At 41.3% G+C, this 56922-nt stretch overlaps 1 protein-coding gene, 1 long non-coding RNA gene and 1 pseudogene across 2 annotated transcripts; 1 reads left to right on the plus strand and 2 right to left on the minus strand.

The window, feature by feature from the left end:
* Positions 1 to 5506: 5506 nt before the first annotated feature.
* LOC111979935 (uncharacterized) lies at positions 5507 to 8118 on the plus strand. Its single transcript, XR_002879404.2, has 3 exons — positions 5507 to 5651; positions 6177 to 6656; positions 6941 to 8118. It is a non-coding gene; the product is annotated as an uncharacterized lncRNA (long non-coding RNA).
* Positions 8119 to 13014: 4896 nt separating this feature from the next.
* On the minus strand, positions 13015 to 17501 carry LOC111981960 (uncharacterized). The gene is made up of 3 exons (XM_024013465.1): positions 17126 to 17501; positions 13975 to 14991; positions 13015 to 13855 (listed from the first exon to the last, which is right to left on the minus strand). Exons 2-3 carry the CDS (start codon positions 14980 to 14982, stop codon positions 13844 to 13846), a joined length of 1020 nt encoding a protein of 339 aa, XP_023869233.1. The 5' UTR covers positions 14983 to 14991; positions 17126 to 17501; the 3' UTR covers positions 13015 to 13843.
* A 3355-nt stretch (positions 17502 to 20856) lies between these two features.
* On the minus strand, positions 20857 to 42758 carry LOC111980318 (retinal guanylyl cyclase 2-like; annotated as a pseudogene).
* Positions 42759 to 56922: the final 14164 nt, after the last annotated feature.

Raw genomic sequence — 56922 nt, forward strand, 5'->3', positions numbered from 1 at the left:
GCACTTTCAAACTGGACACCGACAGAAATTCAGATCGGTGTTAGTTCAGATAAATTCAGCAAGATGTTGAGGCGTTTACTGCAAGATAATTTAGATATTACATTTGGCACCGGCTGCCATGTGTTACCGCATCGAGAGTATTGAAATACTGCTGGTTTTTGAGAGAGAAAGAGAGAAATGCGGTTACCCTACCATTTAAAGTATTTTATTATGCCTATGTGGTCTAAAAAGGAAGGGAACAATCACGAGGATCCACCTACAGGCAATATGCCTATACCGATGCAGAGACAGGGCATTGCGCAATCAACACAACCCTCGCAAAATCAACTTGAATTACATGGGTCTATTACTGAGTTTTCTCTGGAAAACATGGTTACAGACCGAACAACATTATAGTATCCCCTCCTTGTGGAGAAAAGCATATGAGCTAATTATAATAAACAAAATAAGGAAAACAAAGAAATGCATCATTCCAACATTGCCTAAAAATATGAATTAGATACTAATGAGATAGACCTATATAGGCAATATAACAATGGAACGATAAGAGGCAAGCCGTAATTTCGGTTAAGACATTATTAATGAGCGAGCTCAGACGGACAATATGCCTATTTGCTCAGCACTTTTGAAATGGACAGCAACAGTATTCTCCCTGTACACTAAGTCAGAAATGTAGGGTAAATAACAGCGGCATATAAGCAGAAAGCTTTTACAATATTCAATGATGACATTTTTCTAAAACTGGCTATAGGCTAAAAAAAAATGTTTTTGTTGATTTAACCTTTATTTAACATGTGCACCACCAAGTCAGAACTGTAGGCTATAGGCTAAGATCTGAGAGGGAGATGGGGACTAAATGCTTAGGGTGAGACACATGGGCTACTAACAGCTTACTACACAACATACACTTATTATTACTGTCTTAGCTACAGTTTACATATATCCCTGGCATATTACATAATTTATACAGCAGCATACAAGACATCGGATTATTTTTGGACCGTTGTTGTGCTGTGCTCACTTGAACAGGAAGGTGGCGTGGCAGACCTTCTGTGGGCACACTTTGTCATCAAACTTTGTCATTAAAGTTTGGCATTCTCTGGATATATGGTACTTTCAAAACAACTGGGAACTCAGAAAAAAACAAGGTTGAATCATGACGTCAGTGATCTTCAGGTCTTAAAGTCGGAGCTCTAGAAAGAGTTTGCGATTTGGAATTCCGAGTTGGTTGACCGTTCAAAGCGTATTTTCCCAGTCTGAGTTAGTTTTTTCCAGAGTTCCCAGTTGTCTTGAATGCACCGAAGTCAGATATTTCCAAGTTCTGATTTCTAAGTTCCCAGTTGTTTTGAACACGGCAGAAGCCATGCTGGATTGACAGCTGGCCAATCTATTCAACCTTTTCTGTCCCATGTGGTTGCGTGTGAATGTTTATCCTTTTAAGCTTGGAAAAGTGACTCTTTCAGACAGATGTTTTAAATACTTAAACCCAGACTTGGACCACACACTCTCTCCTCGAATAGCAGGCAGGGGAAGCAAAATAGTGATTGCTTTGAATTGCAGTTAGCCACTGATTCCTTCCAAACCACTCATTGTTGAATTTGGGATTTCTGACTTTTTGTTTAATGTTTATGTCCAATGGCGATGAGCACCGATACGTTTTATCTATAATTTCTCTTCATATGACAAGGATTGAAAAGGATTTGCCAGTAGATTGTCAAGCATATTCATGACGATGACTGCTTGTCTAGCTAGCTACCTTGCTAGATAAGATTTTGAAAGTATGATGTTGACATGATCAGTCCAATCAAAGCTACCTTAGATATAACGTGATTTGGTATCATTATATCTATGGCCAATGACCTTGAGCCTTCGTGGATGAGCACTTCTAATGTAAATCAATGGCAGCACCCAAGGGGGCTTGAACTGCCTAGCTCTTCCTGAAGATTCTGCAGTGATGTAGTGTCCCCATGAGTGACAGAACACTGAGCCAATCACGGCGCAACAAGAGAAAATGAATAACACCTACGCTCTGTGCTTTCGCTGGCTGCCCCTCCACCACAGAAATCACTGAGCTAGGCTGAAACGCCTCCATGTTTGTATGCGGCTTTATTAACTCAAGGATTATTATTCATGTTTTTACATTGTTTGCAAACTGATATGCATGAAATAATGCCAAAATAACATGCACATTTCTTTTGTTTCTTTTAGCTAAACAGGTAGCACTGGCGTGCGCACATAGGAGATCCCGTGAAAAATGTGCCCGCCTATGGAATTCAAAGGCCTGTCTAACTGATTCGCCCGGCCCTGCAACATGGTGTCCCATATTAAGTACTACTGCTTGGATAGATAGGAGGTAGAGGGGTTGCAAGCATACAGGTATAGATTCTGTACTGTATCTAACTCTATGATTCCAAGTATTTGTTAGCCATTACTTGGCACTAATTGTGCAACCCAAAGACACATCATGTGTCACACTGTCACACATTGTGAAAAGACTGTGTGTGAAACACCCTTTCTCCTCATAGGCAGTACTCAAATGAGTTGGACTTACATTGTGTTGCTGAAGTTATGTTGCTGAATTGCGTCCAGGTTTTCTTCCTTCACCCAAAGTGTGCACTTCTATCATTTTTTTCATGGAGTTAGCAATGGAAACTCCCTTCTTTCAATGCTTACACCAATCCTATGCTTTTCAATTTATGACAAGAAGTGCACACTTAGGGAGAAGGGTGGAGAATTGGGATGTAGCCCTTGTGTGCTCTCTCAACCACCTCTATGCCAACAAAAGAACATATGGGATACTCTACGGCACGACATTTAATTCTATTCATATTGTAGTCCCATCCTCTCCCACTGAGTTCTTGTATATGACATGTTGCTTGTTGCAAGTGTGGAGGAAATTAATTGATTACATACTATGCTGTTTAATTAGACCAACTATGCTGTTTTTTACTTAAAGAATTGTCCATTGTTATATGCTAGTATTTTTTACTGTTACAAACTTGTCTTGTGTGACGTAGTCATAAATCAGAGCGTACAGATTTAGGAGCCGTTTGGGTACGACCGCAGTATGTGACCTGTGTTTACAATCGGCAGGAATTTAGCTATGTGGGAATTGCAGGGAGGAACATAGAATGGTGGCGATATCAGCTATCTTGATCTGCACAGATGAGCTAAACTACTTTTTAAAAATCTTTTTACATCTGCTAACTGTCACATAGAAAAGAGGATGTACTTTCTATAAAAGGAGAGAGACAACTGTTCATTGGGCTTTCAACTCTGAACTATTTGAGTAATTATTGATTACTCCATTGTTGCAAATCTCATTGTTGCAAATCTTGCTGTTTGAAGTAATCTACAGTCTCTCTTCTTTTGGTTAGAATTCCCATCACAATTTGGCAAAGACATAGGATGGCTAACTCCGTCTGCTAATCGTTCCCGGGGTGACCGAGGTTATCTACGCGCAAGGGCTGCGTTAGACGTGGCTCGGGGAGCCCACACTAAGCGGAGCAGAAAGGGACCTGCCTCGAACCCGGCAGGGAGCGTTAGTGGACGGATACGCCATCCCGAACATACAGAGTTAAGGCTGAGACTGATTTTCTTTCAAACATCATAGAAAATTCTGTTCTGGGAACAGATTGTGCACTTTAGGTCTTTTGTTGGATCAAAAGACACCCCTAATTAGAAACTCAGTTATTTCTAATAGGGGAAGTCCTATAATTTTTAATTAGGAACTCTGTTGCAGCAGAGATATCTTTAATTAAAGGGGAAATTCTGGGACGACTTGCCCTGTTGGAGCAGGGTAAGGGGTTTCTCTGTTGAGCACAGAAGCGGGCATGGGATGACATGACATGGTTACGAGTTATGTGATCCCAGAGCACAATCCCGAGATAGAAGTTAGAAAAACATTCCTGCAGGTTAGAAAACATTGTAAAAGAAAATAAATGAATCAGTGGACCGGTAAAACAGTTGGTTATGATTGGGAAACCAGCTATAAATGTAAACCCTACATGGATATTTGCATTGGAGGAACTACCATGTGGGTACAAAATGTAAAATTACATAGAGTGATGAAAAAATATTTTGAGGGAGTGTGTTTGTGTGTTTGTTTTTTCCTGAGTGTGTGTGTGTATAGACGAGAGATTTGTATTATGGATGGACGATGGACCCTAATTTTGGTAATATGTGTTGTCAATAGCAGTGATATTTGAAGCGTGAGAATGGTATAAGACATTAGGTCTCCCATATTCTCCAGTAGTAAATTGGCAGAAGCTTCAATATTGGTTCTAATACAAGGTATCAGGTGCCGTGACCAATCAACATGCACAAATACCATACCTACTCTCCGGGGAAGTGGGTATCACTACCTTGTAAAATGGTTAAGATTGGCATATATTAAAACCGTGAGTGAGGAAATCTTAACACCCTGGACACTGTTGAGAGAGGCACAGAAATAACCACCATTGAAATGTCATCCATTGTTTCTGACATTCCCGTAAAAGTAGGAATAGAAGAGGTAAACTAAAGCAAAGCCATAGAGGCACTAAAAGAAGTGTGAAAACATTCTACAAATTCGGCTCGAATATGAAAAGAAATCTAATCATGGATAAAATTGGGCAGCATTTCCCTGCTGACGGAAAATTTCAATCTAATAAAGAATTCAGAGATGCTATTGTGAGTTGGCACAATGACATAAGAGAAAAATGTGAAACATCTGAAAGAGCTCAGCTGTGATCTCGCAAATGAACACCAACCAGACAACGATTGGAATCCGTTTGGATGGGTTCAGTCATTATTTGGTCTTATTGGAGCTACAATATTCCATTGGTTGATTTATGGCTTAGTTATCTTTTTTTCAATAATGCTTATTATATCTTGTGTTAAGAAATTGTGCAGCAAAACTGTTGACACTTGATTAATTTCCTATGCCTGATTACATGTCTGATGGAGATGATGATAATCCATAACACCCAGCTAAAAACATTGAGTTAATGGTGCAGCATGTGCATAGGCCATGCCCACAGTGAAAATTCTGTAAATGGTGCTCCCAAGGTAGAGTTAACCTTTCACACTTGACTTCCAAATATCTCTAACGGTTGCCCCAGCGTGAGTTTTTAATACACATGATGTCAGTTACACAACAGGATAGTTAGTCTGCACTGCTCTCAAGCTAGGGCGCTCGAATCTCAGATGTTTATTACAAAACGGGGCAGGCAAATGGCAGGTCCAGGGCAGGCAGAGGTCAGTAATCCAAGGCAGTTTAAATCGGACAGAACAGCAGGCAGGGTCAGGGCAGGCAGAATGGTCAGAACCCGGGAGGACTAGAAAACAGAAACTAGAGATACAGGAAAACACACTGGTAAGACTTGACAAGACGAACTGGCAACAGACCAACAGAAAACGCAGGCATAACTACACATGGGATAATAGGGGAAAATGGGAGACACCTGGTGGGGGGTGGAGACATGCACAAGACAGGTGAAACAGATCAGGGTGTGGCACGCAGATCAAGTATGCAGACATTTGCGCATCTCCAGTCAGAACAGGACCTGCGCAAACTTTTTCGCATTTTCCGGCTGGTGCCCGCTTCACTTTCATTGTTGTTTTCATTACTAAACGATAATAACTTTGAACATGTGTGCATTTCTAACAAAGTAAGTGCCTTATTACACTGTAAAAGTTTCTGTATGTTGTGTTATGTTGTTTCTACTATAGCTCACAGTATGTATGGAGCATAATATATGTGTGTGTATTCCTTATAACCGCGGACACGCAAGGTAACATTACTAATTTCATAACCTTTATGGTGTTTGAATAAATCGATTGAGTAAATCGTGCTTATGTAGCTACCTACGTTCTTCTATTAGCTCTGTTAAACAATGATAATTGTGTCGGTGAAGTATTAGCTTGTGTTGTCTTTTGAAGCTACCCTGGCCTTATGACCATGGTTTGTTTTCAATTGGCCTGTTTAGCATAGCCCTGTTCTGCCCTGCCCTGCACCCTTGTGGAGCTCAACAGTTGCTGTTTCTTACTGTTATATGACTCATTATTAATTTTGTCAATGCAATTTTATAATTTGTATAGCAGTGTTATGTTACTTCCTTGTAATATTGTTTGATTGCTATATCCTGATATTGTATTCTAATTACTAATAATTCCTCTTTATTGTGTACTTTCAGAAACCACACATACAAACAGTATTGAACATTATTTGCCAATATCATAACTGGAGCTGGACATCTTTCAAGCTGAATATTGAGGCCAGATTTTGTATGCCAGCGTACACTCCTTAACAGTACTGGATAAAAACACAGCAAGAAAACACTTGCTTGAAGTGTGTAGGACTGCTGTACCAATTGTCCACATTCAAAGTGTGTCCCTTGCCGAGATGAGGAGCCAGCATGGTCATCACCGTGGAACCGGACACCTCAAGCCCCTCATAATGTTGGATATCAGTGGTTGATCCTGTGTAGACTATAATGTCCTGGACAAATCCTGTCTTCACGTCGCACATAACAAAGCACTTGACCCCAAACCTGTGCCTTTTGGGTGGAATATATTGACGGAACGCCTGCCTACCCTTCCATAACATCAGGAACTCATCAATGCATAGGTCCTTGTATGGCACAAATACCCTACCAAATGCTAATGTCAAGCTGGTAAGAATATTTCGTATTTTGTGTAACGGGTCATTTAGGTTGGCAGTAGATTTGTTGACAAAATGCAGGCATCGCAGCAGAAATAGGAAGCGGCCTTGGGAAAAGAGGGTGGCAAAGAAGGGAGTMGCGAACATAGGATCTGTGCTCCAGTATTCTCTTAGGGAGTTATTCTTTACTATTCCCATGAAAAMAATTGTCACCAGGAAGGTATGCATTTCATTAATTGTGATTGTCACCCTTTTAGCGAGTTTCCCCCTCACTCCTGGCTCTCTCTTCTCCTGCAGGTCCAAGGCATAGCGGTTGGTCTCCTCTAGTATGTCTCCCACCAGCTCTGCTGTCAGAAACAGCTTGAAGCACTCTGCCTCAGAGGGAAATGGCAAGGGGCTTTGCAATCCAGACTGGGACTCATCAAAGCAAACAGCAGGGCCAGGAAATGGCTGGCAGCCTTCCAGCTACCACAGACCTCCTGTACATTATCCACTGTTGGTCTGCCTCCGTTGACAGGGGCAGCTCCTCATTGTCCCTGTCACTGTCAGAATCTGATTCCTGACTTTGTCAGAATTGTAAAAAATCTTTCCGCATTTGTGAGTTGTCTCCTTTTGAAAGACATTGTTAATGCTACAGCTTAGCTCACTAGCTACATACATAAAGAACAACACTGAATCGCTCAGAGTGGGAGTGAGAGGTTACGTGATTGACTGCCTGCATGCGCCATTTGTATCAATAAATCACTATCAGAAAATGTTTTGTGTGGTAATAATTTATTTACTGTTTTATTCACGTTTTCAAGTACTAGTGACAAATCATGCATTCCGATTCTTGCATAGATTGTAATGGACACATATTATGTGTGTAAAATACTTTTTTGAAGGTTGTATTGATTATGATGAGCTAAGCTAATTCCAGCTATGTGTGGAGCCATGTTTGTTGAAATATAACGCATTCTGGGTTTCACGTAAACGTCTGTCGGACCAAGGATGTTATAACAAAATGAGGTGAGGGAGGGTTCACTCACTTTTTGAGTAAACTTCCAGTAGTGAATGATGGGATGTGAACGATGGTAGACGACACACCCCCTTCAACATGCATACTATAAACAGACCAAACTCATCTTGTCTCCTCTTATCTTTGGTTGATGAGAAAAAACAAACATGGCGGCGRGCACAAACTACCCATCATTGGATTACTTTCAATTTCTAGAAAGTGTTTTACTCAATTATTTCGATCAATGGTGAGCTCACCCMTGATGTGATTATTTTTAGTAATAGCTATTATAGTAATATCTATTAGCTAATTCCTGCTGTAGTTTCTGTCAACAGAGTTATGAAAATATGAATGCTTATGTTACGTCAATCTTTCCTCAGTTAGCGCTAGGATATATTTAGCCTACATTTTCCGGTTTGGATGATTGTGTTATGTTGTAGCTACTTCTGTGAATGTCTGAACATTGCATCCAAAAATAAACTGGTCACATTCTGGACATAACTTTACAAGGACTGTGTTTGTGCAAAATGTTTCTGTGAAAAAAAACAGTGTGGCCAGCTCAAATGCTGACTGTTGCATCAATCGAAACTGGACGTTCTAAATAAGCATTCTAATCACATCGGTTTGAGCGTACGCTGCAGGGACCACTGTAGAATGATCACACCCGTTTGTTGGTTGGTGTGAAGAAGTTAAGGGCCACTACCATCATGGTGACCAGTCTTCTACTTTCCCTCTTTCCCCTCATGTTAATGCTTGTTTGATGGAAATGCTCGTAAGTCATTTCCTATTAGGTTGAGACTTAGTCTCAAAAGGGAGGATATGTGGAGGAAATTAATTCATTACATACTATGCTGTTTAATTAGGCATACTATGCTGTTTTTTACTTTCCGCCACACAAGTCAAGGTTTTGTTGTCCCCCGCAATGAAATGGGGGAGTGGATCTGTCTCTGTCCATTCATACGTTCGTCACACGCAATTCTCAGACAGCACTGGCCCGCACTTGGGTGAATGATGCGTCTTGCCATAGAGATCCAGCATTTAGAGAATTATACTGATTGGCCCAAGGCAGGAACTATAGTAAATAACTGAAATGTGTTAGTCACACGCAATATCTCAATTGGCCCAAGGGGACTGAATCATTTGTGGGGGACGACATGTTTACCTTTGCCTTGTATACATACCAAGTAAATATTGTCAAATGTTAACAGTGGAGACAGTACCAGAGTCTCTGAAAGGGGATGACCTATGATATGGACTGGAAATAGTCTGATTCAGTTTCATTTTTCTGATGTGATATTTGAAGGCTACAAAAGTTATCTTTGGAAGAAAAGTATTTTCTATTCAAGTTAATTTGCTCGAGACCTGACACTGCCTTTCAACTAATCTATTTTGTGTTCCAACCCTTAGGAAAGTAGTTGTTCCACTGACCAACTGCAGTTCCACCATATTCCTTACACCAGTCTATTCCTTTTAAGCCCATGAAGGTGATTGTATGAGTGCTTACTTTGACTTAGGGTAAAGAGTAGGCTTATGTCCTGATTGTCCACCCATCTCCCAAAATGTGCAATGTCATGAATTGTATGATGGAAACTCCCTCTATAGCCAATGACTAGATCAATTCAATGTTTATACATTTATGGTGGGGGAGAAGAGTGGTGAATCGGGAAACAGAAAGTCTCATTCACACTTCATTTGCCCTTGACCACCCTGGTGCATTTGACTGACCTCTTCTGTTTTAAGTTTCCACACATGCTAACCAATACATAAGTTGTGCTCCTTTTTCACAGATGTTTCAGGCTGATGACCTGTCTCCATAGCTGAGAGAAACAGAGGAGGAACATCACTTTGTCCCCAATTCTACTGCTAATGTTTCTAACTGTACTGATGAGGAAGAAGAGGGCAGACTTATCCACTATTGTGAAACTGTTCAGTCAAATTTACATTGCCACTTTGTTACCAGAAACAAGTCACATGTTCAATAAGGTATTCTGCAAATAGAATTACAATACAAAAATGGTCTTGCTCTTCAGTGAAGTTCTGCCAATTGTATGCTGTAAACCATTATCAAGGAAACTTAGTTGAACACGTTGTGTAAATTGTAACATGTTTCTTGAACACCAGTGATTCCAAGGACAAGAATAACTGTTACCTGTAGAACAATGTCTCTATCACAGGTCACTAATACAATTATTTGTTAATTGTGCAGACTGATTGCTATGGCATGGACATGACAAAGCAATGAACTAACTAAACACTTATCGGCTATTATGCCTCTCAATTTCCAGTCGACATTTGCAAGAAAAAAGTCATTATGCAGTATAGCTATACCGATGGCTAGTGGCTTTGACAGTATTGAGTCAAGCAAGTTTTACTGTTTCACAAAATATGGTGTTGGAGGGGCAGTCAGGTGGGCATCTCCAGTCAGAACAGGACCTGCACAAACTTTATCAAATGATAACCTCATGATGCACACTGGCAGAGATGTCAACCAGCAGTATTTGTAAAGACTGTCTCACCGAGGACTGTAATGAAAGGCGGCCTAAGGGGTTCTTCTCCCAGTCACTGTGTGCCAAAATGTGTTCAACCAGAATGATTTCAGTAGATTATGTCTATCTATTTATCCCTTAAAATGCTGACATATACACACAACTTGACACTTTCCATACGCATAGCCAATGATGTGTTTAGAGGTTGTAAATGGCTTTGATTATGTTGCACAGCACCTTTCTAGCTAAATGACCACACAACTTGCTAGCTAGCTTATTGGCCTGGAAGCTAACGGACCAAGGTGCTGGAGCTATTAGTTCAGAGGATACAATCAACACGTCCATCTACTATTTTATACAATAACAAACGAGTTGCTAACTAGTTAGCTAGCTACATGCAGTATATAGCCACAGAATTAGCTGCTAGCTAACGTTAGCTTGCAGTACTTTGCCCAATCTCTCCCCTTTCCCCACGAACTGCTCGCACACAGATGAGCAACAGTAGCTACTGGTCATCGCAACAGTAACTATGGGATGGAGTTATGGAAGAGAATCAGCGAAACTGCACATCGCAGTTCGGCGCGACAGTGAGTTAGATTAGTTAGGCAGTCAGATCTGACACTGACACCGGCTTATCCAGTGACTTGCAGCTGCAGCGGCACCTGCCAACAAACCAAGTGTAGTACCCGCACATCCCTTTGGGCGCTATTGGGTGACTGTCAAATGACCTGCCAACCAGAAGCCAGCGAGGCCTTTTACTGGATTTTGAGCAGAGTAAATCCTCTCGCTTCACTTTCCTCTGCACCTACAGTATTGTAATGAAACAGCAGGGAGCAGGCCTCGAACCCTCGACATTCTAGCCCGAAGTCCAGCGCGCTATCGACTGTGCCGCAAAAGCATGCTCAAGCGGCAGAGTCGATTTCCACGCTTATAAACCCAGGGGCGTTACAGTATGAACACAGAAGCACAGACAGAGTTAATCACGCAGCTGACCAAATTTACTTCTGGGTTACCAGATCCCTTTTCTGGATTCTTGGGATGTCCCTAACCTTAACCCTAACCCTTACCTTAAAATCTATTATTTTGAGGGTTTTCGGTAGACAGACTTTTAACTTTAGGTCTTCTCCGCATAGTCTTCATCAATCAAACCTTTGCTGCACAGCTCTCAGCTATAGTTGTATTGTGTAAGTGAAACATTGTATCCCAAGCGGAATATCCCTATTCTTTGAATGGAAAGTCCCATGCAAGTGATGCCACATTGTATACATGAAAGCATTTAGTTATGGTCTGGCATACTGCCCCAACAGATGACGCAATCTCAATCGCACTCCACACTGCCCTTTCACACCTGGACAAAAGGAACACCTACAGTATGTGAGAATGCTGTTCATTGACTACAGCGCAGCATTAAACACCATAGTGCCCACAAAGCTCATCACTAAGCTAAGGACCCTGGGACTTAACACCTCCCTCTGCAACTGGGTCCTGGACTTCCTGATGGGCCGCCCCCAGGTGGTAAGGGTAGGCAACAACATATTTGCCACGCTGATCCTTAACACTAACACACACCCCTCAGGGGTGCGTGCTAGTACACTCCTGTACTCCCTTTCCACCCATGACTGTGTGGGAAAGCACGACTCCAACACCATCATTAAATTTGCTGACGACACAACAGTGGTAGGCCTGACCACCGACAACGATGAGACAGCCTACATGGAGGAGGTCAGAGACCTGGCAGTGTGGTGCCAGGACAACAACCTCTCCCTCAATGTGAGCAAGACAAATGAGTTGATCGTGGACTATAGGAAAAGGAGGGCCGAACAGGCCCCCATTAACATCAATGGGGCTGTAGTGGAGAGAGTCGAGAGTTTCAAGTTCCTCGGTGTCCACATCACCAACYAACTATCATGGTCCAAACACATCAAGACAGTTTGAAGAGGGAATGACAACACCTTTCCCCCTCACGAGACTGAAAAGATTTGTCATGGGTCCCCAGATCCTCAAAAAGTTATACAGTTGCACCATCAACAGCATCCTGACTGGTTGCATCACCGCCTGGTATGGCAACTGCTCGGCATCTGATTGTAAGGTGCTACAAAAAGTATAGTGCGTACGGCCCAGTACATCACTGGGGCCAAGCTTCCTGCCATTCAGGACCTATATACTAGGCGGTGTCAGAGGAAGGCCCAAATAATTGTCAAAGACTCCAGTCACCCAAGTCATAAACTGTTCTCTCTGCTTTCGCACGGCAAGCGGTACCGGAGTGCCAAGTCTAGGTCTAAAAGGCTCCTTAACAGCTTCTACCCCCAAGCCATAAGACTGCTGAACAATTAATCAAATGGCCACCCGGAATATTTACATTGACCCCCCTGCTACTCGCTGTTTATTATCTATGCACAGTCACTTTACTCCTACCTACATGTACAAATTACCTCAACTAACCTGTACCCCCACACATTGACTCGGTACCAGTACCCCATGTATATAGCTTTGTTATTGTTATGTAATTTTCTTGTTACTTTTGGTTAGAATATTTTCTTAACTCTATTTCTTGAACTGCATTGTTGGTTAAGGGCTTGTAAGTAAGCATTTCATGATAAGGTCTACTACACCTGTTGTATTCGGAGCATGTGACAAATAACATTTGATTTGACTGGTTTACTTTACAACTTTGATTGTTTTAGGCCTAGTTCTAAATGGCATAGCCGTACATCATCACAAATAGTTTTGTAATGATGTTGTTGATGGATTGAGCTCTTAATAATCATAGTTGTTTTCTTGGCATTTTTTTTGTTGAGAACAGTGTAGTGTAGGCTACCATAGTATGTACTGAAAATAATGTGACACTTGTATGCGTATAGCATTTGCTGGAAAGTAGAGTAATAATCTTTACTAGAAAAGCTTTAATGCACACAGACAATTGAAAACAAAGTTTAAGAAAAGTGTAAAGTTATTTCTTGACATTACAAGCAATAATATGTAATTACCATTGTAAAAAAATAAACATCAAAATACAAAGCATAAAAACATTAGATAATAATAAAGAAGCCTGTGTTGTTTCGCAGCAAACGCTAATGGTTTTATAGGCATCCAAAGCTGGATAATTATGTTAAAAATACTGAACAGGCAGCCATCTCCAGTGAACAAGGTGCTGATACCCCAAATTACTAATCTTTTTTGCCTTAAAGCGAAACTTCACCAACAAGAGCTTGTAAACAGGAAAACATTGGCATCCTTTTAAGGAACATAAATTATAACTAAATTCTCAACTACCGCAGCACAAAAATGAATGCATTGCTTTGCATTTCAATCGAATTCCTGACATTTGAATTGAAACATCAAATGGTTGATTTTCCTGTTATAGCTAATCTAATATGTACCACCTCCTGGCAAATTAACCCAGAAGTAAATGAGGAGTTGTAAGACTATCAAGAGCCACTGCAGGTCAATCTATTACATTTCATTTCACATTTAATTCCTAAACTGAATTATGAATTAAGCTCTTAGCTAAAGGAGTTTGTTTGTAGTCCCTCACTTACAGTAGGTAATCAAGATAAACACACAACACTCAAAACCACCTCAGTGGACCCCTTTCAGGTGACCAATAATTTGTGAAGATGACTGCCACAGTCCACGCCTGTGTAGTAAGTACTGAAGTAGATGCACAGTTGTGAAGATGTTCCTTGTTGTCAGCTGTACGTGTCCTTGGTCAAGACATCAATGTGGCTTCTGAAATTATATGACAAACATCATGAGACAAGATTCATTATTCTGTGATACACAATTTGATCGGATGAAGAAGGATTTGTCACATATTCAGAACATTTTTCGAGGTACTACAGACTCACCTTTTCTCTGTGACTCTTCTGGTGGATCCGCAATTCCTCTGGATTTGAAAACATATTTTGGCAAAAGGGGCAGACAGACTCTGGGATGGTTCTCCAAAAACCTTGCCCTAGGTCAGGAGAGTCACTGAGCTCCACTTTGGCCTCTTGATGACTTTCTGGAGATTTCTTTAGGTCTGCGTGCCAATTATCATTACCAGCTGACTTCCTATTACTCTGATGGAGTAGCCCTGCTCCTCTGACACGCTTCATTCCAGCAACCCAAGATTTGGGATTAGAGGACTTTTGAGACAGCTGATCTGAACACACCACCTTATGGCGAGCCTCTTCCCCCTGTGAGCTTACTGCGGGCCTGGCTCGGGGCGGACTGCTCAAGCGCATCTGAGGCAGTTGAGGCTTATGGGATGCCTGGTTTGAGGAGTTCACAAACTGGATGGAACTGGGGTCAGGACCAGGGAAGGGGAAAGCAGTGTACTTGTCCTGCTTTTGAGCCGATGCTGAAACATCTCCCTGTCCTGTCTGATTCCCCCTCACAAAGCTGGGCTGAGAGGTGGCGAATCCAGGTCCCCCTGTCGCCGCACTCCCTGGCCTGGCCAACCCCGAGCTCCAGCTCTCCAGAGGCGGCACAGACAACTGCTGGATGCAGTGGTGCAGAGAGGGATAATCCACATACTTAAACTTGGGAACCTTCTCCTTGGAAGTGAGAGGGGCACATCCTCCAGAGGGTCTTCCCAGGGACAGAGGGTAACCCTCCAGCCAGCTGTCCAGGGGTGGCACTGTGAGCTGCTGGATGCACTGGTGCAGCGAAGGAAAGTCCACGTACTGGAATCTGGGCACTTTGAGGGGCACGTCAGAGACGTCCTCTTTTTTAACCCTGATGGGTATGGTAGGCTGTGCCTCCTCTCTCACCCTACGGGTTTTTGTGTCCGGCTCAGTTTTGACCACTAAGGGTATGCCCTTTGTTTTTGGATCACCTGCTCCCCCTGTAGGGAGAATTCTCCTGTCCTCCATGGCTGGCCTCTGAAAATACATCAAACACAATTAAAGATAACCTACGTTGGTAAAATCAGGCTTGAATTTTTTTTAAGCATTTCCAAATATATCCAGTAACATTACTGAGGAAGGATAATGGAGGTTATTCATAAAACTTTGCTCTACTTCTCTTAAATGTATCTCCAGCTTTTTTCCCAAGATGTGTCAATCAAATGTATGTATACTGAACAAAAATATGAACGCAACATGTAAAGTGTTGGTCCCATGTTTCATGAGCTGAAATAAAAGATCCCAGAAATGTTCTATATGCACAAAAAGCTTATTTCTCTAAACTTTTGTGCAGAAATTTGTTTACATCCCTGCTAGTGAGAATTTCTCCTTTGCCAAGATAATCCATCCACCTGACAGGTGTGACATATCAAGAAGCTGATTAAACAGCATGATCATTACACAGGTGCACCTTGCGCTGGGGACAATAAAGGGTCACTTAAAATGTGCAGTTTTTTCACAAAACACAATGCCACAGATCTGTCAAGTATTGAGGGAGCGTGCAATTGGTATGCTGACTGCAGGAATGTCCACCAGAGCTGTTGCCAGAGAATTGAATGTTCATTTTTCTACCATAAGCCACCTCCAACGTTGTTTTAGAGAATTTGGCAGTACATCCAACCGGCCTCACATCCGCAGACCATGTGTAACCATGCCAGCCCAGGACCTCCACATCCGGCTTCTTCACCTGCGGGATAGTCTGAGGCCAGCCACACGGACAGCTGATGAAACTGAGGAGTATTTCTGTCTGTAATAAAGCCCTTTTGTGTGAAAAACGTGTTCTGATTGGCTGGGCCTGGCTCCTCAGTGCTCGCCAACTGGCCAGGGCTCGCCAACTCTGTTCCTGTAGTGCTACTGTCCTGTAGGTTTTCACTCCAACCCTAATCTAGCACACCTGATTCTAATAAGTAGCTGGTTGATGAGCTGAACCAGGTTGGTTGGAGTGAAAACCTACAGGAGGGTAGGTCTCCATGAACAGGGRTGAAGATCCCTGAAGTAGGTTGTCCTGACCACAATAATTAATAGGAAATAGCTCTAGGCAGCTGTATAATACATATATATTGATGAGATGCTGATAATAAGGGTAAAACTAGGTCCAGTTGAATATGCTGTGTGCTGCTCCTCCAACCCCATGTCAGGGATATTAATAGCATTGCAGGTATGAAGTTAGGAGGAAAGTAGGTCAGAGCCAGACTGATCACACTGCCAGGGGCCCAAAACAAAATATCTGTCACACAGCTGCTTGAGCAAAGAAAACCCGATACTTTAATACAAAACTCTTCACCCTGCTCACTTTTATAAGTATGGCTTGATTCAAGGGAAGACGGAGAAGATAAACTTGACCCCTATTAAGCATTCTGATTCACAATCCAATAGTGAATCTATTATTTTGTTTCTTTTAAATACTTAGTGTGTTTGTTGCCATCATCAGTAGAGACTGTGAAATAACAGCAATATGAGGAATCGCTTTAGAATCCAGTGTTATATAGTGATAACCTACTTCTTGTAATGTCATTTTTATTGAACCTACCATCCTGGCACAGTAAAACACAGAGTTTTGCCCTGGAACTGTGCCGAGCCGTGACGAGGGGCGGGGGAACGCCGTGTTCCATATTCACTCGCTGTGTTACGAGGAATTGGGTCACGCACGGTGGCCTACATTTAGAGGGTTTGTTGTCTTCGTTTTTCCCTCCCCACATTTATTTGGGTTGGCCCCGCCCTCGTGCGCTCAACAGCACAACAGTAACTAGGCTACAGAAATATACATAGTTGAAACGAAAAAGGACCTTTAAATTTGGAAAACTTCCATACTCATTTTATAACACATTTACCCTAGATTCGTATTAGAGACATAATGACACGTCGCAATAACTGCAGCGGCGGACGGTTGCATTATTTCCATATGATCACACTGTTTCACACAATGTATAAATATGTATATTAGACACCGACAAAGTCCACTGGGCTATAGGCCTAAAGCAAGTTCTAGAGAGCGACTGGCGCATACACACAGCAAAACATAGTACATTTCCAAATTAATCATTGTTCTTAATAGAAGTAGCATACAAGAAAATATGTGGCTATGACATGCATTTCTTCATCCAAGTTTTACCTTTCGTTATCGGTCTTCCTGGAAATCCGTGAAACGCGTAATGAATCTGCTTATTGGCGATGCTGTGTCCTGCATTGTGAGCAATTAAATAGTGTTACAAGATGTGAATCAACCAGTAATTGCTCAGACGTTTCGGTTTAGCAGCAAATCGAATAGAAAAAGGCAAGGCTTGATGGTTGACTCTTCGAGCGTGGTTGATGACACCTGCTATTAGTTTCCGAGAAATAACAGGTTTAATCACTCGATGTCAATGACAGCTAACCAGAAACAGTTGTTATATTGTGTCAAATGATTTATCTCTGAAAGCCTCTATTGCTACTGCTACCTTGACTGATAAAGTCTCAAACCAATCAGAGTTTTTGTACAGTCAAATCACTCCCACAGAATCCTTATCTATATAACACAATGCAGACCAATGCTCGAGCTAGTTCCAGCTGAGTAGGCGGAGCCTGCGTGCTCTGGTTGTGGTACAGTTCAGATTGAGTCCTCTCCATTAGGATGAGCAATATCACGCATCACTCGTATAACCCTACAACCCAGAATATATATTACCGCCGTTGGCAGATAACAGAAATAGCGTTCAGTTGATGCTACATTTATCAGTAACGCTTTATGACCATACAATTTATCTTGAACTCACACCAATGTAATGACTAATTTATTACATTGATTATTACATTTATTACTAATTTCCGATGATGATATAAGTAACCATTTATTCTTTAGGAATATAAGACTAATGGTTTAGGGCTACAACTGCCTAATTTCCCGATTATAATCCAAAGAAAATATAAAGTGATGTTGTCTTTTGTTTTCAGATGAGTGAATGTATAGCTTCAAAATATATAAATATGCTCTCATGACTATGAGTCCTTGCATCAATCGCTTTGTCTTTGAATTTGAGAGTGGTTACATTTCTCCAGCCCTATTCCTCAGCTTTCTACGAAACCAAGTGGTGGGGATCAGTCTGCATCCTAAATAGGCATACTACAATTTCACTGGATAGTATGATTCCTAGCTCTGATCAAATTGTTTTATGTAGCTTATTTCCACTGTGCAGTCATGATATAGGCCTTCCCGAACAGCACCATCTTTAAAACCTTATCTATACCTTTTGATAAAACTATATGGTTTTGTGTTTTTATATTGTTACTTTCACAATGAATGCCTTTTCCTAAACCAGCCAGGATTTTGACATTCAGCTAAAAGTATGTATGTTTCATACAGAGAATATAGAAAAAGATAATCACTGATCATGTCATGACAATTTAAAGTATTTTACCTTTACTGTATGTAGTCATTCACAATACTGTGAACCATCAGTTCAACATTAAGATTTTCTCTAAATCCTAAAACCATCAGCCAAAGGTCAAGGATTTCCGGCCATGTTTATATGTGCAGTTGGTAATGAGATCGTGTTACGTGTTGTTGTATGTAAAAGTGTTGTATGCAACAAACAAAAAAAGAAGTACATTCAGACATCACTAAAACCATTATTTATTTACACAAGCACACACAATGAGACCACACCGCAAGATTTACAATTCAGTCATCATAATACAAAATAAAACATTGCTATTTGGGTTTGATAGACAGTCTATATCTTTCAGACAAAATACGTGTAGCTCATCCTTTGAATACATCACTTCCTATTAGGAACCATGTACAGTACAAGCTGGTGTGTATTCCAGTCTCTGCTCTTGATTTGTAAGCAGTCCCCTATGACTCCAAGGTGTATTGTAGCATATGTAGAAATAAACTAAGAATGACTGCAGCCATTATTATTCCCTTGCATTTTGTACTATTTGAACCAATATATGTAGCAGAAAATAGCTTGAATGACATGACCCTGTAAGAATTGAGATTGTGACCTTATCATTTTATAATGTGGGTTTACATATTTTTCATTCAAATGTTTCCCATTGGAACATTTATTAATCCCATTGCTCATTCAATGTCATTGTTGTAAGAAACTGCATATCACTTCATGTTAAAACAAATGTACAGTTCTTTAAAAAAGAAAATTGGGATATACTGTTATATAAATACCATAAAACAATACTGATATATAAATACCATAAAACAAAATGTGTCTATACATACATACCTGAATTTGGTTGAATAAGAAAATATAGTGAAAACATGAATAAAGCATGATTTCAGAAAGATAGAGAAGAGCATAGAGAGGATTCTGTCTCAATAGATAAGAGTTTAGATCTCTGAGTCAACGTTTATTAGTAATCTGTTGAAGTAAAGCTTAATTTCTGGGAACAGGGATTTTGCAACATATTTATTTGATTTGAAAATGATTCAATTAATGTCCCAACTGGCAAATTTGTGAAAATAATATGAATGAATATTTTCTAATGGGTTGAATTTTCTAAATTATCATTCAAACAATTAGAAGGCGTTAATTACTGAAGCAGGACAATAAGAAAATAAAAAACAGAGAACGCCTTGGACCAAATTCTGTAACAGTCTACCTTATACCTGTAAAAAAAAAAAAATTCTAAGATCGATGTACTGTATTATTGTGAGAGACGACGGTACCAAACTTAAATATAACAGGTTAGATACATTACAGTGCATGCTACATTTTAATATACGCATGTCATATAGTTGAGTATGAATACTTTTCATTCACCATTGGAGTGTTTAAAATGAAATCTGTCCAATATTTCTACAAAGCAAAATAGACAGTAGAGATAAATACAGTATATTATACATGATATAATGGACATTTAACGTTTTTTTCAAGAAGTCCATCTCTTCCCATGTTTGTCCTGTGATGCTTTRATTCTACAGTGACTCCTACAGTACATCAATATACACTACATGGCTAAAAGTATGTGGACACCTGCTAGTCGACCATCTCATTCCAAAATCATGGGCATTAATATGGAGTTGGTCCCACCTTTGCTTCTATAACAGCTTCCACTCTTCTGGGAAGGCTTCCCACTAGATGTTGAAGCATTGCTGCGGGYACTTGTTTCCATTCAGCCACAAGAGCATTAGTGAGGTCGGGCACTGATGTTTGGTGATTAGAACCGTCTCGCAGTTGATGTTCCAATTCATCCCAAAGGTGTTCGATYAGGTTGAGGTCAGGGCTCTGTGCAGGTCAGTCAAGTTCTTCAACATCGATCTCACTGAACTTCCCTTTGTGCACAGGGGCATTGTCATGATGAAACAGGAAAGGGCCTTCCCCAAACTGTTGCCACAAAGTTAAAAGCACATAATCGTCTACAATGTCATTGTATGGTGTAGCATTAAGATTTCCCTTCACTGGAACTAAMGGGCCTAGCCCGAACCATGAAAAACAGTCCCAGACCATTATTCCTTCTCCACCAAACTTTACAGTTGGCACTATGCATTCGGGCAGGTAGCGTTGTCCTGGCATCCGCCAAACCCAGATTAGTCCGTCGGYCTGCCAGATGGTGAAGCATGATTCATCACTCCAGAAAACACTTTTCCACAGCTCCAGAGGTCAATGGTGGCGAGCTTTACACCACTCCAGCCGCCGCTTGGTTTTGCGCATGGTGAACATAGGCTTGTGTGCGGCTGCTAGGCCATGTAAACCAATTTCATGAACCTCCTGATGAACAATTCTTGTGCTTATGTTGCTTCTAGAGGCAGTTTGGAACTCTGTAGTGAGTGTTGCAACRGAGGACAGACGATTTTTACACGCTAAGCACTTCAGCACTCGGCAGTCCCGTTCTGTGAGCTTGTGTTGTCTACCACTTCGCGGCTAAGCTGTTGTTGCTCCTAGATATTTCCAGTTCACAATAACAGCACTTACAGTTGACCGGGGCAGTTTTAGCAGGGCAGAAAATCAAGAACTGACTTGATGGAAAAGTGGCACTCTATGATGGTGCCACGTTGAAAGTCACTGAGCTCTTCAGTATGGGCCATTCCACTGCCAATGTTTGTCTATAGAGATTTCATGGCTGTGTGTGCAATTTTATACACCTGTCAGCAACGGGTGTGTCTGAAATAGTCGAATCCACTAATTTGAATGGGTGTCCACATACTTTTGTAGTGTATTTGGTATTTTGGTGCATGATTGTAATACCCCTTTATTTATCATTCCTGTTTCCCACATATGCTCTACAGTACATTTAATAAACTCTTGTTTAAACGTATCTTTGCTCTGTGCAACAAATGTAATGTGTTGAAGACAGACAGTGTCTCTCCAACTTTGGCTTATTTGTGCAATGTGGATCAGCACTCCTGACAGGATACATGGGGGGATGCGACAGACTGTCTGTCAGACGCACCCCTAACCCATCCTCTCCTCTCTACCAACCTGCTCTATTCACCTCTCTGGTCTTTCACTCCAACAGGTAGGACTGGGCCACACTATCTGTGGAAAATAATCTCATATATTATCAATTAAAAGGATATCGTTAATGCAGAACAATGGATTTGTATGTACCTGAATTGACATCACTCATGTTACAAACCATTTGGGGAAATAAAGTCATTGTAAATCTAGAATTTGATAGGTAAACCAGGCGTACCTTACAGGCTACTTATTCCTCGCCTGCCGGTCAAGGAATTTCTGTTTTCTATCTGGAGGAATCTCCTCCAAACTGATGCCATGGTTACTTGCCCTGAGGAAAGTCAAAGAAASAAGGCTTATTCGATTGGTAGTGCACACTGAGCACTCAGAATATCCCAGCATATGAAGCAACAAAAGCCCTGTTCACAATGACAACTGTTTTCAGCAACTGCTGGTGACAACCGTGTCTCAGTTTGAACTCTTAACACAGTTCTAAAATGTGGACAGGGCTAAATGACCACCAGGGTAATGTGTTGAAAGACTACATGTTTGCTGCCTGCCAGGCAGAGCGTTCATCACACATTACGTAGTGCAGTGGGAGACACAGATGAATTAAACATGGATTAAACAGGTGGTAGATGAGGAATTGTACATTTGGGTCAGCGTGTGAACTGAACCACGACACAATGGTCATGTCAGCAGCACATAGAAATAGAATGAGAAATTATGATTTAGAAAACTGTTAGTTCCAACCACGCAATCTGACAAATGGGTCGGCACATTATCATTTTTTTCTCAATTATTTTCTGACATCTTATCCTCTATATCCACAGTGACTTAGCTAGATGAAAATCAACTGTTTTGACACAAACAGGGTTGCATAAGTATTACTGACAAGGGGGCTGGCAGAAGGACCCAGCAGGACTGAGAGTCAATGASAGTTTAGTTAGGGCAAACATAAAGCACAATGTAAATAGAGCAGGAAGGCATGTTAAATCTTACCCTGGAGTAAGGTCAGGCGGTATGGGCAGAACCTTGTCAAACCCAGCTCTCCCAGCCAACCAGTAAGTGTTTTCAACTCCCTTCCCCTGAAATATAAATAGGGAATAACAGAATAAGTAGTGAGTTAGATTAATTTACTGTTTGGGTCTCTCTGTCTTGTCTCTGTGTGTGTGTGTGTGTGTGTGTGTGTGTGTGTGTGTGTGTGTGTGTGTGTGTGTGTGTGTGTGTGTGTGTGTGTGTGTGTGTGTGTGTGTGTGTGTGTGTGTGTGTGTGTGTGTGTGTGTGTGTGTGTGTGTGTGTGTGTGTGTGTGTGTGTGTGTATTTACCTTCAGCTCTGTCATGCCCCTGGTGTCTACTTTGTAGCCCATTTTTAGTTCATGCAGGATATCGACTGTGCTCTGGTTGACATGGATTCTGTAAGCTGGGATATCAAACAACAACAGCAACCACAAAGGCTGCATTAGTCTTCATATATTCTGACAGTTTTTTCAATGTAAACAATTACCATTAGTTATTTGTCTAAAGAGTATCAACATTATGAACTCATGCTGCACACACATATCCTACATATATTTAGACTTTGATTCATTTATATGGTTGACCATATACTGATTTAGTGTAGAGCAACACAAGGTAATCTATTGTGTTTGAGCCCATATATTCACAAGAACATTTTTGACAGAAAGAGTCCATTGACTCTTTGTGCAGCAATTCATATCTATGGCCACTTGGTGGGAGTAGAAGTGAGCTGTACTGTTCTCTTTTGCCACCTACAATAGTAATTACTTACTATAGCTACTATACTGTTTGCCCCTTACCTCTACAAATACCCTAGATATACACTACCATTCAAAAGTTTGGGGTCACTTAGAAATGTCCTTGTTTTTGAAAGAAAAGCAACATTTTCGTCCATTAAAATAACATCAAATGCATCAGAAATACAGTGTAGACATTGTTAATTTTGTAAATGACTATTGTACCTGGAAACGGCAGATTTTTTATGAAATATCTACATAGGCGTACAGAGGCCCATTATCAGCAACCATCACTCCTGTGTTCCAATGGCACGTTGTGTTAGCTAATCCAAGTTTATAATTTTAAATGGCTAATTGATCATTAGAAAACCATTTTGCAATTATGTTATGCAATTATGTTATGCAATTATGTTATGCAATTATGCACAAAACTGTTGTTCTGATTAAAGAAGCAATAAAACTGTCCATCTTTAGACTAGTTGAGCATCCGGAGCATCATCATTTGTGGGTTCGATTACAGGCTCAAAATGGCCAAAAACAAAGAACTTTCTTCCGAAATTCGTCAGTCTATACTTGTTCTGAGAAATGAAGGCTATTCCATGCGAGAAATTGCCAAGAAACTGAAGGTCTCATGGTGAGTAAGTATATATAAAACACAGAAAAATCATGTTGTTAATGGCACTGGGCCTTTAAACCCTGAATTTGCCCACTAATTCCACTGATAGTCTTAAAGGATTAGTCAGCACTGCTTACAATAAACCTCTTTAGTGTTGCGGGCACACAAACTGCCATACACCTGTCCCTATCCTTAGTGGCCTCACACAGCGTGATTTCAGTGGTGACTGGTCAAAGAACGAATGTGAGGTACTCACACAACCCCGTAGACTCCATTCGAGAGGCTGTGTTGACAGTGTCCCCGAACAGACAGTACCGAGGCATCGTCAGACCCACCACACCTGCCACCACAGGGCCTGATGGACACAGACACAAACACAGATGATACACATGCTGACATGTTGGTGTCATGTTGTSTTGCTGCCATGCTATGTTGTTGTTTTCGGTCTCTCTTTATGTAGTGTTGCGGTGTCTCTTTTGTCGTGATGTGTGTTTTGTCCTATTTTTCTATTTTTCTCACAGCCCCCATCCCCGCGGGAGGCCTTTTTCCTTTTGATACGCCATCATTGTAAATAAGAAGTTGTTCTTAACTGACTTGCCTAGTTAAATAAAGGTTAAAAAAAATAAAGAAGATCAGAAGCAACATAATTCCTGATTTATAACTTGTGATTCATGAGTTATTCAAAGAGCCTACAATATGTCTCACAAAAGTCTCTGGAGCAAAGAAATAGCAAATTAACTTCATTTGATCAGTTTGATTGCAGAATATCTTTAGAAGAGACGTCAGAATATTTTTATTTTATGCCATTGTGTTATTTCTGAGTTGTCCTTTTTCATACCTAAAAGTAGCCATCTCTGTGTTACTAGAAATGTGTAAAACATTCCATATTAATTGGTAGGGTAGAGTAACAGGAAAGCATTAGGCAGTGGAGACTAATAGGATGACAGGGCTAAGTGGATGACATTTCACAGTTCCAGGAATATGTTCTAGACGGGGATCAGGTAAAAATACACTTTTGACCAATACTCTGACGTTAATGCCATGTTCCAGAGAATTCCAATACAAGGATTGAATGAATGTACTCATTCTCAGTTTTTTTRCCAATATAATGTAGCAAAGGTGTAGTTTGCTTATGTATTGAATTTTACAATTCATCTGTTGACTTTGTTGCTCATGCATGAACTGCAATCTATAGCAGTTGACCTCATGGACTGACAGTCATTTTATCCATAGCTCCATCTATGAATTTGAGAGTAACATTTCTTCAGCCTCATGTAAGCACGAAATGGCATGTATTATTATTATTATTATATTATCACCCAGCTTTTTAGCAAACTAAGTAGCGGGGTTACCATTTGGCTGAAAAACAAATGAAGAATTATGGCTTTAAAGACAAAAGGATAGTCAATCTGTCTACATTATGAACAGTGATTCAGAGGATAACAATATGACAAATGATTTGAGATGGGTCACCCACCAGAGTGCAGGCCGATACGAATCTTGACCTTGACGTTAGGCATGTGCCTCATCTTGAAGGTTCCAATACAGTGGAGAATGTCCAGGGACATGTTGGACATCTCAGCTGCGTGGCGTCTACCGTTCCGGTTTGGAACTCCAGAGGCTACCATGTACGCATCTCCGATGGTCTCCACCTGAAGTACACACAATCAATCAATGTTATATATCAATATAATAATATCATAATAATAATAGTCTAAATAGGTCCTGACTCTCGCTAAATAGTAGAAAGTAGATTATTCAGTTGACGTTCCTATCTGTCCTAGACTATGGCGACATCATCTATATGAACGCAGCTGCCACTTCATTAAACCCATTAGATGCAGTTTATCATAGTGCACTGCGCTTTATTATTTATTATTAGTACTCATCACTGCATTCTCTACCAGAAAGTTGGTTGGCCCTCTGTTGTCACATAGGTTGATACATTCTTATGTTTTAATTTCTAAAGCCTTTTTACAAAAAGTCCTTTGGTCTCTACTGAGTTAGGGAAATCAGCTTTTAGTTTTCTTGCATCTTATTTGTGAAACAATCTTCAAAATGTTCTTAAATGTGATGTTGTGGTGCCTCTAGGGCAATTCAGAAAGCTGATTTAGGACCTTATTACTGATGAATGTGTTTGTTTTGTATGACTGTGTTTTTCTTACTGGTTGCATTTTGTACTCATCTTTCGATGAGTGTATTTTCTATAATTTATGTAAATCAGGGCTCATCTGTAAAAGACACCTTGGTCTCAGTATGACTCTCTGATAAAATAAAGGTTCAATAAAATAAATGAAATATCTTTATTGTCCCAATTGGGATTTTTTTTATCACATAGGAAGGAGTCAGTGACACAAACTCGTACACACTAAGAAATGCACCCATTTACTTCCAGGATTTGTATTAAAACTAGAACAAGCTTCCATTGCATCACTAATATAGGACACAACTCTCTTGCAGCAGGACAGGATACTCACCTTGTAGACATCATGCTGCCCGATGATGGCATCAAAGAGTGTGTAGAGATCATTGAGTAAGTCTACCACCTCAATGGGCTCGCTGAGTGCAGAGATGGTGGTGAAGCCCACAATGTCACTGAAGTACAGAGTGACCTCAGAGAAGTGCTCTGGTCTCACAGGCTTGCCCGTCTTCAGGGCCAGGCACACAGACCTATTGGGTTAGACAATACAAAGGAGTGGATAGAGGGATGCAGATGTGGATAGGATGGAGGTTAGGAGTGTAGGTAGAGAATAAATGACACGCAACCAATGGACGAAAACACTATATTCTCAATACAGTAAAAAAAAAAAAAAAAAAAAAAGTGATGTCGCAAATAGACATGTGCAGCTTTTAATTTGAAGTGTCAGGAGAGGGGCACAGACCTGGGCAACATCTGGGCCAGCAGGTTATCAGTCTTCTTCCTCTCCACCTCCAGCTCCTCTGTCCTCTCCCTGATCAGGTCCTCAAGGTTAGTGGAGTACTGCTCCAACATACGCAGCATGGAGTCTATGATGTTGGTCTTCTTTCCCTTGGTTATACTCTTGAACTAAGGGATGAAAGGGAAAACATACAGCATGCAGTAAGGAGGGGGTGAAGTGTGTTACATATTACTGTAATATGGTTCACAAAAGCATGTCATTTTGAGTTCTTGTTAGGAGGCCTGGTTTCCGGATGGGGAGGGAGGATGCGGGCAGGTGGATGGGGACTGAGGGGGGATGGGTTTGGGTTATCTTAATATGCATTTCTTTGATTGTTTTTTTGTATATGTAACCCCCGCCCCCCCCTCATTTTTTTTTTAATGACAAACCTAAATAAAAAGTTGGTCACAAAAAGCATGTTGTTTTGAGTTTTTGTTAGCTTGAGACGACGATGTTCAGGTTTGTTGTGTTCAGGTTTGTGCGTGTCTATGAAAGTATATTTGTGTGTTTATGTACAGTCAGGTCCAAAATTATTGGCACTTTTGATTAAGATGGGCAAAAAAGACTGTATAAAATAAATAATACAAATACTGAGCTACATTATATGTTTGTTTGACAAATAATAATATTTTTCACCCAAAAATATTATTGACACCCCTGTTTTCAAAACCTATCAATACCTCACCTTGCGAAGATCCACCACCATATTTTACATTAGGTGTGGGGTCCTTTTCTGCTTATGCATCCTTATTTTGATGCCAAACCCACCGCTGTTGTGCGTGGCCAAATAGCTCTATTTTCATGTCATCCAACAAATGCAAACCTCTGGAGTTTGCTAAACGGCATTGGAACCGGTGCAATAGAGCTCTTTGGCCACGCACACCAGTAGTGGATTTGACATTGAAATAAGGATGCATAAGCAGAAAAGAATCCCATACCTACTGTACAATATGGTGGTGTATCTTTGATGTTATGGGGCTATTTTGCTTTCACTGGTCCTGGGGTGAATGGCGTCATGAACTTGACCCAGTACCAGGACATTTTAGCCAAAAACCTGGTTGCCTCTGCCAGGAGGCTGAAACATGGCTGCAAGTGGACCTTCCAGCAAGACAATAACACAAACCACACATCAAAATCCACAAAGAAATTGTTAGTTGACCACAAAAATCTACATTTTGTAATGATCATCTGTCTCTGGACTTAAACCCCACTGAAAATCTGTGGTTTGAATTTAGAGGGCCTCCCATAAGTGCAGACAAAGAATATCAAGGATCTGGAAAGATTCTGAATGGTCCAAGCTCCCTCCCAATCTCATACTATTTTTGGGATAAAAGCTCAGTGCTGTTATTCTCGCAAGGTGAGGTATTGAAAGGTATTGAAAACAGGGGTGTCAATAATTTTAACCCCTATCTTTTTGAGAGAAAAAAATGTTACTTGTTAAACAAAATCTTTCTCTGAGTAATTGTATTAGTATAAAATAATAAAATGTTCCCATTTTTTTAGCATACAATATAGTTCAGTATTTGTATTATTTATTTTATGCAATAATTTTGTACCTGACTGTATATGTGTAGCTTTGTGTATGTTTGTGTACAGTAAAGTACCTGTTTGAAGATCTCCTCGAAGGTGGGTCTCTTGTCTGGCTCCTCACTCCAGGCCTGTTTCATGACCTGGATCACCTCTAGTGGAGCTTCATCCGCTGACACAGTGGGCCGACACAGTGGTGGGGGAGATTTCAACTTACTGAGGATCTCTGTCAAACACACACACACACACACACACACACACACACACACACACACACCTATACTCTCCAATAATCGTACTGTTCACATTGGCATGGAGTCCATTCCTGCTGTTTTTGTTTTACATCTGACACAACTAGCCCCATGTATGGTGGTACTGTTTGATAGGAGGTCTAACCCTTGGGAGGCATGTCCAGCATGCAGAAGGGAGCACAGCGGGCGATGACCTCCTGCANCACACACACACACACACACACACACACACACACACACACACACACACACACACTGTCAACTTCTGATGCATTTTTTTGTGTGTTTTCAAACCTTTGGTGGTTCCTATGATCTCCAATAATTGTACTGTTCATATTGGCATGGTGGTCATCCTTCTGTATTTGTTTTACATCTGACATGAGGTTATGGTGGTATTGTTTGATATGAGTTCTCACCCTTGGGAGGCATGTCCAGCATGCAGAAGGGAGCGCAGCGGGCGATGACCTCCTGCATGATGATGGCGAAACTGTAAACGTCCCCTGGGAACGATCCTCTCTTCATCAAACTGGAGTCCCTCAGTAGCTCTGGAGCCGTCCACAGCTGATCTGCAAGGTGGACCAGGGAGGGAGGGGACAAGAGAGGGCTGGTTTGTTTCACCTTCCTTCAAACATCTTGATTTTTTATTTCTTTTTTATTTTACCTTTATTTAACTAGGCAAGTCAGTTAAGAACAAATTCATATTTTCAATGACGGCCTAGTAACAGTAGGTTAACTGCCTTGTTCAGGGGCAGTTATTTATTTTTAAAAAATTTACGTTGTCAGCTCAGGGATTCAATCTTGCAACCTTTCGGTTACAAGTCCAACGCTCTAACCACTAGGCTACCTGCCGCCCCATAAAAGGATCATGGTGATAAGAGTGAACATTACTAAGGCCATGAGTTTTTCGTGATCACATAACCTGACCAGGGGGGAAAACGGACACACGTGTCTTTTGTTCGTGTAATGACTTGGTAAATGATAAGGAGGAGGATTTGCTGACTCTGATATGTTCAGTGTAGTGTATGTGTCCTTATGGACTTACCCTCAGGCCTGCCTTTGTCAAAGTTGATGCTCTGGGTGGATAAGATCTCGTTGAAGCCGTACTCAGTCACCTTCAGCACGAAGCGTCCGTCCACCACACAGTTTCGGGACTTCAGGCGCCCATGGATGACATCACGGTTGTGCAGGTACTTCATTCCCTGGGAGGGAAAGGAAGGATTGAGACAGAGTCTAAACAATGAGGAGAGAGATATAGTCAGACATGTCTATGAACGTGAGAGTTGTTTCGCTCCTTACCCTGATCAGATCCATCAACAGGGAGGACTTGAACATCCAGTCGAGGCGCATGTCCTCGTTGTTGAGAAGGTCCTCCAAGCTGCCCCTGGTACAGTGCTCTGTCACAACACCAAAGATACCAGAGTCGAGGAACAGGCCAAGGAACAGGTTGAGATTCTCATMCCGCATGTCCCTGAGCTGAGAGAGGGAGAGGACAGAGAGAGAGGTAGGTTATGACAGAGGAACAGTGCAGTGGCAGACAGATTCAATGTCTTGCTGTTTTGACTGGCTCACTCAGACAGTCACTCACCTTGGTGAAAATACTTTGAGTGCCATCACTGACACTTGACACAGTGTTTCCATTGGGACATTTCTTCAACCAAACCCAGTCACCCTAGTGGAATATACAGGTTTAGCAAATATTTATCTGGAAAACCCAAAATGCTAGGAACAAGGACACTAAACAGAGATATTTTTGTTCATTGCTGTTTGTCAAGAAGACAAGAGTATCAACATTGAGTGTGTGCATCATCACATATGAACTTGGTCCAGTTACATATTAGTACTATTTCTTACATGCAGGGCATCAAACATTTGAATATTGGATTGCTGTCTCTGTCCTTTTACAGTAGATTCCCCACATTGACATGTGACCCACCTCAAAGACAGCGACGTTGGAACTGTCAGGGGTGGAGCCAAAGTAGCTTCGTCCCGACACTGAGTGGCGAGGCGTCTTCACGTCCAGCTGACTGTTAACCATACTGTCCTCATTCAGCTTCTACTTACAGAGAGAGATTACAATGGCTTCAGAATAGACAGTCCATCAAAGATAAGGGACTTTAAACAGACACAAACTCACACACACACACAAATTGGCCTTTATGGTATCATAGACCTCACACTGACCTTTTGGCTGGTCTGGGTATTGATGAAAATCAGGTCATCCAGATTCAAGACTACTTTTAAGGGCCTTCCTCCTCCCCCTGATCCTCCAAAGATAGTTCCAATCTGGCCACCTTTCCTGGACAGACACAAAGGGCAAGACCACAAAACATCAGTAACCTCATTACAAACAAAAGCATGTGTTCAACGCAGAAGACAAAACAGGCAGCTGATTGACACACTCCTCAATGTGTTTGAGCTTAACTTACTTCATATAAAAGGCAGCTCCACCTCCAACCAACCCACAGAACAGGATGAACAGAAAGAAGATAGTACCTGCGTCCATTCCTTAAGGCAGAGAGGGGGATAGAGGGAGTGATAAAGAGAAAGAGTTTGAGGGAACACGAACCTCATTTTACCATAGGCTACTGGTACATCACTGACCCCAATGCTAGACCACCTACCCCAACTGCAGGTGATGTATGGACTGAACCAGCAACGGGAGTCTGTGCTGGGGCTACTGCCAGCAAAGTGGATGGAGCGCCCATTGTACTTGACCGCCCCAAATTTGCCAAGGGTATGGGGGGCTTCCAGAGTGTGTGTCATGTAGAGTTTGTCTCCCCCGTCAGAGTCCAGTACCACYTAGCGAGCCAGCATCCCCAACCCATCTTCATCGGATGAGATGTGCTGGTTGAAGCCCTCAAAGTCAACCCCTCCATCGCTCTGGAGCATGGTCTCCCCATCCACCCAGCGCCCAGCCACCATGCGACTCTTCTCTACTGCATAGGCCATGTAAAATATCATGTTGTAGATGGTGCCGAAGAATGGAGACACCTAGGTCAGGGGAGAAGAGTGGTGACAATGTATCAATCATTGATCTGACCAGCTGTTATTGAAGAATCTGTCTGTAGACTCTTTAGACTGGCAGTAGGAGTTTTGATGATGGTAAGCAGGGAGTACAGGAATAGATAAATTTACCATTGCCAAGACACTGACAAACCACTGGTCATTATCATCAATACTGAAACATTCCAACAACATTGGRTTTAAGGTTTAAGAGGTCCAAATACCTTAAGGTTACCTGTTTCTAAAGAACTACAACTCAGTAGGACTGTTGTGCAACCAAATGTGCTTGCTACAGTACTGCATGTCCATGGCATGTGTGGCTAATGATGAATGATTACTAGATGAATGCCTCAGGAGCTGTMCTCTGGGATGTCTCACCTGATCTGGTGGAGTGCTGGTGCGAATCTCAAATTTCTCCTGAGCATCTTTGAAGCTTTCATAGAAAGTGTTCTCACCAGAATCCATGGTGATGGTGAGAACTCCATCGTAGGCTTTTCTCAACAAGCTGTCATTGGTCAGAGCATGAAGGTTTGTGCCCTTGGGCAGCGAGTATGTGAGGGTGTCGTAGGGGATGAAAACATAGCCCCGGTCTATCATGCGCATGTTTGAGGCAGAGGTTAGGAGCTGATACTGGGCCTCACCACCGATCAACGCTGAGTGCATGCACATGATGACCACTGCAGAGACAGAGAAGGGAGAATGGAGGATGAGGAGGAGGAAAGTAAGAAGGTAGTAAAGTTGGAAGTAGGGGACAGAAGAAGGGAATAGAATAGACCATTATTAGTCATTGCAGTGTGGCAGTGTGTTATAATGGAATAGATGACAGTAAGTCACACATTCACACACACAAACGCATGCATGCACACACACACATAAACAACCACATACAAATGCGCATACACACCTCTGACACGGTCTAACTCCCGTATCCTTTTCAAGGCCTTTGTGGGCCCATCCTTGTTCGGCTCCATGGTGACCACATTGATAACCGGCAGGCCCAGGGCCATAAGAGAGGCTGCCAGCTCGTGTCCTGTAGCCTCCCACAGGTCAGCCTCTGACGTCACGATGACCACATGGGCCCAGCGGAAGTACCGCAGCACAGAAAACAGAACCCGGGAGGACAGAGGCAGGGGCCTGTGAAAGGTGGGATACTGTCCATCCTCCATGTTTGGTTTCAGGCAACCCCAGGACAGAAAGGGCTTATTCCAGTTTTTTGCAAACAGAGCAGCCGATGAGCAGTAGCCTGGATTAGTAGGGCCGAGGAAAGCCGAGCCATAGCTTTCCAGAGAGGAGAAGCGGGCCAGGGCATTGGATGTTTTACAGTCCTCGTTGACGAGAGTATAGTCGTACCAGTAGCCTTTCTTAGTGTAGGGGTCCATGTTGAGGCGGGCGGTGGCCAGGCGTGCAGCCAGGTCAGGGAGGGCTTTGGAGTACATAGGGTCACATGTCCAGGGCCCAATTATGGCCACAGTGAAAGTGGCGCCCCAGGCCTCACAGGGTAGATAGGTGGCCATCAGCAGGGGCAACATCAGCCAGTTTCCCCACGAGCTTCTGGAGCGTAGCACCGCAGATGACGATGCAGGGGTCAGACTGTTCATTGTTTTTGTATCCTCTGTCCTTCTTTGTCTCCTTCTCTCCCTCATTAAGGGATCTTGTGTCCATCGTGGGTGGTGGGAGAGGTTGAGGAGGAAACTAGAGTTTCTGTGAGATGCCATTGTCCCAGAGGGCTTCTATCTAGAGTCAGACACCACAGACGAGGAATGGAGGGTTGGAAGTGACGGAAGTGTGTGTGTGTGTACGAAAGGGATTTTGCCCCCTAGAACTCTGTAGGGCATTAGCCCAGAGCTGTGAAGGTCACCTCTGGATTCCCAGCCATCACTGCTTCCATGGAACATATGAGTGAGAGAAAACAAAATTAGACATATTGAAGCATATTTTATCTTCTGTCTCAATTTTCTAGGAGAAAGCTCTGTCTTTGTCGGTGAGCTACAATGTCATCAGAAGCTCAGAAATGCACTGTTTCCATAATAATTGTATTATCATTAATATAGTTTCATTACACAACATATAAAGGTCTAGATTCAATCAGATCAAGCGTTAACTGGCGATAGCAGACACCTGCAGAGCAGATGTTTAGACAGTGTTAGAGGTGGAACTGGGTTGGAACCGAAATCGGTGAGCAGTTGCTCTTGCTCTCATTGTCACGAAGCTACACCCGCCCCACTTGCGTTAGAATGGCAGAACGAGAACGTGTAGGCTATATATAAACAATTATGCTCAATTAGGATTTCTATTAGGATTTCTACATCTCACATTCCATTGTTCGAACTTGCAAACAAGGCTGTGTGGGATTTCTGTTAATGCGACTCCGTGCAGCCAACGGCAATGTCCGCTTTAGGTAGGCTATATAATCCAACGCAGTTCCACCTCTGACACTGCAAAAACAACCACTATACGGATGTCAGCTAAAGCAGATCGGATTGAATAGAGCCCTAAACTGCTTTTGTACAACAAAAATACTGTATGAACATTTGAAGTAATGATGTAAGAGAAATCACTGGTAAACAAGACTGACAAAGACTATCCCCATTATAAGAATGTAATGTGTTGTTGGAGGAGCTCAGTCCATCTGTCTCTTCAGACCAGGGTGCCCTGAAACCATGGCTGAATCAATGCTCAGCTCTGTGCCCAGGCAGCTTCCATGACATGCAAGTGGCAATCAGATTAGCTGCTGACACAGGTGGGGGCCATTAGCCATGGTGTGAGCGGTGCCAAATAACGTGGCTCGTAATCTGTCTTCCATGTCCCTATCGCTTTCTCTTTCTCTGAAGTCACTCGCCCCCTGTGACCTCTTGGTCAGCCTGTCCTTCCCTGGTGGCCTCTATCTCGCTCTGTAATAACTCCAGAAATAACTGGATTAGGAAGACCATCAATAAACTTTGATCTGATAATCACTTACCTTTTATGAGATCATGTCCTGTCAATGGAACTGTGGAGTTAAGGTTTGGGGTCAATTCCATTTAAATCCAGACCATTCATGAAGTAAACTGAAATTCCTTTGAGGAAATTTGGAATTTCAGTTTCCTTTCTCAATTGCGTGTGTAGCAAAATGTTACAAGCATTTCGCTACACCCGCAAAAACATCTGCTAAATATGTGTATGTGACCAATACAATTTTATTTTATTTTATTTTAATTAAATATTTCCTGAATTTAAATGGAATTTACCCTTAACCCTGATGGAGTTAACTGGATTTTGAGAGAGAAGTCCATTTAAAGATCAACTATCTGAGCAGCTAACCGATCGCTGCAGCTGTACATATTCCATTTGTAAATAGCCCACCCAATCTACCTACCTCATCCCCATACTGTTTTTATTTTATTTACTTTTCTGCTCTTTTGCACACCAGTATCTCTACTTGCAATTCATCATCTGCTCATTTATCACTCCAGTGTTAATCTGCTAAATTGTAATTATTCGCTCCTATGGCCTATTTATTGCCTACCTCCTCATGCGTTTTGCACACACTGTATATAGACTTTCTTTTTTCTACTGTGTCATTGACTTGTTTATTGTGTTATTGGCTTGTTTATTGTTTACTCCATGTGTAACTCTGTGTTGTTGTCTGTGTCACACTGCTTTGCTTTATCTTGGCCAGGTCGCAGTTGCAAATGAGAACTTGTTCTCAACTAGCCTACCTGGTTAAATAAAGGTGAAATAAAAAAATAAAAAATTAAAATTGTCACCACCTTGACCCATGCCCTCTCACTTTCTAACAGAAGCCTCATTTATACCTTGTGCTAACATGCATCCTTTGTCCTGATCTTGTGCACATTCTGATTGTGCCCACATTTTCAGAAATATGTCTACACATGGTATTAAAATGTGTCTCATATCCATCCGCGGTGTCCGCATTGTGACCAGATTTCCTGGTCCCTCACTGTATGCAAATTATTTGACAGCTATTCTTTATCAATATTTTTTAAACATTTATTTTAAAACACATATTGATGCCATAATTCAATGGTGCCACTTGTCAATCATTTTAGAAGGCGGGATTATGATGATTTAATTGGTGTCACTGTCCAGATCCATCTAGACTTTTAAGATATCCAGACAGAATGCGTGCCTACCTACAGCACCTCCGGAGGTGGTCAGGTTGATCTGATCACAGTCAGATCACAATAAGTCTTTTAATCGTCTACACCTGTCTGAAAATGTGGGCACAATCAGAATGTGGACAAAAATAATTAAAATTATATATGTTAGAACCAGGTATAAGTGGGGCTTAAAAGTACTCATTTCAAACTAAACGTTTTCAAATGAAAAGTGCTCATTTCAAACTAAAAGTACTATTTGCTAAAATTGTGTTGTGTATGTAGTATTTGCATATATTAGGGATCACCATTAGCTGCTGCCAATGTCCAAACACATTAACGCACTTACATCACACATAAAACTAAATATAAAACCGTACATCATATAACATTATTACACCACTACATATCTACAGAACAAAATGTATAATACCACCGTACAACAATATTACAATGTACGTGTGTGTAGAGTGCGTGTGCTAGTGTGTGTATGCATGTGTCTGTACCTGTATATGTCTCTTCACACTCCCCGCTGTTCCATAAGGTGTATTTTGGGGGATTGTGAAGAGACCTCTGGTGGCATGTCTTGTGGGGTATGCATGGGTGTCCGAGCTGTGTGCCAGTAGATCAAACAGACAGCTCGGTGCATTCAGCTTGTCAACTCGTCTTACAAAAACAAGTAGTGATGAAGTTAATCTCTCCTCCACTTTGAGCCAGGAGAGATTGACATGCATATTATTCATGTTAGCTCTCCATGTACATTTAAGGGCCAGCTGTGCTGCCGTGTTGTGAGCCAACTGTAATTTTTCTAACCTTCACAGGATCGGTGGGTCCCCCACGGGAAGGTTGAGCTAATGTAGGCTAATGTGACTAGCATGAGGTTGTAAGTAACAAGAACATTTCCCAGGACATAGACATATCTGATATTGGCAGAAAGCTTAAATTCTTGTTAATCTAACTGCACTTTTCAATTTACAGAAGCTATTACAGTGAAAGAACACCATGCTATTGTTTGAGGAGGGTGCACAGTTATGAACTTGAAAATGTATTAATAAACCAATTAGGCAAATTTGGGCAGTCTTGATACAAATGTTAGCTCTCCATGTACATTTAAGGGCCAGCTGTGCTGCCCTGTTCTGAGCCAACTGTAATTTTCCTAAGTCCCTCTGTGTGGCACCTGACCACACGACTGAACAGTAGTCCAGATGTGACAAAACTAGGGCCTGTAGGACCTGCCTTGTTGATAGTGTTGTTAAGAAGGCAGAGCAGTGCTTTATTATGGACAGACTTCTCCTGGATCTTAGCTACTGTTGTATCAACATGTTTTGACCATGACAGTTTACAGTCCAGGGTTACTGCAGGCAGTTTRGTCACCTCAACTTGCTCAATTTCCACATTATTCATTACAAGATTTAGTTGAGGTTTAGGGATTAGTGAATGATTTCTTCCAAATACAACACTTGTAGTTTTTGAAATATTTATTTCTTGCCACCTATTCTGAAACTAACTGCAGCTCTTTGTGTTGCAGTAATTTCAGTCGCTGTAGTATCTAACGTGTATAGCATTGTATAGTAGGTGGTCAACTGTTTGTTCATCTGCACCAGTCTCCAATTGCTAATAACCCATCTGCAACCACCTGACTATATGTGATAAAGTGAATATCTGAGTCCCGCAACCAACCCTAACCCGCAAACATAGAAAATGTGCTATCGTCTACAGTCAAAGACTGAAGAACACATTTTTTTGTCAGGTTTAGATATGTTTCTGTATATAATTTCTTACATTTTGATAGGCTATTTGTTAGTAAACTTGAATCAACAGGCTTCATGTAATTTTGTCCTAGTAGTTGCTGCCCCTGTTTTGGACAGGGACCTGCCCCAAACCTAGGAGCAAGGAAGTAAGAGGGATGTGAGAAGAAGGGTGAGATTCACCCATTCTGATAAAAGATACAGTATATAGACTGATAGTTGGTAAGAGAAAACAGGTGAAGGGTAGGGAAGGGCTGAGCAGGACAGGCAAGCTTTGACTTCTCAACCCGCTTTAGCTTTTAATCCAAATTAACAGTGTGGGAGTGTGAGTGTGCAGTTCAGGCTCATGGGGGAGGGAAATAAATAAGGGATCAGATAGAAGAGAAAGAAGGTGAAAATAGAGGAATGTGTTCTACCCATTCCCAGGATCTATAATTAGATACATGTAGCTTCTCTTTTGCCCTAGCCTAGAAGACTAACTAAACCCTTGCTCAAATAGATTGATAGAACTAATGCTTCAATCTTGTTGACATCTGTAAAGTTTTCTATCACCTTTTGCGGAGCAAACACGATAAGATTTTCTGTGCAAAATGTCCAAATGACATCAGTTTGACCGGTTGTAAGGAAATACAAAGCTGTGAAAACGGCTCAAAGTGTTTCTGATTAGATTTCAGATCACCTTCGATGCATATTTTATGTGGTTGAAATGCTATCAGATTTTATTATGTTTTATGATGAAGACAACACCTCTACAGATTGTATCTAACTGAACATGGCATTCTCTCAAGATGCAGAAAGAAATAAATCATATTTCTCCACTCCTGTTCCCAAATCCAAATTTTGCCAACATTTGGTCTATAATTTTACTGCAAGTGTTGCTTAATTCTGCAGGAGTTATTATTTAGGCTATAGCCCTATTTTCACGGGACTAGTATTACTATTTATGTTTTATTTTATTGAACCTTTATTTAACCAGTCAAGTCAGTTAAGAACAAATTCTTATTTACAATGACGGCCTACCAAAAGGCAAAAGGCCTCCTGCGGGGACGAGGGCCTGGGATAAAAATAAAATACAATATAAATATAGGACAAAAGTAGAGAACGTTGGTTATGTATTTATTACGCCAGAATATATGTTATTCTAGAGGACGATTCAGACGGCATGCGTTTTTTTCCAAACTGCCCCCTGTAATTCTTTCTCTCTTTTTTTTGGACCATTGGACAGTTATGACGGAATCCTTAAGGTTTTTTTCTAGGTGTGAATATATTTCAACAAATCCAGGCGATAACAGGCTACACTGATAACTCGAGCTTGGTTCTAAAGTTTCTAAAACATACCAAACCATCATTGGTATAGTGTCGCCATTATATTTGAATTGGGGAAGTGTGATCATAATTAATGGGATATTTTAGCGATCCGCAGAAGACGTCCTAAATGCCCCCAGCCTTCAGATATGAGCTAAACAGCTAACTTGCACTTGATATGCGTTTTTAGGCAATGGATGAGAAAGTGAACTTGTTCCAAATGCTTAGTTGAGTTGTATGCTGCTTTGCGATCTATTAACAGCAAGGGTTGCATTAAATAGGCAAAATATTTTTTTATGATGCATTAGGTGATGTTCAATTAATTTGCACAAAACGTATAAACAAAAGCATTCACTGTGAAAGTTGATATATGTTGGCCCTTCATATATAGGCCATGCGCAGAACTTCGTTCATTTTATCAAACCAGTTATTGTTTTCTTGTTTAAACCACGAGCAGCACCTGTAAAACTCAAAACACAGGGATGTTGATTCATAGGTTATTCTGGTTAGTCAATGTCCAGATTTCAGTTTCCATTTAACCAATCTAAACTGTAGGCTACAGTTTCCTTGACATGCCATAAGGTTATTTGAAGTTCCGTCTTGTGACTGTCGAATATGTATAGCACCTCACAATCATCACACATAACATAACCGGCACTGCTATCATCCTCTTTTACCACTTTTACCGCTATCATCCTCTTTTACCAAATATTTTCCAAACATTACAGTAAGGTGCCTAGACAGCTGCCCTGGGGAACTTTTGATTCTACCTTGATTATGCTGGAGAAGCTTCCATTAGAAAACACCCTCTGTGTTCTGTTAAACAGGTAAATATTTATCCACAATATAGCAGGGGGTATAATGTCATAATACATACGTTTTTCCAGCAGCAGACTATGATCGATAATGTTAAAAGCCGCACTGAAGTCTAACAAAAGAGCTCACACAAACTTTTTATCATAAATTTCTCTCAGCCAATCATCCGTCATTTGTGTAAGTGCTGTGCTTGTTGAATGTCCTTCCCTTTAAGCATACTGAAAGTCTGTTGTCAACTTGTTTATTGTAAAATAGCATTGTATCTGGTCAAATACAATTTTTTCCCAAAGTTTACTATGGGTTAGTAAGAGGCTGATTGGTCAGCTCTTTGAGCTCCCGAGTGGCGCATCTCAGTGTTAGAGGTGTCACTACAGACCCTTGTTCGATCCTGGGTTCTATCACAATCGGCCGTGATTGGGAGTCCCATAGGGTAGCGCACAATTGGCCAAGCGTTGTCCGGGTTAGGGCTTGGTTGGGGTAGGACGTCATTGTAAATAAGAATTTGTTCTTAACTGACTTGCCTAGTTAAATAAAGTTACAATTTCAAAAATGAAAATTCAAAAGGGGTCTTTAATATTCATGGTTGGCGGAATGACTTTTGCTTCCCTCCAGCCCTGAGGGCACACACTTTCTAGTAGGCTTAGATTGAAGATATGGCAAATAGGAGTGGCAATATCTTCCGCTATTATCCTATTATTGTCATACCCCGGTGGCTTGTCATTGTTGATAGACAACAATAATTTTTGCACCTTTCCACATTCACTTTAAGGAATTCAAAATTACAATGCTTGTCTTTCAGGATTTGATCAGTTGTACTTGGATGTGTAGTGTTGGCGTTTGTTGCTGGTATGTCATGCCTAAATGTGCTAATCTTGCCAATGAAAAAATTATTAAAGCAGTTATCAGTGTGTTTGTGATGAATGAGCCGTCTGATTCAATGAATGATGGAGCGGAGTTAGCCTTTTTGCCCAAAATTTCATTTAAGGCTTTCCGAAGCTTTTTACTCTCGTTCACTATCAGTTTTACTTTAATGTAGTGTATTTGTTAAACAGAAAAAGTGAAGGCCTACTGTTCCTCTCTCTTTAAAGGGAAATTCTGCCACTTTTCAAGCTCATATTCCATATTTCCAGCACCAAACCAGTGTACATATGAAAAGTGTGTTTCTATTATCTGTTGTTAAAAAGATAAGAAGACAGGTCCTAAAAAATGCTTCTATGTGGCATCACAGGGTTGGATTACATTATTTATTTTAAACGCAACGAGTTTCTAGCTAATGGTAGGGTACTTTTTTGCTCCCCACATCACCGCATAGTGTTTGAAAATCACTGTTTTTAAAACGTTTTAACTTTTGAAGATGTCATCAGGTAGAATTCTTTTACTTTATATATTTTTTTCTACAAAATGTAGAGATGTGCCATTTTCATATATGTAGACACTGGTGTTGACGGCTATATCCGTCCGCTAATACAGGATTATTAAAGGCCCAGTGCACTACTTTTGTGAAAAACTATTTTTATTTTCCAAAAAAATTTATTCAGATTTTTTCACGGAGTGATGCATCACCCTCAGCAACCCTACTTCCCGCAGCTGTGTCCTCAGTGATTTTTTTTATTTTTACTCTGCCCTGCTGACATGACAAAACATGACCGGTTCTCAGTAAAGTCTGAGCAAGTCTGAGCAGTGTCAAAAAATCTCTAGTCTATTAAAGTCAAAAGTTGCTGAATTGGGTGAGTGTACAACAATAAAGTTATTGTTTATTGTGCGTTGCAGCTAGTACATACAGCTAGCACAGAGTGTACAAGCCATAGCTAAGCTACATGGCTATCATCAAAAGTTAATAATGGCAATGGCTAAGGCCTACAGTAGGCTATCCCCTTGCTCTGATGCGTTACCATAAAATATTGCTGTAGCCCGAGTACAAGTATAAGCCATCTAAACCACTCAACCAATAAATCTCCATTATAAATGTATTTCTTCAGTGTTTGAGTTTGCATATCAACAAAAGTTTCCTTTGTGCCATCTTGACACAGATTTCTGCATTTTCTGTTTCAGTTACCACTTTTGAATCTCCATGACTTTTCCAGGCAGCTTAACATCAGGCATTTTGGTGAGAGTAGCTGTAGTGATGACATGAGCTGTAAAGTGATGCAGGCCTCATGGTCCCATTTACAGTATTGATGTCAGAAACATATCCAATGTTAGTTGTATTTAAATCAAATTATGACTTGACATCCAGTACATTCAAGTGAATGACATTAGCTGTGAAGATTTGAGATACGAAACACATTATAAGAAGGAATACTGGATAAATATAGAATGAAAAATCCAGCACCAAGTCTCTTGGTGATAAAACCTTTACTGATCGTATAACAAAAATGTGATGCTGTGACTCTAGGATTATTGAATCCATCATAAACAAATTCCTCTATGAATCTGAAATTGTAATATAACTGTGTAATCCAGGTATCCTGATATCACTGCAGCTGAAATAGATGAAGTTGATCCATCTCTGTGGAGTGAAAACATTAGCACCTACTGAACACACACCTATGCAGGTGGGCACAAAAATTTCACAAGATTTTACCTGAAAAGCTCAGTCCTTTTTAAGTATTTCAACCAGTGACTGAATAATTAATTTGTATTTATATAACCTTTATTTTATCAGGGAGTCATACTGAGACCATGGTCTCTTTTACAAATGAGCCTTGAATTAAAGAAAAATACATTATAATTGTATATATTCATTTACAATGATATATGTATACATTATAAATTACATTATAAGACAGCACAACAGCATACAAGTTAGGTTAGAATGTATTGAAATAAAAACAGTAAGTACTAAAACATAATAAAACAAAATCATATAGATTGGAAGTGTTGCTGACCTGGATTAGTTTATCTATAACAGTGCCATATCGATGCTCTCGGTCTTCGAATGGCAGGGATCCAGATGACGAGGAGATTGAAATTCAGCAATAGAGCAGGTACAGTATCTTCGCATGAAAATATAAAATAAAAAGTATTCCAAGAAAGGGGATGGGGGAAATCAGAACAGTTTAAAATTGTTCCTCTTGTTTTTAGAATCCTCTTGTAAGAATCTGTTTTGTACAAATCCAAGCAAATTCACAGGCTTCATGTAATTTAGTCCTAGTAGTTGCTGCCCCTGTTTTGGACTGGGACCTGCCCCAAACCTAGGAGCAAGGGACTAAGAGGGATGTAAGAAGAAGGGTGAGATTCACCCATTCTGATAACAGATACAGTATATAGACTGATAGTTGGTAAGAGAAAACAGGTGAAGGGTAGGGAATGGCTGAGCAGGACAGGCAAGCTTTGACTTCTCAACCCGCTTTAGCTTTTAATCCATAATTAACAGTGTGGGAGTGTGAGTGTGCAGTTCAGGCTCATGGGGGAGGGAAAGAAATAAGGGATCAGATAGAAGAGAAAGAAGCGGAAAATAGAGAAATGTGTTCTACCCACTCCCAGGGTCATACAGTAGTGCAGCAGTTCCCAACCCTTTCCATTCCGGGGACCAACAAATCACTGTCAAAGGCTCTTGAGGACCACCATCGCAGAGTCGCAGATATGTTTCACATAAAATATCTTGCCGGACAAATTTAGTGTCGATTGTCTCAGTGAATGTAACAGATATGCCAATTATTRTTGTTATTATTATAAACAAATTACATTGTAAATAGTCATGTAAATTGCTTAAAATGTCATTAATACTCCCAACTGTTACTATTTTTGAAAGAAAAATACAAAATCTTTCAAACAATTGCGGACCACCTGCAGTACCACAGTACCACCATGGAGCACAGGTTGAAATCACTGCATTTGAACATGATGCACGAAAAAGCTAATATCGGTGCCATGACCTGAATGGGATTTGTGCCACAAATGCTAAAACGTTAGCATTCGAAAACATTGACAGAGAAATTAAACCAAAGCATGGATTGCGGTCATACCTTGTTCATAGACTGCTTACAGGGTAAAGAAACCAATGTGTCATTTGTAATTTGGGTTAACTATATCTTTAAGATGCACACAATAAATGTTATTTTATTAAAAACTTAAAACTCAAAGGTGATGTGGCTTCCACCAATGCAAGAGTAACAATGGAAGTTTCATTTGAGGAGGCTGTTAATGACTTGCGGGCCAATTCAGACTTAGAAAATGAACGCCTTTCCTACGCTCGCCTTTCTTATGCACTTCTCAGTATTTGGTATCCAAACTTACCTTATTCAGTCCTCTTAAGGATCAGACCGTTTTTTGTTTTTTTTGCCAAATCTAACTGCCTTGTAGCTCAGGACCTGAAGCAAGGATATGCACATTCTTGATACTATTTGAAAGGAAGTTTGTAGAAATGTGAAATTAATGTAGGAGAATATAACACATTAGATCTGGTAAAAGATAATACAAAAAAACAAAAACGTTTTATTTTATTTTATTTTAAATGCAAGAGAAAGGCCATAATGTATTTTTCCAGGCCAGGCACAATTTTTTGCCACTAGTTGGCAGCAGTGTATGTGCAAAGTTTTAGACTGGTCCAATGAACCATTGCATATATGTTCAAAATGTTGTATCAAGACTGCACAATTGGTTTATTAAACCTCTTAAGGATCTGCCCCTTTCTTAAAATGTTCACATAAAATGACATACCCAAATCTAACTTTCTATAGCTCAGGCCCTGAAGCAAGGATATGCATATTCTTGGTACCATTTGCTTAATACATTTCCAAGTTCATAATTGTGCACTCTCCTCAAACAATAGCACAGTAGTCTTTCACTGTAATAGCTACTGTAAATTGGACAGTGCAGTTAGATCAGTGTGCTCCGCAGGTGTGACTACCTTGTGCGCTCGGAATACATTTCATTCAACCGCTGAAACCCCCCCCCCCCCCCCACTTGCTGGTCAACAGATTTTCTGTTCAATAGGGTTTTGAGTATATTTATCTTAAGCCATCCCTTTAAATACGGTGTACCTTTTATTTAGAATTTTGTCGATATACTCACTAGAATACAGTCTATTCGGAAAATTATTCAGACCCCTACCCCTTTTCCAAATTTGGTTGTTACGGCCTTATTCTAAAATTGATTAAATCAAAAATGTTCCTCATGAATCTACACACAATACACCATAATTGCAAAGGGAAACAAGGTTTTTAGACATTTTTGCAAATGTATTAAAAATAAAAACAGAAATACCTTATTTACATAAGTATTCACACCCTTTGCTATGAGAAATGAAATTGAGCTCAGGTGCATCCTGTTTCCATTCATCATGCTTGAGATGTTTCTACAATTTGATTGGAGTCCACCTGTGGTAAATCAAATTGATTTGGAAAGGCACACACCAAACTGAGCAATCGGGGGAGAAGGGCCTTGGTCAGGGAGGTGACCAAGAACTCGATGGTCACTCTGACAGAGCAACATAAATCCTCTGTGGAGATGAGAGAGGTTTCCAGAAGGACAACCATCTCTGCAGCACTCCACCAATCAGGACTTTATGGTAGAGTAGCCAGACAGAAGCACATGACAGCACACTTGGAGTTTTCCAAAAGACACCTAAAAGGACTCTCAGGCCATAAGAAACAAGATTCTCTGGTCTGATGAAACCAATATTGAACTCTTCGGCCTGAATGCCAAGCGTCATGTCTGGAGGAAACCTGGAACCATCCCTATGGTGAAGCATGGTGGTGGCAGCATCATGCTGTGGGGATGTTTTTCAGCGGCAGGGTCTAGGAGACTAGTCAGGATCGAGGCAAAGGTGAACGGAGCAAAGTATAGAGAGATCCTTGATGAAAACCTGCTCCAGAGCGCTCAGGACCTCAGACTGGGGCGAAGGTTCACCTTCCAAAAGGACAACGACCCTAAGAACACAGCCAAGACAACGCAGGAGCGGCTTTGGGACAAGTGTCTGAATGTCCTTGAGTGGCCCAGCCAGAGCCAGAACTTGAACCCGAACGAACATCTCTGGAGAGACCTGAAAATAGCTGTGCTGTTACACTCCCCATCCAACCTGACAGAGCTTGAGAGGATCTGCAGAGAATAATGGGAGAAATTCCCCAAATCAGGTGTGCAAAGCTTGTAGTGTCATACCGAGGAAGACTCGAGGCTGTAACTGCTGCCAAAGGCGCTTCAACAAAGTACTGAGTAAAGGGTCTGAATAGTTACGTAAATGTGAAATTTCAGTTTTTATTGTTTTTATTTGCAAACATTTCTAAAAAACAGTTTTTGCTTTGTCATTATGGGTATTGTTTAATTGTTTAATACATTTTAGAATAAGGCTGTAACGTAACAAAATGTGAAAAAAGTCAAGGGGTCTGAATATTTTCCGAATGCACTGTATTTCGAGAGAAAGGGTTCAGAATATTAGGGATAAATAAAATAAATCCATCTAAATATACTGTACCAGTCAAAAGTTTGGACACATCTACTCATTCAAGGGTTTTTCTTTATTTTTTCTACTTTTTACATTGTAAAATAATAGTGAAGACATCAAAACTATGATATAACACATATGGAATGATGTTGTAACTAAAAGAAATTTAAACAAATCAAAATATATTTTATATTTGAGATTCTTCAAAGTAGCCACCCTTTTCCTTGGTGACGGTTTTGCACACTCTTGGTATTCTCTCAACCAGCTTCATGAGGAATGCTTTTTCAACAGTCTTGAAGGAGTTCCCGCATATGCTTAACACTTGTTGGGTGTCATCACAAACCATCTCAATTGGGTAGAGGTTGGGTGATTGTGGTGGCCAGGTCATCTAATGCAGCACTCCATCACTATCCTTGGTCAAATAGCGCTTACAGAGCCTGGAGGTTCGTTTTGGGTCATTGTCCTGTTGAAAAACAGATTATAGTCCCACTAAGTGCAAACCAGATGGGATGGCTTATCGCTGCAGAATGCTGTGGTAGCCATGCTGGTTAAGTGTGCCTTGAATTCTAAATAAATCACAGACAATGTCACCAGCAAAGCACCCCCATACCATCACACTTCCTCCTCTATTTATTTATTTAACCTTTATTTAACTAGGCAAGTCAGTTAAGAACAAATTCTTATTTACAATGACGGCCTACCCCGTCCAAACTCTCCCTTAACCCGGACGCCGCTGGGCCAATTGTGCGCCGCCCTATGGGACTCCCGATCACGGCCGGTTGTCATACAGCCTGGGATAAATCTAGAGGCGAAAGAAACGCACACCTATTTAAGCAAGGTGCTGGCTAGAGGAGTGGAACCCTTAAAAAAAATAAAAGCAAGCCGCACACTCTAGGAGCTCAGATGCAAAAATGTAATGTCCAACGTTTCGACAGACAAGCTGTCTTCATCAGGGTATAATGACAAACACTGCGGGGTGACTCGTTTATATAGTGTCAAAAGACACACACAGGTATCTGTAATCATGGCTGGGTGTGGCCTGATATCATTGGTTAATTCTCATGTATTAAAATAGCATACAAAAAACAGCCCGGGATCAAACCTGGGTCTGTAGTGACGCCTCTCGCACTGAGATGCAGTGCCTTAGACAACTGTGTCACTCGGGAAGCCCTCCATGCTTTAAGGTGGGAACCACATATATGGAGATCATCCGTTCACCTACTCTACATCTCACAAAGACCAAAAGACAGATTTCCAGCTATCTAATGTCCATTGCTCGTGTTTCTTGGCCCAAGCAAGTCTCTTCTTTTTAATAGTGTCCTTTAGTAGTGTTTAGTAGGCCTGATTCACACAGTCTCCTCTGAACAGTTGATGTTGAGATGTGTCTGTTACTTGAACTCTGTGAAGCATTTAATTGGGCTGCAATTTCTGAGGCTGCTAACTCTAATAAAKGTATATCCTTTGCAGCAGAGGTAACTGTGGGTCTTCCAATCCTGTGGTGGTCCTCATGAGAGCCAGTTTCATCATAGTGTTTTATGGTTTTTGTGACTCACTTGAAGAAACTTTCAAAGTTCTTGAAATTTTCTGTATTGACTGACATTCATGTCTTAAAGTAATGAAGGCCTGTCATTTCTCTTTGCTTATTTGAGCTGTTCTTGCCATAATATGGACTTGGTCTTTTACCAAATAGAGCTATCTTCTGTTTACCACCGCTACCTTGTCACAACACAACTGATTGGCTCAAATGCATTAAAAAGGAAATAAATTGCACAAATTAACTTTTTATTTTTTATTTTATTTAAATTTGACCCCCTTTTCTCCCCAATTTTTGTGGTATCCAATTGCTAGTAATTACTATCTTGTCTCATCGCTACAACTCCCGTACGGGCTCGGGAGAGACAAAGGTCGAAAGCCATGCGTCCTCRGAAACACAACCCAACCAAGCCGCACTGCTTCTTAACACWSCGCGCCTCCAACCCGGAAGCCAGCCGCACCAATGTGTCYGAGGAAACACCGTGRACCCGGCTCCCTTGGTTAGCGCGCACTGCGCCCGGCCCGCCACAGGAGTCGCTGGAGCGCGATGAGACAAGGATATCCCTACCGGCCAAACCCTCCCTAACCCGGACGACGCTAGGCCAATTGTTCGTCGCCCCACGGACCTCCCGGTCGTGGGCGGCGACAGAGCCTGGGCGCGAACCCAGAGTCTCTGGTGGCGCAGCTGGCGCTGCGATGCGATGCAGTGCCCTAGACCACTGCGCCACCCGGGAGGCCCGCACAAATTCACTTTTAACAAGGCACACCTGTTAATTGAAATGCATTCCAGGTGACTATCTCATGAAGCTGGTTGAGAGAATGCCAAGAGTGTGCAAAACTGTCATCAAGGCAAACGGTGGCTACTTTGAAGAATCTCAAATATAGAATAGATTTTGATTTGTTTAACACTGTTTTGGTTACTACATGATTCCATATGTGTTATTTCACAGTTTTGATGTCTTCACTATTATTCTACAATGTAGAAAATATTTTGAAAAAGAAAAACCCTTGAATGAGTAGGTGTGTCCAAACTTTTGACTGGTACTGTATGCATATTTGTCTCCTTTTCAGCACCAATTAGTACATAAAAAATATAATTATTAGGTTTAGGAAAGTGTTCATGAATCATTAAAATGGTTAAAAAATGGTTTGTAGAGCCTTTACACATGAAAAAAAGAAAACACTATTTTGATTCATTCTGAAAATTGCCACATTCAGTTCTTCAACCCATGGTATTGTTGGAAGATTATTGCAAATATACTTATAATAGGGGGAATAGTGTACAATAATAGGCTTTACCCTCATTTATTGCTTGGGAATTGATTATGGGTGGTTATTAGGCCTACAGACTGTCGATACTGATAGTGGCTAATATTTAACATGATAGAAATAGTTAACAGAGAAAGTCTGTGTAGCCTATAATTAAGACATTCAAGAGTGCCCATCCCTGCAAGTTAAAAGGATGTACCATTTATATTCTGCCTAATGGCACAACATTTCATAAACTTTACTGTGGGAAAGTTGATCTTTTGATATCCTTCAGTTTGATTTCACATTTGTCTCCAGCTATTATAAGGTAAAATATATCTAAAACAAGTGTCATTTATATGTACAATTCCCTCATCCAAACAGAGTATTCTGTTACCTTACTCTTATCAATAGCTCTTGTCAAATTGTAAATTACAGTGCATGGAGAATGGTATTTTTTTCTATATGAAAAAATGTAGTAAATGGTTTTCCCACTTGGAACCAGTAGGTTCGTTCGACCTTATTCATGGTTTCCTCGCACATAAAGGTGCTGGAATTATTAGGGAATTAAGTAAAGGTCAGAAAACTGCATATCTATAGACAGACTTCCACCACACCTTCATTTATTGGATCTCCACCCCAAACAAATAGTGGTTGAATAGCACCCCAAAATCATGCTTAAATTCAAGGTCAGAATAAGCATGTAGAGAAAATTGCCCAAAAAAGGAATTACGTTCCATATACTGTACATGTGCTTGACTGGGGGCGGAATTCCCCCATTGATTAGCAGTGTCAAACCGCAAAAAAATAATAACTAAGAAATTTGGCAGAAAAAAATTATGGTAGAGGCCATTTTCGTCTTCTACAAAGTGCTAGTTCTGGCAGGAACCATGTAAAATTGCATGCTTACATGTGTTTGGATTATGCTATGTGCACCAACATTGCAGACTGCTGCCATAACTCAACCTGAACCTGGAAATCCCCATTAGTGGTTACACTGATCAGGTGGTGAGATTGGAGTCATGGACTACAGTTAGTGTGACACTGACATTGCATGCCAATGCTGCGTTCCTAACTGAGTGGGAAGTGGGAATTTAACACATACGACTGGGAAATCCACTTGAACGGCCCTCCAACTGGGGAAACTCATCTATCATCCTGAGCTCCCACTTATCCACATGCTGACCTCTGACGTCACCTACTAAGGAAATTACCTTGATAACAGCATTTTTGGCAGTTAAATGCAACAAAACATTATTTATAAAAAGCAAACTATTACTATGGTTTTGAAACACTATCATTTGTTTACAAGCATGATAGCGGTACTTTGAGTTTATGGTTTACACAGTTTGTTGGCTATCAGCAATCAGTGTTTCTTTACGAGTTCAAAGCATGTGAATGCAACTGGTATTTACGACTTCACAACTGGTAAATTCTCACCTTCCACTTGGTTACGAAAGTAGCATGAAACAAATCTAATGGGCTTTGATTGGTTTAGATGTCCCTCCTTGTTCCCTCCCCTGTTCTTCAGCTAGGATCGATTGCCTAACAAAGGTTCCATTGGATTGGCATTGTACCGGCTGTGTGACATGGCGAAGGGGATTCCACTTCCTGGAATGGATAAGTCTAGCTTCCTTTGCCATTACACCAAACCAAWTACTTTGAGATCTTGAATGCATGCTACCATGAGTTCATTCTCACAATTTCACACAGGCCACTGAGTCCGCCATTTGTTTCATTCATTGTTTATTTACTCTATTGTTCATATGATGTCTGAGTGCTATCTACAGGTGGTTACAGGTGCTCCTTACATAATGGCAGAGGATGAAAAGGGGGGCTTAAGGAAAGAGAGCAGCTTGTATTTAAAGTGGACAAAGAGTGGCCTGGCTATGTACAGGTATGGGCTTTAGTGTTGTTTAAGTGGTATTTAGTATGAGAGGATGTTTTGTGAGAACATTCTCACCTTCAATTTACAGACATCAATGGTGGTCTGAAATGGTGAATCTTAGAGAGCTGAAAATGTTTCATCTGAAAACAGATGATTGACAACTTTTAAAGATATGAAAATAACTGAACTATTTTTTCCTTGGACAGTTCACAATGCGTGGACAATGCTTAGCATAATGTCATTACCTACTGTGGCACACCACAACGAGAGAACACCACTCTTTGTGCATCTAACCACCAGCTAACCAGAGAAAGGCAAATCTAACCACACCGATGACTTTACTCAGGACCATAAGATGCCATTATATTTAGAGGACAAAGTGCAAAGTGGTGACAGTGCTAAAGATACCACGGCTGAAAATATCTTGGGGTGAGTTACACGTCTGTCTTTGGCCTTTTGACCCAAGCCAGCCCATAGATTCAGATGCAGCAATGTGCATGGTAGGTATATGGATGCCTGGAAATGGCCTGCTATACAGATAGAGGGGGGAATGGCACAGTTTATTGGGCTGTGACTGGCTGCTTCTTAGGAGAAATCTCTCACACATGCAAACACACGCACACATACACTCACATATTGGGAGAATGCTGTCACACAAGTGTGTTCTTCTATGTCGCGACTAATAGAGTCCAGTTAAAGTAATCAGATTAGTCAGATGGGGTCCTGCTAAACTGAGCCGCTACCTGCAAGCCTCTTAGCAGCATGTGGGACAGGCTGACTGCACTGACACTGCAAGGTCACACTTAGGGATAAAGCCTCAAAAAGCTAGCAAAGCCCTTTAACTGTAGCAACCACAGAGAGCACCCAGGAGGTGCAACGAGAGAACATGCTCTTTTGACCCGTGGTCAAACTGTAATTTGGTCTTAATACAGCCCAGTAATAGCGCTGTAAAGTCAGATCATCTAGGGCAAACACACATCCATCCACATCACATGTAAACAAGTACAATTGTAACAAATATTGCAAAGTGACGTTGAAACATCTACCTGCCAAAGAGAAGACCCTTGGAATATATCACATATAACAATGCCTTTTGATTTATTGTCATGGACAGTTGTTTGAGGTATGTAATTCCATTGTTTCAATGTCTCACATTGTTACAATAGAAACACTTAAATATTCAATTCTGGAGGCAACTCTCTAAAATCAGAATAGAGTAGAAGGCTGATGACTGGTAGTAAGTAGTACACAATCCTTGAAAGGTGCACTATACTATTGGAGCATCTGTCTTGGACTGAATTCTCTCTTCTTCTTTCCTTCTCCCTAAGCTTTAAGTCAAAGTGGCCACCGGCAGACCTGTAGGAGGGAACATGAAAGCAGCTTAGGTACACAGCAGACAGCCCCCCCCCCCCCCCCCTCCTCCTATTGATTGGGTGACTACATCAAAGATCTTAGTGAAGTAAAAGGAGCTATTCTGGCTCCAGCATTAATCTGTAGGCTATATGGAGTTACTCGACTATGAATTAAGCAGGCTAAAAATAGATGTGCGTGTGTGAATGATATACTGACATGCAATGTTGGAGTAGAACTACAGGGCAAATGTTTAACTGTTAAAGGGTCACTATGAGGGTCTGAGGACCTACATTTATGTATAAGGCATCATTGTGACACATTCGGCATCTAAAGACGCAGGTAGCTTAGCGGTTAAGAGCGTTGGGTCAGTAACCGAAAGGTTACTGGTTTCGAATTCCCAATCTGACTAGGTGAAAGATCTGTTGATGTGCCCTTGAGCAAGGCACTTAACCCTAATTGCTACTGTAAATTGCTCTGGATAAGAGTGTCTGCTAAATGACTACAATGTTTAAGAGTAGGCTGCTGAAACCAAGTGGGGCAGCCAGCTATCTCTGGTCTCGCTCCATAAATAAAGGCCTTATGAAACAAACTTAGATCTCATTGGAAAACGCCTGATTATTAATCTCAGTGACCTCTTTTCACCTGCAGATTACCTCCTGCTGCCAGACACACTACTGTGAACACACAGACACCTAACCCCTTCATACACACTATTATCATACCTTGCCACTGGGAATATCTCTCTCACGCACACAAGAACAAAGACTTCTAGTAGTGTACTTACTGAAATAACAAGTGATGGGGTAAGTAGCATACTAAAGCAATAAGGGGGTGTGGTATATGGCCAATATACCATGGCTAAGGGCTGTTATGCACGACACAACGTGGAGTATATGGCCATATATCACGAACCCCTGAGGTGCCTTATTGCTATTATAAACTTGTTACCAATGTAATTAGAGGAGTAAAAATAACTGTTTTGTCATACCCGTGGTTACTCGTGGTATACGTTCTGATATGCCACGGCTGTCACCCAATCAGCATTCAGGGCTCGAACCACCCTGTTTATAAAGTGGTTTGAACACCTTTCAGAAAAATCTGCATGGAAATGTATGAAATCCAAAAGCATTATCCAGTTATCTAGTACTGCATATAGTAAAATATATATATATTTTTTATTTCATCCTAAAAAGTAGGCCTACTAATATTTTCCAGCAATAGTAACCCTGCTCTGTGTTCTATAAAGCCTTGAATTTACTCCAGATTAAATGTAGATGGCTTTAAGTCCCTAAACAGCAAATAATCCTGTGCTAAAAATAGTGGTGAAGTCCCTATAGTTCAGACATATAGGCTATTTAAAGTGCCACTGCCAGGTGCCAGTCATGTATGATTATGTTATAACATGACAGTATATAGTGTCAGAGGCCAAAATAATTATTGTTAGAACACTAGTCTGGAATGGAAGTTCCACCATCTGTGGATGCGAGAAATGGCCACCTGATTATAAACTGTCTGTGACATGATATGATTGCTGAACCCATTTGTCACATGCAGAGGTTGCTCTCTATTTTTAGCACATAATCAAGATGGCATCGACAGAGATGGTCGCCTCGCTTCGAGTCCTTAGAAAACTATGCAGTATTTAGTTTGTTTTATGTATTATTTCTTACATTGTTACCCGAGGAAATATTAAGTCTTATTACATACAGCCGCGAAGAACTATTCGATATAAGAGCGACGTCAACTTACCAACATTACGACCAGGAATACYACTTTCCCGAAGCAGATCCTCTGTCTGGACCACCACCACCCAGGACAATGGATCTAATTCCAGAAGCCGACCCAAAACAACGACGCCGCAGAAGGGGCCTCCTGGTCAGGCTCCGTAGACGTGCACATCGCCCACCGCTCCCAAATACAAATATACTACTCGCCAATGTCCAGTCTCTTGACAACAAGGTAGATGAAATTCAAGCAAGGGTTGCCTTCCAAAGAGACATCAGAAATTGTAACATTCTCTGTTTCACGGAAACATGGCTCTCTCGGGATATGTTGTCGGAATCAGTTCAGCCACCGGGCTTCTCCATGCATCGCGCCGACAGAGATAAACTCCTCTCTGGGAAGAGGAAGGGCGAGGGTGTATGCTTCATGATTAACGACTCATGGTGTAATCATAACAACATACATGAACTCAAGTCCTTCTGCTCACCTGACCTATAATTCCTTACAATCAAATGCCGGCCATATTACCTGGTCATATTATTCTCGTCAGTTATCGTCACAGCTGTGTACATTACCCCTCAAGCAGACACCAAGACGGCCCTCAAGGAACTTCACTGGACTCTATATAAACTGGAAACCATATATCCTGAGGCTGCATTTATTATAGCTGGGGATTTTCACAAAGAAAATTTGAGAACAAGGCTACCTAAATTCTATCAGCATATTGATTACACTATGCGCAGGGGTAATACACTCAATCACTGCTACTCTAACTTCCGTGATGCATACAAAGTCCCCCCCCCCCTCCTTTCGGCAAATCCGACCACGACGCCATCTTTCTCCTACTGTCTTATAGGCAGAAACTCAAACAGGATGTACCAGTGACTAGAACCATTCAACGCTGGTCTGACCAATCGGAATCCACGCTTCAAGATTGTTTTGATCACGCGAACTGGGATATGTTCCGGTCAGCCTCAGAGAACAACATCGATCTATACGCTGACTAGGTGAGTGAGGTTATAAAGAAGCGCATTGGAGATGTTGTACCCACTGTGACTATTAAAACCTACCCTAACCAGAAACCATGGATGGATGGCGGCATTCAAGCAAAACTGAAAGTGCGAACCACCGCATTTAACCTTAGAAAGAGGACTGGGAATATGGCTGAATATAAACAGTGTAGTTATTACCTCCGTATGGCAATCAAACAGGCGAAATGCCAGTACAGGGACAAAGTGGAGTCGCAATTCAACGGCTCAGACACTCCCTGTACTCCCTGTTCACCCACGACCGCGTGGCCATGCACACATCCAACTCAAATCATCAAGTTTGCAGACGACACAACAGTAGTGGGCTTGAATGCCAACAACGACGAGACTGCCTACAGGGAGGAGGTGAGGGCACTCGTTGTTTTCCTGACACCACACGCCCTCTCACTCAACGTCTACAAAACAAAGGAAATGATCGTGGACTTCAGGAAACAGCAGGGGGAGCACCCACCCTATCCACATTGAAGGGACAGCAATGGAGAAGGCAACTGCACAGCCCTTAACCACAAGGCTCTCCAGAGGGTGGTGCTGTCTGCACAACGCATCACCTGGGGCAAACTACCTGCCCTCCATGACACCTACAGCATCTGATGTCACAGGAAGGCCAAAAAGATCATCAAGGACAACAACCACCCGAGCCACTGCCTGTTCACACCGCTACCATCCAGTATAGGGGCACAAGGCGAGACCCAAATGCAGACACAGGAGGCAGCTGGTTGAGCTCCGATATTTATTATGACAAAAGGGGTAGGCAAAAGGCAGGTCGGGTACAGGCGAAACCAGGTAACCATAAACCAGGTCAGAGTCCAAACGGTACAAGATGATAGGCAGGCTCGAGGTCAGGCAGAGTGGTCAGGCAGGCAGGCGGGCTCAGAGTCAGGACAGGCAAGGTTCAAAACCAGGAGGGCGAGAAAAGAGAGACTGGGAAAGCAGGAGCTGAGAAACAAAAACGCTGGTTGACTTGACAAACAAGACAAACTGGCAAAGAGAGACAGGAAACACAGGGATAAATACACAGGGGGAAAATAAGCGACACCTGGAGGGGGTGGAGACAAGCACAAGGACAGGTGAAACAGATCAGGGCGTGACATCCAGAAGGCGAGGTCAGTACAGGTGCATCAAAGCTGGAACGGAGAGACTGAAAAACAGCTTCAATCTCAAGGCCATCAGACTGCTAAACAGCCATCACTAACACAGACAGGCTGCTGCCTACATTGAGACCCAATCACTGGCCACTTAATAAATGGATCACTATTCACTTTAAACAATGCCACTTTAAATAATGGCACTTTAATAATGTTTACATAGCTTACATTACTCATATCATATGTATATACTGTACTTTACCATCTATTACACCTTGCCTATGCCGCTCGGCCACCGCTCAACCATATATTTATATGTACATATATTTAGATTTGTGTGTATTAGGTAGTTGTTGGGAAACTGTTAGTGCAGTAATATCTAACAAGTAATCTATTGGAACTAGAAGCACAAAAGCATTTCGCTACACTCGCATTAACATCTGCTAACCATGTGTATGTGACCAATAAAATGTGATTTGATTTGATTTGATGCGCCGAATACAACAGGTGTAGACCTGACCGTGAAATGCTTACTTACAAGCCCTTAACCGACAATGCAGTTCAAGAAATATAGTTAAGAAAATATTTACTAAATAAACAAAAGTACAAAAATTATATGAAAAAGTAACACAAGAAAATTACATAACAATAACGAGGCTATATACAGGGGGTACTGGTACCGAGTCGATGAGTGGGGGTACAGGTTAGTCTAGGTAAATTGTACATGTAGGTAGGGGTAAAGTGACTATGCATAGATAATGAACAGCGAGTAGCAGCAGTGTAAAAACAAAAGGGGGGCTGGGGATTGGGGGGGCAATGTAAATAGTCCAGGTGGCTATTTGATTAATTGTTCAGCAGTATTATGACTTGGGGGTAGAAGCTGTTAAGGAGCCTTTTGGACCTAGACTTGGCGCTTCGGTACCGCTTGCCGTGCAGTAGCAGAGAGAACAGTCTATGACTTGGGTGACTGGAGTCTTGACCATTTCTTGGACCTTCCTCTGACACCATCTAGAATATACACTACTGTTCAAAAGTTTGGGGTGACTTAGAAATGTCCTTGTTTTTTAAATAAAATCTTTTGTCCGTTAAAATAACATAAAATTGATCAGAAATACAGTGCAGACATTGTTAATGTTGTAAATGGTGTTGAACGCTGAGCTGTGGTCAATGAACAGCATTCTCACATAGGTGTTCCTTTTGTCCAGGTGGGAAAGGGC

This window comes from Salvelinus sp. IW2-2015, linkage group LG20 (assembly GCF_002910315.2).
Source record: "Salvelinus sp. IW2-2015 linkage group LG20, ASM291031v2, whole genome shotgun sequence".
Lineage (NCBI taxonomy): Eukaryota > Metazoa > Chordata > Actinopteri > Salmoniformes > Salmonidae > Salvelinus > Salvelinus sp. IW2-2015.

Excerpts from the sequence above, each read along its gene's own strand:
- LOC111981960 (XM_024013465.1), bottom strand. The coding sequence starts at position 14,982 with ATGGAGGACAGGAGAATTCTCCCTACAGGGGGAGCAGGTGATCCAAAA.